Genomic DNA, 72089 nt, shown 5'->3' on the forward strand with positions numbered 1-72089 from the left:
CAACAACAACAACATCAGCATCAACAATAACCACATCAACAACAACCACAACATCATCCTCGGCCGCATCATCATTGATAATAACATCATTAACAATAACAAAATCTCTACCCTCAACAACACCAACAACAGCATCATCCTCATTAACAACAACAACAACAACAGCAACAACAACACCAACAATAGTTAATAGTAACAGGCGGCATTCATTTGGCAACTGTGGAAATAAATAACGTAAATAGTGTAAACAAACTCTGCTTACAATGCAAACAAAAATAATATGAGAGGTGTAAATTAAAATTTATATGGAATTGAGCAGAAAATTATGAAAATGTTAACTAATTTTTACGCATGTACGTATCTAAGAGTATATTATTATATGGTAAATTAATTGTGACATCATTTAGAGGGTGCTTTTGGGAAACTTTTTTTTGTAAAAGCGCTACATATAATAATAATAATAATAACAATAATATATAATGATTTGCTAATCATATTTTCTGGATTATCATCTCATCCCTAATTTTCTGTTTTACAATCAACAAACGTTGTAAGTAATTTTGAATACTATTGAGTAAAGTAGGGCTGGATATAACAAATTTAACCGATAAAAAGTATTTAATTACTAATTAATCATAATTGTCTCTAAAGAAACATAGTACTGTAATCAAGAGCTATAGTAATTGTGAACAGCAAAGTTGAGTAACAACAAACATTATGGACTGGACGAACGTGCGATGTAATCATTTTTTTAACGTTCTCACACATTTGATGATGATGATCAATGTATGTCTCAACGATAATAATGTAAGTTCGTGGTGATATCATTAAGGCGAAAAGTGCTGAGACGATGATGATTAATGATGATAATAATAACAGTAAATAAAAATAATCACAACAACAACAACAACAACAACAAAACAACAACAACTACTACTACTACTACTACCACTACTACTACTACTACTACTACTACTACTACTACTACTACTACTACTACTACTACTACTACTGCTACTACTACTGCTACTACTACTGCTACTACTACAGCTACTACTACTACTACAGCTACATTTACTAATAATACTACTACTGATAATAATAATTATAATAATAATAACAACAACAACAAAAATAATAATAATAGCAATAAAAATAATAATAGTAATAATAAAAATAATGCTGCTGCTGATGATGATAGGTGATGATGATGATAATGATTGGTGATGATGATGATGACAGCTCAGGAAATGACTAAACGATCTAGATTCAGATGTGTTAATTTAGCACGAAATGAGTAGCATGTAATGAATAGTTTTTTGAAATTCTGTTTTCGGTGAAATATTTTTCGATCTGAACTTTAAACGTAATTATTACATTTTATTTTTACATTTTTTAATTTGTTTGATCAAAAAACATTAAAATTTTTGAAAAAAAATAGCAAAATACAACAACTTTTGCAAAATTGTTTAAAAATTTTCCGCTAGTAACGGCAAGTGTGCTTGTTGATTGGATGGTGGAAAGTTAGGTCGGAGCTACGAACCCATTTCGAAAATTAAACTTTCATGGAATGAAAAAAATTTTAAACTCAAATTTGAGTACCAAATAGCCTAAATGAATTTCAGTGCATCTGCTGATCTGCCAAGCAGACGCACCTTTCAAAATTTTAAAGCACTTTAATTTTAATAAGAACAAAACTGTAAATTAAATATGCATGAAACTTTTGGAGTGATTTCTAATGGGTCGACACAAGAATTCAAATAAAGATCTTAATGTTAAAAAATGCATTGACTACAACAACAACATGAACACAACACAACAAACAACGATAAACAACAAACATAACAGCAACAAACATAACAGCAACGTCGGTTGGTCAGATTGCTTGATTGAAGGTGTCCTATCGTAATGCAATGCAAACATGTAACTCAAATAAGTCATCTTCACAGAATGCAATTGGATAATGTGTAGGAAAACCATCGGAAGATTTTCATGACTTTTTTATCCGTATTATGAAAACCGTTAGTCCCTTGTATCATGTACCTTTTCCTCAGTTGTTTTTATAGAAGTGCACCGACGTGGCTACGAAACGATCAACAGCTGCTATGTTAACATTTCATGATTATATCTTAGCCAAAAAACAATTTTCTTTTAAGATTCAATGTTTACTGGTGAAACTATTATCACCGACATCCTACTTCTACTCAAGAGTTGTTCTAAAGTTCTGTTCATCTAATTTCAAAAAATGTCTTATTAGTGTTTAATTTAATGTTGTAAATCTGTGAAAAAGAGAAAAATATTGAAGTAATTAATTGCACTGATAAGTAAAATAATCTTGAATAATAGGCAATCAACAGTATGAAACCCAATTGTCGGATTCTAACTTTGAAAAATTTTAGCAAAAATTCTTTGATTTTTTGCCAATTTTGAAATTTTCTAATTTTTTCAAGTTAAAAAAAGAGAGCGAAACCAATAATGATAATAATAATTGGTAAGAATTTAGCAGAAGTACAATGAAATTTTAAAAAATTAGGTCCGTCAAAATTTTATTAAACATCGTTTCTCTTGTTAATTGGCAATATTAAAATACACATTTTAATTGAGAATGTTTTTTCGACATTTCATGCACTGAAATAACTGCGTATTAAATTCGTTTATAGTTTATCCTTTATTTATATGCTAATTAATATGTTAAGTTAATCAAAAATGACAAACAAATAATATTAATAAATTTTTAATATTTTCCAGGTTGTATAATCAGTTTTTTAACAATTCAGTCATTATTACTTTGACTTCTGTAGAACGGTGAACACGTTCGTTCGTTCGCTCGCTCGTTCGTTCAATCAACAGCGTTGTGTTATGAAAATTTTTATGGCTCTGCTAGTTTTTATGCTTGGTTGTAAATAGTTGTTATTGCAAATATATCAATTACATGCAACAGTGAAAATATTTCGAATGTTGTGGAATATTTAATTTTTTTGTGTGAATAATTTTCAACTTGTATAAATAAGTTAAATGCTAATTAGTACCAGCACTTTGAGACATTTAAATGTACGGCGTAATTGAATTTAGGCACGATTAGACAAAATGTTGCACGATTAGACAAAATTGTTCTTCGCTCGTGCTTTTAGTAAAATTTTTTTTTCTTACAAGAAGTGTCATGCGGTGCTAAGAAAATTGTTCTTGAAATTCTCCCACCCTGATTTGTACGTGAAGAGAAATTTCTCACTGAACCGATTGGTCTTCATAAGAATTTTAAAATTTCAATTTTGCTATCGGCATACTATAATTTAAAGAATGTTTTATTTAAAACAACTAAATTATTTAACCTTTTGGCAGAGATTATTAAATAAGTTTCAAGAGTTAGTAACAAATATTATTTACTGACGAATCAAATTGGTAGGTGCTGACCGATTGGAAATTAATTCAAAAAGTATGAAATGAAATGAGTCAACTTCAAAATCTACATGTTAACAGATGTATATAACACATTTGATATGTTACATTTGTATACAAAGTCTATTGCTCATAAAATATATCTTTATTAAATGCATATTCATATAACCGTGAATAAAGATAATGAAAAGTATTGCTTTATTCACTGTTTCAGTTATTGCTGTCTTGTTATTAGAAACATACTTTTAAATAGCTCGTTCTGTTGCATGATTTGTTGCATGTTGCATTCAAAATATATCATTTATTCGTTACAGGCATACACACATGGCACGTTTGGGTAAATTGAAAAAAATTAAGCAGCAAATTCACTTTTGCTTGCTAACTCGACATTGTGTATCTTCTCCACTAGGCCACACTTCTTCATGGCTTCTACGAGTTTATCCAAAGTGGCGTTCTTTCCGTAATAAAAGTTCCAATCTTGCAAGGCCGCTCTGGCCTGCTTCCTTGGATCCTTTGGAAATTGTTTTTCTATCTTCTTTATCTACAAATAAAAATTACAAGTGAACGATAAATTAATCGATTTAATTACAAATAAACACATAAGCCATGCAAATTTAATTATTTAAAAATTTAATTTTATTAATTGATAAATGAAACTTAATTCAAGAAATAAACAATCGAATAAAAATAATTTCTTAACCTTCTCTGATGCTAAAGATTTATTATCTCGAATGGGCAGTGCTAAAGCCAACTTTTGCCAGTCTCCAGATTCGAGAACGCAGAGGAGTTCATTGAAGCATGCTTCTTTTATCACTTGGGTCTCCTCGATGAGGTTCAACTTGCTGCTCGCCACATTGAAATCCTTGCTGACTGACTGGTCTGCTTGAGGCGTTCCTGAAGGTGGCTGGTTTGTTCTGTAGGGATCGTTTTTTATTATTGAATTTCTCGGAGGCAGGGGAGGTCTTTCTTGATCAAATCTGCCCCTTACGGTCTGGCCTCCTCTCACCCACTTGTTCTCTCTGTCTCTTACGGAACATTTAACTATTTCTTCGTAAATATCATCGTATATTTGATCGTCTTTGTTCTGTTGTTGTTGCGGGTAAGAGGTTTGGTTTGGAGGGATTATCGTAGATTTGTATTTCTGAAATTCAGATTTAAGCAAATATTTCAGAGTTTTAAAACCGATGTTTTGAATACTGCCGTTGTTCATTGTGCCATACAAATTTGAATTGTCGTTGATTGGTTGTAGATAGGGATCACTGAAATTATCGTTGAAAACGTCTTTTAACTGACTTTCAACAAGAGCTTGTATTTTTTTCTTCGAGATTTCTTTTTTTGGATCATCAGAAATATTTGGCGCCAACTTATTGCTATCTATATTATCTGGCAAATCATATATACTTCCTCCGACATTTACAGTTTTGTCGTTGTTGCTCGTTTCCTTGCTTGGCACATATTTGCATTGAACTTTTGTTACCATGTTGTCGTCGGGGAAGTCATAAGCGTTGTCGATGATGAAATCGATGTCAGCTATTTTGTTAGACGATGTTCTCCTTTTATTCACACTGTTGTCGCTAGCTCCGTTGTTGGCTCCGTTCTGCTCTACAATTAACAGCTTGGGATTATTTCTTGTCAAATTTTTGAAAAATACTACCAAATCATCGTGCCCGAAATTGTATGCCCTGTAGGCGGGAGTGGTTCCATCTTGGTCTCGGTCCATCGGGTTGGCTCCCTTCCGGCAGAGTTCTTCGGCACACAACAACTGACCTCCTATGCTTGCATAGTGCAGTGGTGACCAACCGTAGCTGAAAATAAAAATATTTAGAATTAGTTTACATTTATTTTTTGCTAAAAAAAATTATTTCTATTTTCAAAATCTCAAACGAAACAATAAACTTTAAACGTTAAACGTTATTCTTCACTTTTTGCCACACCATGTTGTATCAATTCCAACTCAACTACCCAACGCAGAACTACGCAACCAAACAAACACATAACCAGACATACAACTAGATAACCAAACATACACACAACCAGACATACAAATAGATAACCAGACATACACACAACCAGACAAACCTGTCTTTTTGATGCGCATCTGCTGACCATTCATCAATTAGCATCTTGATCGTTGTCATGTTTCCGGCAAAGCATGCCATATGAAGGAGCGACGATCCCCCACTCAGCGTCGTTTGAACTGGCACTCTGGTGTACGCCAGGATGAAAGCGAGAATGGAATCTGCCCCTCTTAGTGCAGCGTAGTGCAGTGGGGACATGACTCGTACGCCACACATCACTAATCTTGGTAGCATTATGTCGGACTCCAACAAACTTTCCATTAAGGTGACTATTGCTATTTCTTCTCTAAAATTGTTGGTTTAACAGATTTTAAATTATAAATTTAAAAAATTGTTATGGTAAAACTTATTGACAATGTTGATGATAATAATTAAGATGATGATTATTATGATAAAATAAACGTTCAAGTAACCCACTTAACGAGTGAACACCATTTTTTTAAGTCCTTGTCAGCCGAGAGAATTTGTTTGATGGAAGCCAAGTCTTCGTTCTTCACCTCTTGAAATATTTTCTCAACTACTTTACTTGGTTGACTCATGCTGCTGGCGATGATGTTTGTGAAGATGATGTTGTTGACGATGATGTTATGGAGATGATGTTTTTGGCGATGATGTTGTGGAGATGATGTTGTTGACGATGGTGTTATGGAGATGATGTTGTTGATGATGATGTTGTTGATGATGATGTTATGGAGATGATGTTATAGAGATGATGTTGTTGGCGATGATGTTGTGGAGAGGATGACTCTTATATTGTTGTTGGAGTTTTACAGTCACTAATAAAATATTGCGGCTGTTTCTTTAGTCTCTCAAGCCGTCTGTTGATTACTTTATCAAGTGAAGTAGTTGAGATGCAATTTTTGAAAATATTTCGCGAGCACTTGAAAGTTTAGTCGATTGATGGAGTGAGTTTGGTTTTGATTGCTTTTTTGAAATTTTTAGTCTCAAATTCGATTACGAAAATCCAAAGCACCCACGTTAAGAGCGTCTGATTGATGAAAAGCTGATGCAACTCTTCCCAATGTTTTTGCGATGTCGGCTGTTTGTCACTTCCCTATAAACTTCGATTTGTTTAGCTCTTTTTGCTATTTAATGCACCAATTTGTTAATTTCCTGCTAAACAAACAAGCAGAATGTTAACGTTGGTAATGGAATGGTTGAAACTACAACAAAATGTTAAAGAGAATAAAAAACTGTATTTCCTTTGGAGGTTTATAGAGGAGCAGTTTAATGAAAAATCTTTCAACTCAAAAAATCAACACTAATACATTAATACAAATACACTAATACACACGTAGACATTAGCTGCACATAAGTAAACTAATATGTTTCAGCTTATTTTATAAAACATATATAAACGCGTATATAAAAAAATAAATAATAAATTTATACGTGTATATATATATATATATATATATATTATATACATGTATGTGTTGGTATGCATATTATTTACATTTATACATATGTTCGTACATACAAATCTAAACACAGACATACACACATTGTCTGCCTGCTTATTTCGCTGAAATGCTTTAAAATCCTATTGAACGGCTTATGACACTTTAATTCAACCGTGGGGAAGAAAGCATTTGAATGCAGGGCTTTGTCGTCTGCTTTTTTGTTCTAGTGTGTGTGCGCACACTTTTCATTCATTCTCATTACTTATCTGATTACTATTGACAAGAGAGAGTACATTTGTTTTACTTTGCTGCTAATTGTACAACGTTGAAAATAGTTTTGTGAAATATTTATTCAGCTTTAACGATACGATCATAAGTAACTGATTGTTACTCTACTGTTACTAGTGCTCTCTGCGTGTTTGCAGTATCAGATTTTTATTGAAAGTTCAGTTCAGGTGTGATTTTTTTTAAAACAACTAAGATTTTGTTCAGTCACAATTTACGCAAATGTTAAAATAAGTGCAAAACTTGCGTACATCATGTTTTTAAAGTCTCTTACCATATAGTACCTTCATTATAACGTACTTTCATTATAACGAACCACCGCTCATCGAGACGTAACTTCATTGTAACGACATCCATTAAAACTTTCCTTCATTAATACGCATTTTCAATGAAACACACCATTCACTCCCAAATAATAAAAACATTTCTCCGTTGAAAAGTTTCAGTATGACAAAGTTACAATTTATGAAGCTATGAATTCTGCCAATTTTGCAGATTATTCAACAAAATACGTGTTTAATAATGTTAGCGAACAAGAAACCTTTGAAATACTACCAATCATTATTTAATTAGCCTGCTTCAAGATTAGGCACAAAATTGTGAATACGTTATTCAAAAATGGTCACAAAATTTAGAACAAGTTACATGAAAATTTTCAAACTGATTTTGATTGACTGAATTTGGAGTAAACTTTTTAGCTGATATGGAACTGATTTTGAAATTCAAAAAAATTTATATGAAATTTGCCATCTTAATAAAAATTTAGATTTTCACAGGATTTTCACAATTAGAAAAAAGACGCACGAATTAATTAAAAAGAATTTGTTCGCGCAACACAAATTAGATAAAAACCGGAGCAAACAGGTTCCGCACTAAGTAATTAAATAAACTAAAATAAAAAAAACTTTAAAATAACTTTAATTGGTAGCTTTCTTTTAATGCCAAAATGAACTTAATGTGTTGATTGCATTACTGTTTTGTTATTCTGCGAGATTTGGTTTGTAGTATTTTAATTTGGTTGTTAACAATGTTGTTGTTGTTGCTACATTAATGTTGCGGCAACTGTTGCAGCTTCTATTGATATTGATGTTGTCGGTTGTTTGAACGTTGATGCAAATGTTGATGATATTGCTGTTATTATTTTTTTGACACTTGTCACACAGTTTTTTGTGCTACCTTCCGTTACTTTCGTTCTTGTGTTGAAGTTTTGCTGTTACTGTTTAATTATTGTTCTCCAAAATTTAATTGTTATTGTTGTCGAAATATTTACGAATGGCTCTTACGTGAGAAATGTTTTAAATGTTCTCACTACTGGTGTTCATTATTGTTGATAATATTAATTTAGCATTTGTATAAACAAACATTTCTGAGGTGTTTCGTTGAAGATATCAACAAAACGGTAAAAAAAAAATTTTAAAATGATGTGTTCATTAATAATAATAATAATAATTGTTTTTCAATTATGACCAAGTTTTTTTAATATTTCTGAAAGTAATTTCATGTTATCTGAAGCAACCAATTGTACCACCACGCCAATAAATTTGAAACAGCATAAAAGTTTCGCGCAACAACATCGATCTTGATGTTGTTGACTAAATAAAAAGGCAAAATAAGAAAATTTTTTAAACGTTCATACTTCGCGGAAACGTGATGTTGCATGTCACGAGATAATTCAGTTTCATTGCAAGCAATTAATTTTAATTTATTTGTCACTCGTCAAAACTTTGCACACAATGTCGTTCCGGCATGAAATATTTTGAAAAAAAAAACATTTTAAACCACCTACAAAATAAAATTACAATATTGACTAGGACGATCATTATTTGGTATTTGGTATTAAATGCTTTGCCAAATCGATATAATTTCAGTTCGTTTCTAAACATCTTCATTGAAATGATCAATCGTTATGATCAATGATTATTGGTTGATCGTTTTAAATCAGATGCATGCATCTGTCACCCAATTCCTATTTGTCCTCAGAACCGCCATTAAGTCATACACAGCAAATAATCTTATTTTACTTCAATTTCTGTCTTTCGTCAAAAAACTTTCTTCAAGTAATCCGGTTCACCTTCAGGAACAAAACTCAAATAGGAAAAATATTTTATGAAAAATATAAGTTTATAAAAACTTTAAAAATTTAAAAAATTTTTAACGAAAACTAATAAGTCATCATTGGTCAGTCCGTTGTTTTTCTACAGATAATTTTTTTAAAGGAAGAGCTTTTAACTACATAATTGCCTAGATAGATGTTGCTTATTATTTAATAACATAAAAAATTTTAAAAGTCATAGAATCATCTTAGAAGTTTTTTCAGATAAAACATTTTTGGTAAATAATGAAAGTGATGGCTAATAATTTTTTTCTAATGGAAATTGCACTTTTTGACCATTGAATATGTTGCCGCAATGTTTAAACTTTTTTTGATAGTGAAGTGTTTGTATGAAAAATTTTTTAACACTGATAAAATGCGTTGAGTCTGTCATGTAAAAACAACATAGAAAAACAGACTGGTTCGCGATGAATAATTTGTTTCTAACTCCCAACATCATTTAATAGATTAATTCAAAACCGCAAAATTTCCTTTCGCATGTTTTAAAAATATTTCTCTTTTCAAATACCATCATTATTATTTATATGAAATTTTTATTTTGCTAATTTTAGAAACAATTTTAAAAGTTGGTTTGAATATTTTATGATAACAACGACATGCAAAGTAAATCATTGGAAACCTTCAAAAAACTCGGCGCAAAATAACAAACTTTCACGTTTCAACTTTAAACAACTAATTTAACAACAGCAACAACAGCAACAAAAGTCAGCAACAAAATCTTGCACAACATCTCTACAAACTCAACAAAGAGACAAAATAATTCGTTGAATTATGAAAAAGTGAGAAGTGATGGATGTTGAACATGCAAGAGCAAAGCTTAATGGAACAGCATCAACAACAATTTTCTACTTTTCAATGGCAGAAATCTTTTTCGCTGCCCAGAACGTCGCGTCACTTGCTGCAGAAAGATGTGTATTCAAAAGAATGCCAAAAAAGTTTTTTTATGTGTAAATTATTCCCTTACAGTACAACACAGCGTCAAGAACAAACAACCAATCAGGATGAACAATACTTGGACGACCAACCAATAGGAATGCAGACAACTACACAGACGTTGACGACGTCATCACCCACTTGGTTAGATAATTTAACAAACATGGCAAAAGATCCGATGATTCAACTCTTCGGCATCGTCTTCATCTTATTCTTTCTAACGGCCATCCTAGCGACGGTGAACTTCTGCATCTGGTACTTCGAGAAGCGGCGCCGTCGTGGGCCAGTGCACTGGAGAGCTTCCCCCGGCGTCGACATCATCTCAACCACCTCTCGACCGCCGGGACAAACGCCGAAACGATCCTTCCACATCCAACATGCACTCTACAAAACTGTCCGCAGACCATCCGCCATGCCACCATAGTTCACAAATTTTATTTTGTTTATTTGAGTTTTGTATTCAGATATTGAATTAATTTTAAGTCAATCTGTGGTGTATTATTATTTTTTGCTGCTTACATTATACAATTGTGTGTTCATTTAACTGTGTATTTATATACATATATATATGTCTCTATCCTCTATATGTATTCAAGTTAATTGAAAGGAGCGCGCGAGTAAATACCAATAGCGTTTTGCACGCATGTTTGTTTGTCAAATTAAGCAGGACATTCAGAGATTTGAATGGTCATTTACATTTTTGAATGATGTAGTGACGGTGGTCTGATTGTTGTTTTTGGGAAATGAGAATATTTTAAAACGATGGATGAGTACTCTCTCTCTCTCTCTCTCTCTCTTCTCTCTCTCTCTCTCTCTCTCTCGACAACTCTTCTCGAAGATGGATGATTGATACTAACCCAGGAGCTTAAACGACAATATATCAAATGTTTATTCACGTTTATTAACGCATTCATTCACCTCTGCGCACTCTCCACTGCAAATATAGGCATACCTGTTTTCATGTGATGTCATTGCTCGGGTAGAAGCTCAAACGTTCAAAATGAAATCTCTATGTATATGTATAATATTTATAATTAGTTAATGCCATGTTCAAACTTTGTTATACGTATATAAATGATTAATATATTTATATATATTTTAATATTTGTAATATTAATTTGTGTTAAAATAAGTCGCATCCATAGTGATGGAGTGTTCAAATTGAATTCAAGAGCCTCATTAACGAAACTGATCTTCAAGCCATTCAATTATATTTTAATATATCTCTACATTCTTATTATCATTTAAACATTTTTTTCTTACTTTACAAAAACATTTTATAATTATTTATTTTTGTTCACTAAGTATGACAATTTTTTAAATTTCTATATTTTGATATTTAAATTTTGTGTTACAAACATGTTTAATGACCTATTGGGCAGGATAGAAAGTTATGAAATTACTTGAATAATAATAATTTAGAACAGATGGTAACCGTAAAAAACAAAACTTCTGCTTGCTGCTGTTTTTTAGTGGAATGATCAACTTACAAGGATATCGCATATCAAAATTACCATTAAATTGAGCTCGTGTCTATGTGCTCGAAAAAAATTTTTGTGGTTAACAAAAACCCACCTTTTTTTACATTTGAAGTCAGACGGAGTGAATCAGTGAGTTAATGTTCGAAGTCTGCTAACGAAATCTAATTTTTGTAGGTTTTAGGACATAATTTTATGGATTTAAAATTAAAAAAAATTTTTAACTAGGATCTGTTCATCATTAATTCATTTTTTTTTGTTTGAGTTGGTTTCATGATTTTATGATTGTGAGAATAAAAATTTGTCAACAAATAAGTTTATTTAAAAAATAACTCATTTCATCTATTTTATTGAAAATCCAATTGCATTTTCATCTGTTATTAAATTTATTGGAATCAGTACCTAACATAGCTTGATATTTAAAAAAACTATTTTAAGATTTGTTTTGATTTATATGTTAATTAAAAAGTTTATTCAGCATATTGGTATGTAATTTTATTCTTTAAAACCTTAGTTACGGTCTATTTCACATTATAAATGGTTTTGATTTGTATGATCAATTGGTTGATGGTTTCAGCAAGAGTTTGCATGATGTGAATACGTTGTGAGAGTATGAAATGAATGAAATAAAGGATATGCTAATGAAACTAGTCATTATTAACTTTTTCATATGAAAGATAATGCCAACAATGATTGAAAAATATATGATTGATGACAGTGAATATTTTGGGTATAAGTATGGGAACAATATTTTATGCTTTATAAATGCTTATATGTTTTGAATAAGGCTATTAGCTGAACTGACATGAAAACAATTTATCTTATGATTCGTATTGTGTATTCTACTTTCAATAATCTAATTCAATTAAATTAATTTGTAATAAAACTGAATTAAATTGCTCATGTTTCAATTTTGTAGCCATACAAACAAACATCAGTCGTAATTTAGTTCATGCCATGCTTGCTATCTGTTGAAATAATTTCTTAACAAATCGCACTGAAATATAATACAAACAACACGCTCTTTATTTTTTATAATAACGCATTCGTGTGACTATATTTAATAACGTCATCACCACACACACACACACACACACACACACACACACACACACACACACGTTATAGCTGAGATTCAAAATGTTAGGATAATGAGCGGGGTTAGGGTTAGGGTTAGAATTATAATATATATATATATATACATTCCTATGTTAGCTTCCTATTTAATTTTTTGATTTTTGGTAAATCGTAAACCATAGTCAAGTTTCTTGAGTTCAAAATAAAAATTTTTATTTATTTTAAGAATGAAAGAACAGAAAAGCTTTTTTCAGTATTCCTATACCATATTCGGATTTCGAATTGATACGTTGTGTAAGTGGCTAAATGCTCTAGTATATATACACTTTGTCTCTACAATGTTAATTCATTGTTTGTTTAACGTGAATTGTAAGTATTTGTTAATTTAACTTTACGATAATAACTTTATGCGAATACATTACGATTTCCAAATATATATAAATTATATTATTATATATATATAATTTATATATATATATATATATATATATATATATATAAAAACGTTTATATTTAACACGGTTGTATCTACACCTAACAAGCTTCAAACTTAAAAGTTTTTAATTGAAATTTGTTTTAACGCCAACTGTTAGCGGCTTACTGTACAATATTAGTCAATTTATCATTGTTGTACTGTCAATCAAACTATCATGACCCGTTGTAATTGCTCTTTCGTATCAAATCAACGTTGTACTTGCATTGTAAACAAGTGATATATATATATATATATATATACATATATATACATATACATATATACATGGTATATGTATATATATATATATCATGTATATATATATGTAATGTGCTTTTCCGCATGTATTTTGTTAGTATTAGAGAAGTATTAAATATATTTTCAAATTCACATTTGTACGAAACTGTATTATCATCGATTATTATTCATCTCATAGAATCTAAGCGTGGGACGTCTTATAAGTTCAATGTACTTCATTCGAGACTACTGCCATTATCTATATCGTCATTATTATATTCTTCACCACCATCTTATTTCACCTTTTTCATTTATCATATTGTATCATTCTCATTGTCATTGTAATATCATCATTTCCAACACTCACTATTACATCCATCAAATATTAAATGAGTCTCACAACATACTCTAAAAATACGATGAATAATTTGTGGCACATTTTTTTACTTAAAAAATATTCAATGAAATTGTAAAAAAAACTAAGTGTTATTTTAATAAGCACATCATTCCAACACATGGTAGCACCGATACGTAATCACACACACAAATAAACACAGGCCCACACACACACACACACACACACACACACGCGCGCGCGCGCGCGCACGCACGCACACACACATTATAAACGCACGCAAAAATCTAAACCCATCATCATTTTATACATCAGTATATTATATAGCTCATTTTTCACTTCCACGTGATCATCTTTCTTTTCATATTTATCATCAAAATTATCACATTCATATCCTCGAAAATAGCACATCCTCATCAACACGAGTAGACGACTCACAATCATAAACTCGGTCACATCGCACACATCACTAAATATAGATTTGCGGTTTTATTTAGTCAATGAAAAACTCTTCAAAAAGCAACAAAGAATAGCAACATCATCACCGACCAGAAGAATATTTTTGAAAGAATTTACAAGCAAATAGATTGGACAGAACAAAGATATAAAAAGTAGACAGGACCAAACTATAATAAACGAAAAGGACAAAGCAGAATAAAATCATTTTGCGCAGGACAAAGCATAATAAAAGTACTTTGCACAGAGAATTGTAAAACCTTGAAATATTCCTATATAAGCGCTGATGATGAGTAAAATCGAAATATGGCCTATATACGCTTCACTATGAACACCAACGGTTATTTTAATTAATTTTAATAAATTGAATAATAATGACAAAATCACTGTTCATCGTCACCAAGTTATTACACTCATCTCTTACATAATCGTATAATGATAGGTCATCATCCGGTCATCACCACATAAATTGTTATATCAGATCGTTTCATCATCGTCGTCGTCATCATTATCGGTCATCAACACGTAAATTGTTTCATTCAATGGCGGCATCACATCACGATTGCCTGAACCTCATCTACCTAAGCAATTTCCAATTATATTTAATCCATGAATAAATGCTTCAGTGCATTCTAATTAGAAATTATATGACAGCGCTCTATTATAGTAACTATTTTTGTATTCATCATTCTACGGTTCAGTATAATTATGTATTGTTGGTGATATAATAGAAAAATATTCTTCTCTGTTATTTGATTTGAATAAATAATTTGATCTTTAACAATAGGAATAAAAAATTAGCTATTTTGAAGAATTAAATTATTTTAATTTAAAAATAAAAAATTTCAGTCGAAAAAATTAGTTCTATTTTTTGTTATTTCTGTAGGTTACTTAAGATTATTAACTAATTAATGAAATGTTCAAACTGAAAATAAATTTGTAAAAAGACTGGTCTTGTTGTATACTACCAAAATAAGAAAGGCACCTTGCGGATATGACGACGACGAGCCTGATCAACTACAAACTATACGCAATGTTATCTCCAAATGGAAAGAAACGCATCATTCCCATCACTCTGCAAACAAAAAGACAACTGACTGCTCAGAATTTTTATTGCAAACACTGTTTTAATTAATTAAATTATAAAGTGATCGAAGAATTTTTTCGATTTTTAGACAGGTGTTGAATTAAAATTTTTTTAATGGTTCAATCATTTTTGAAAAATTATTTGATTAATGTTGTGCGTTTTTTTGATAAATAATTTTGCTGAAGGAAACCAGAAGTCGGCAAACCAACCAGATCAAAGAGCATTGTAGTGCCGGGTGTCTATCTGAGCCCAAGCTGTTTGTTTTGAAATAAAATTTTAAATTAATTTAATTAACTGATACACTTGCAGCTAGCAATACAAACATTCATAAAATTTTTTTAAATTTTTTATCTTAACGTCTAAGACCAGCAATATACATTTAACATAACGGAAGTAAACTTATATGGATACTTCGTTAGCTAATCTAATGTGAACGAGAACAAAAAGAAAAAACAAACGAGTAACTTACGATGATGTGGATATCTCTGAGGACAGTTGGGAGTACACCTAGGAAGACAAGACTTGGGAACTGGACAATACGTTTCCACTGGGCAGTTACGATTGCAAGATTTGCAACTCAAATTGTATCCAGTTGGCACCTTATTACAGCCAATATTTGCGCAACAATCTTCAGGTCGTTTTACGCACGTGTCTCGTTCAGGGATAATGCAAGGATCTGGACAAGGACAGACCAGGTAAGGACAGCAACGAGGTTCTGGCTCAACGATGGGAGGTGTTGGAGGACGAATGCACTTACAGTTCGCTCCAAACATCGAACACTCGTTGGGGTTCTGACAGCAGCAGCTATTGCAGCCGAAATTGCTGCATGGCATCTGCTGCTTTTGCTGACATTTGGAACAGCCGTTCTGCTGCTTCCTTTGGCATTCAGGCTTGGGGCACCCACAACCACAGCTCATTTTGAGTTTTATTGAAATTGCGTGTTTCGTTGATGATTTTATTTTGTTTCAATATTTTTCTGTGGAAAGGAAACAATTTATTTTGAAAACAATTATATTATTTGGCAAAAAGTATTTTATTCAATAAACTTACATTTGTTACTTGTTTATACTTGTTGTTTAACAAAGGTTATGACAGAATAAATAGCTATGACGTAGCAGTTCTCTAAATGTGAAATTTCTACCTAAATAAGTTGTAAGTTTTTATCATTATATTCAATGAAAACACATAATAATTATATTGTGTAAATGTACACACACACACAAACACACAATATTTATATTGTGTAAATGTAAAGCCAGTTTTCAAAACTATTGTTTAACATTTCTTTGCATTAACAGTTTTAACGTCAATGGTAAACTTTAAAAGTGGTTGATAATAAATTGTTCTCTCAACAGTTTGTCCTACTCTGTTCGGTTGGGTGGAAGTTAAACATGAATTTTTTTTCGTTTATACTTTATAAATTTCAGCTTTCTATTATATAACTAACTTTTTGTGTGCCTGCAAATAAATTCCAGTTAGGACTTAGACTTACTAAGAGGTATATGATTTTAAAAATTTTTAATGCCAATATTTTTTAATTTAATTAATCAAATTTAAATTAAATTTTAATTTATTACTTTTAATGATTTAAAAAATTAAATTTAATTAATAATAAATAATATACAATAATTTTATAAACAATTAAACTTTAAGCTTTGAATAGCAAGAAATTGTATCACATTACTGATTACTCTTACTGATTACTTACATTTACTCATTGATTTATTTTTTTTAAAGTTTACTGTTTCTACGTTTAGAACATTTTACATTTGGTTTCGTTTACAATTTTATATGATGATTCTTTATGACATAAAGTTCACGTTAAGTATTAAATTTGATTTAATTTCAGGACTCAATCATAATTATAATGAACATAATGAACCAAGCTCTTACAAAACGATTTTATTTCTGCGCAATTCAAAACTCATTGATCTCTCTAAACCTAAAGGCAAATTATAGAGTAAGATATCCCTGTGACTGCAAAGATACTGAAAGTCTTGACAAAATGTTAATAACAAAGGTATTATTTTAGCTTTCCTTTAACATAATTTATTTTGAATGTATGTGTTTGTATGTCTTGTTTATTATTATTGTTATTGTTGTCATAAAGAGATCTAAAATTGCTTCTAATATAAAACCAGTTGAGACAGACAAAGATTTTCATAATGCTTGTTTAAAGCATTTGCATTGTAGCCAAATTGTAAACAACTTGAGATCTTCATAAAAATATCATAAAGTAAAGGATGTTTGTAATGTTGGAAAGAGCATTCATCCATTTAGCGAGCTAACAAGCTACATAATTATTTGAGATTGAGATTACATTAGATGTCTTCATGATTATTTGGTATTATGTTAGATGTTACTTATTTTTTTTGAATATTGAGAGGTATAAATTATATTTTTGATATGTATTTTTCTTTCAGTTATTTCAAAAGCAAGAGAAATCTGATGAAAAATTGAATAAATACATTCTGTCATTGAAGAGTTTGAAGAGTATGGGTTTCAAGACTTATCAGGTTGTTGAACATCCCAAGTTACTGAAATTACTTCCAGATGAATTAAACCGACGATATGCCTTGCTCAGTTCAGCATGTGACAAGAATTTAATAACACTCAACATGATCACCAATGCAAAAACTAAATCATTAACGAGTAAATTAAAAGACGTCATTGACAAACAAATAAAAATTAAATCTAGCAAATGTTTCACTGAAGATCTAAGAATATTGCTAAACTGTGATGAAAATGAAATGGCAGAACTTTTTATCAAAAATCCTAGATTAGGAGGACGAAGGAAACAGTCTAACATTATTTCAAAAATTGAACTTTTGCTTAAAAATGGTGCCCAGTTAGAACACATAAAAAATAACACATCCCTACTGAATAATGTGCCGTTCAGTGTTCTTGAAAAACGAGTTGAAAGGTTATGTGAAATTGGCTACAACAAACCACTCCCTGTCGCTTGCCTGGGTAGAATAGAATCAGTTTTTCAAGAAATCGTTGATAAACTACTGGTTAATAAAGAATCCTTATCTGGGAAAAAGATTAATAACAACATTGAGATACTAAATAAAATATCAATGTTCTCAGGCAAAAATTTGTATAAGCATACAGACAAGGTTCAATATTTATTAAGTAAAGGTTACAAAGACAGTGATATTATTCATTGTCCAAACATATTAACTCACAGTATGAAAAAAATTAAAACCTCTGTAGAATATTTTGAAAATTTTCATTTGAACCTAGTTCCACTGGCCTTGTGCAACAATTATTCAGATCAAAAATCAATGGTTCTGTTGAAGAGGCACCGGCATAGAAGTAAATTGTCTTCCATTATTGATCCCCACGATGACTACAACCACACTGCCACCTTGCCAGATTTTTACAAAACTCAATCTATTGATGACGTAGCCTTGATCAAAAGTTTAGAATATTTACTCAGCTTAGGCTTTGAAAGGGAACACATAATCAAGTTACCAGTCATCATCTGTTACAACTGTGTGGTACTTCAACAAATCTGGAATGATGAAATCATCAGTCATAAAGATACATCGAAAAATAAAATGAGACTATTGAATTTGATGTTATACAAACTTGAAAAGTTGAAAATATTTACAAATTCTGTGTCTCTTACTTGCAGCGAGCAAAATGACGTTGCCATTGGTAGTGACAATCACAATGATGACGATCTACATTACGATGCACTCAGTGACGGTCAAGTTGGCGATTCAACTGATTATGAAGAACATTCTTTTGAGGATAAACATTTTCATGAATCATTTAAATTAAAAACTGCTAACACATTCAGATAGACATGTCTTTTATTGTTTCAGCAAATTTAATAAATTAAAACACAGTCTTTGCATACATATAATATTGTTCTTTATTTTGACGACAGTATATTTCGAAATTAGGACTAGAAATATTTAAAATTGAAAAAAAATTGAACACTACTAAAAGCGTACAAATGCTTGCCTAACTTTTTGTAACTGCTAAATAAATGCTAGATTAACTATTTTGCATCTAACATGTCTAAAATACAGGATTAGCAAATATTTTTAGGAGCATATGTGTACATTTATATAATATATAATAATAATATTATATAATATAATATTATATATTATTACCATATCGTCATCATAATAATAATATATAATATGTATAAATAAATATGTATATATTATTACATTAAAATATATATTTTTATACATAACATATGTTGTTTCATATATTTCTATTACTAAATGTAATTATGAAACATCATTAAAACAATATGCTAAAACAATAATGTTAATAGATCACTAGGCTGACTAAAAAACAACAGATAATAATTAAAATGTTCATCTGAATATGCAGAAGAAAACTGTTTGCATTTAAGGTAGGAGTCAAAACATTTGCACTAAATACATTAATACTGATTATCAATACTTCACAACAAGCAAAAAAAGCTAAAAAATAAACAATTTTTGATATTACTGACCATACTAAAACAACAATAAAAAAATGAAGTTTTCAAAAGCTGTCAGTTATACATAGTACTACGTATGTATATATACATGAACATATATATAAGTATGTATATATACATTTAAGTACATATATATATAATATACAGTGGGTTGTTCATTTAGCCCAAGCCATGGTCTTCAAAAAATCCTTGCGGTGTTTCTTCCTTGTAATAAGAAAATAGAGAAGATCATTAAAAAATAGTTGACTTGTAACAGGCAAATAAATTCTATTGATCATGATCATACAAACAGCTTACCTCCTGCAGAAGATCTTGAGCTGTTAAAGCTTTGAGAACGTTCTTCTTGCTGCTTTCCTGAATTTCGCCACCCAACAGCAATTCATCCAACATGAAATAAGCTTTCTCAAAGTTGAAAATTATGTCCAATTCACAAACCTGTCAATTAATACAAATGAAAAAGTCAAATTTTTATTTACAGTTGATATCTGACTAAAAATATTATAGACAGAAATAAAAAAAAACGAACGCTGCCAAAATATTTATCAAGTAGTTCCACAAATCTGTGAATAATTTCAAGAACAATGAGTTCGTTGTCATCTGGTTCAACACAACAGCAAAAGTACAAACTTGCATACCTAAAAAATTAATACATTATAGATTTCTGAAGACGTTAACCACAATATGTGGTCCAGCAATAAAATGGTGCAAATATATTACAAAAATTTAACCGTTTGTAAACAATTTTCATATCTCTCCATTCAATAAAACTACACATTTTAGGCTTTCTTGCTAAAATTGTAGTAATGAGCTCCCTTGTAATTTTCTTTTTAGATCGATCAGAGCTTGTAGTGAACCATTTCTGCAATCTGAGTTTCCCTTGTCTACTAAATAAAAGCAGAAACTGCATCTGGAGTTAATTGAACAAGATAGAGCATAATGATAAGATATAAGAAATAAAATATTGTGTTTGAATAATTTTAATAAATTTAATTTAATATTTAATTAACCAATCAATATTAATTCAATAATCGGGCAATAAAATGCAAACAGAAAACCATTTTGAAAGGATTCTTTGTAATCCAGCTTCTTCTATAGAAAATAATTTTTAGCTCTCCGATTTTATTAGAAAAAACTTAGAAATTTCAGCAGCTTTTAACAACATTAACGTTTGTGAATTTAGCCTCGACTCATTCAATGACGAATGTTTTTTAATATGCTGAAAGCCATCTGAATGCCTTAAGTACAATATAACTTTATTTTATATTATATTATAAATTATTTTAATAAAATAAAATTATATTTTAATATAATAATAGAAAACATATAAAATAAAAAAGTGTTTTAACCTACTAAAACAACTTAGTTTTCCAAACTTATTAGATTTACTTTTAAAAAGATGCTCTAGCAACATCTTACAACACATCTCAAACGAATTGCGGATACGTCGGATAATTTGCTTGATTAATTTAACTTAATGCTGAATTTTTTGATTTTTTGGCAAAATTTTCTCATGTTAGTTTTTATTTTTTTTTTCATTTTTTCAGTATACAAATTTTTCTCACAGATTCCAAATTTTGGGATGTTTTATGGTTGTGCTTGCTGTCCAATCCTAATTTTATTTTTTATTTATAAATTTTATTTTTAATTTTATTTAACTGATAATATCTATCTAAAAACTGAACTAAAATTACTAAATAAAATTTTTGCTAATTTTTCTGCTAACTATTATAATCAAATCTATGTCATAATCTTATAAATAAAATAAATAATAGAAGAACTAATAGTTTTAATTAAATTTTATAAAACATACATTAAAAATAAAAGAAAGCTTATCACCTATTCTCTCTAGAAGAGTAGTCAGGAATAAGGAACTTTTTTGAATTAATGAAATGAAATTGGCTTATTTTTTAAAATTAAAATGCTTTGTTAATTAACTAGGGAGGCCTTGGTTTGGCTTTGCATTGCAGTTTTGGGGTGGGTAATGTAGCGCTTTTAAAATTATAAATTGGTGCTCTTGAATCAAATTATTGTTGATAGCTAATTCAGCATATTTTATGTTAAAATGTGTGTATGTCTGTTAAAATTGTAATGAACAATTAACATTCTTATCTAACTTTTAAACATTTTTATGATGTTGCTAGACAGCTAGAGTGATGGTTAATTAAATTGTATTATACATGCTTACTTTTAAATATTTAATATTATTAATATGAAAGATCTTAATTTAATTTTTGGTATGATTAGTTAGTTAATTTTTTTATAATGGGTTTAATTTACGTAGGTATTGCTATTTATAATTGTTTATTGGAATTTTAATAGCATTAGCTATTTTTTTTTGAAGGTTTATATTTTTATAACTTCTATTTGTGTGCTTAAATTAAATTATGTCACTAATTTAAAAGGTGAAGATATATATTGGTATTTGATTTTTAGAGCTTTCAAACGTTAAAATGTATCTAGATACAAACATTGATACACATAAGTTTTTAAAACTAAAAACCTTGAAATTAGAGTAAGTTTATTTTTCTTAAAAAAAAGTTTTTTTTAAAAGTGTTATTTTACAAGTGTGTGAATTTTTTACATGGCAGTTAATAAAAAAAAAATTAATTAAGTCTGTGTATACTACTATAATTTATTTCTACCACACTGGTTAGGGATTTGTTAATAAGAAAGAAAGAAGCAATTAGCTTGAAGCTTTCCTGAAATTTACTTTAATTGTCAATTAAAGTGTCTCTAAGGGCTGCTATTCATCCATGCTATATCCATAATTTGATGATTAACTGTTAAAAAAAACTTTTTGTTATTATTTTCAATTCTGGATTTTCCTCAGCTATTTTAGGTGTGTGTGTTTTTCCACTTTCTAATTCTATTTTATGTTGTGATTTTGTTAACTTTATAGTTTATTAATGGCAGTTGGTTTTGCTTTGCTTTCCAACAATTTTTATAAGTTTGATTTTATTTTTCAAATTGATGTTTTTTTTTACATTAGTTCTTAAATGTTTATTCTTAACAAGTTAAAAATGAATGTAGATGAATAATATACATTTTTTGTGGAATGTTCTAATGAATAGCAATTGATCTATGGTGCTTATTAATTTTTTTTTATATAAATGTTTCTCAAGCATAATTAACATCTGATCTATTCATGCAAGAAGTTATCTAACTAGCTGGCATGTGTCTAACATTAATAATGATGGCATTTGAAGAATTGTTATGGAAGTGTGTGAGTGATTTTGTTTGACACATGTGTTTGGTGTATATTATCCAACTTTGTTCTGCAATAGAAGGTTTTGTTTTCATTAACATCATTCTCTTCATCATCGTCATTTTCTTCATCTCATAATTCTTAATTTTCCGTTATTGGAATTAATTAATTATTTAATTAACTACTTTATTTCCTCTATTAATTAATTGTGACAATTTATAATTGGAGATGGATATGTAGATAGTTAGACACATGGAATGTAAATCTGTGATAATTAACACTAGAAAGAATGAAACTTATAGATGTGATTCAGTAAAATGTTTGCCAGTAACTTAATAGTTGTATATATAAAATGCACTGGCTCTTAAATGATTGAGTATGTCGACACCAACAACAAACAAAGAGCATGATGTGAGTGGAATTATTCATAAGTTAGGAAGTTACCAACACTGGCTTGTTGTCTGTTGCTGTTCACATCTCATTAGGTTCATTTAATTTAAAGTTGTAATGTAATACAATGGTTTTCACATGTTAGCATTGTATAATAATTAGAAAATAAATTATAAACCATCTGCCAGTGTTTCATCAATGTTGGATATTATTATTATTATTTTTATTATTATTATTACTATTACCCTATTACTAAATAAAAATTTAGTAATTTGGTTTAATCTTATATGAGGAGAAGTGTCTAAATTCATACAAAACTTACATACATACAAATTACATACGAACTCACATACAACCTGTCACATAAACTTTTATAGAGATTTACATACAAACATATACAAACCCATACATGCAAACATACAAACATATACAAAAAAAATTCATACATATATATATATACAAACTCTTCCATGCAAACATACAAACTCCTATATTACATGCAAACACACTTACATGCAGACATACAAACTCTTATATTACATGCAAACAAACTTACATGCAAACATAGAAACGCACATAGAGTTTCTTAATTATATTTTCATTCCCCTATACAAACAAATGCCTTCATATAACTCTCCTCAATATTTATTGGACAACAACAGGAATGTAACACCATCGGTAGCATCTGTAGTAGCAGCATCAGCAGCAACAACAGCAACGACAGCGACCACAACACCATCAGCGCTAATATGAGTGTCACAGCCTGCCTTCAGAAAATTAATATCGTTGGTTTTGATGACGACGACGACGACGATGAAGGACTTGGTCAGGATGATAATGATGACAGGATATATCAGGTAATTTTTATCAGAATTTTGGGTCTGATCATTATGTTTCATTATCTCTTGAATAATTTTTTTAAATTAAGGTGACTTAAAGCTACACCCACACGTTAACACATCCACATTCACACACTCAACATACACACACCACACACTCAACATACACACACCACACACATACAAACACACACACACCAATTTATACACATATACAAGGGTGTTTGCACACTTTTATGCACACATTGGCAGCTTCTAGTGTAAATAATATTTCATAATTGGCCAGATGGGTTTATGTTGTTTTGTTTATTTTTGTGGTGTAAACTGTTTTGTTTTGGTTTTGTTGGTTGGAGTAAATAATTAATTTGTTTTTTGTTGACAGACGTTGTAATTGTTACAACACACACACACAGACACACACAGACACACACACACACACACACACACACACACACACACACACACACACACACACACACGTCACAATCACATCACTTCACAATACAATTACATCACATTACAGCACATCACAACACACATATCATTTTCATCATCCCAATCACATCACATTGCATCACAATTACGATGACGTTATTCAATAATGACTCTCCAACTCAGGAGGTTTTAGCAATAAAGCTATTGATTATTATTAGTGATAATTTTTATTGAAAAATTTATTAGTTTAAATAATAATAATCAATTTGTCCTTCAATGTAATATTGCATTCCGTCATCATCTTTTCTTTCTTTTTATTGTACAGAATGTTAATGTGAGCGAGAATGATAAAGTGATGAAGATTCTTGAAAAGCTTGGATCCAACAGGGATGATGACGACCTTGAGTTACTCATGGACTTCACTAAATATATGATTGTGAGTACGTTAAATGATGACGATGGTGATGATTATAGTAATGATGACGACGATGGTGATAATGATGATGATTATGGTGATGATTATGGTGATGATGACAGTAAGGATGGTGGTGATGATGATGATGGCGGTTTATAATGAAGATGAAAAAGATGATGATGATGATGACGTTGATAGAAGGTGCTGATGTTTGCTTGATGAGAATGGTGATGATGGTAATGATAATCACCAGAATGACGGTGGCGGTGGTGGTAATTGTGATGATGATGACGATGATGGTGACGATGATGGTGAACATAGTGATGACATCATGAAAATTTGAATGATTATAACAGAAACTGTTATGTTAATATTATAGCCTGCCACAAACATGTCAGCAGTCTATTAAGAATAACATAAAAATTATTAAAAAATCTTGTACTTGTGGAATGTAAGGTTGATTGTGATGGGTTGTTGTGATGACTAATGTTCTTATTTCATCCTTGATCTTAATTTCTTTGATCATTACTTTTTTTTTGTAATGCAGTTAGATAGGGATTTGTTGCTTGTGATGATGAAGCTGCAGATCATTTGACCTTAGAAATCTTTTTTTTATGATTCATCACTAATTTATGCAACGCCAAAAAATGGTTTCAGCTTTGGTTTCTAATTTTATCGCTACTGCCTGTAGTTTCCACCGTGAATTTTTATCATTTAAAATTTCATAAGTTTTAATTTAAAATAGTTGGAATATTTTTGAATTTTTGTTTCATTATGTTATTGCTGGTTGAAGTTGCGTTAAAAAATAACAACAGAAGCATTTATAGGTATGCATGCACAAAACAGACTGGTAACTCAATTGCAGTCACAATTGTTTAAACTGTACAAAAATGAACTTGCTGCATGTTACCTTACTTATCCAACTAATCTAATCTAATAATATACTTTCTTGATTTTTGTTAAATATTGTCATAAAGGCTTTCAACAATGTGAGCCAATTAGTGAAGAGAGATCTATGCAAGCAGATGACTGTTAAATGCTTCCAGCAATCTGATTGGCTGATCTTGAGTGATGGGGAGGAGCTAAAAAACTGGTATGTTGTCTTGAATGGCAGTGTCAAGGTTGTGAAGGCAGATGGTTCCATTGATGTTCTGAATGTTGGACAAGCGTTAGTAGATCATTTGTCATGTTATGTTTATTGTTGGCTCTTAATTATACAATAACTAACTAACCATTGCAGTTCACGATTATATAATCGTAACAACCACCCATTCTATTAAGTTATAAGAACACAAATTTTAATTAATTTTTTTGCCATATTAATTATTATTCAGAAGTTTATTATTGCCTAATAGATTTGCACTTTCAATAATAAAAAGTTTTAAAATGATCATCACTTTTTTGTTTGCGTTGACTTTTGTCATTTTTACACGTGGCTCAATTAATTCTAGCACTGCTTACGTAATAGAAGTATTTCCAGTTAATAAAGAATTTATTTCGAATAATTGGCAAACAGGTTTGGCATAACGAACAACGATGACGATGAGAGTTTAGTGTACAAGCAAGATGGGTGTGTCTTCACCAATCAGGCAAACTGTCAACTCTTGATTGTTGAGAAAGTTGAGTACATCAGGATATTTCACGAGGTTAGGTGCCATCCAAGTTTGACTGTCTCTGTATCGATTGCAAGTGTGGTGTGAGGACATTGATGTAGTAGTGGCCTGCTGTTGCTGGTGAACTATTGTTTTAATTTGTAAAGTTATAAAACTAGATTTTCAATTTGATGAGTTTTTCTTGTGGAGAAATAATTTATAAAAAAATACACAAATTTGTTTCATTTTGTATAATGCTTTGAAACTATTTATTTTTATTTTTTTTAGTTTTGAAATCCTTCATACTGAAACGTTTATTTCTCATGTAAGCCTGATAAACAAGGACCATTTAGAAATAAATGTAACATTCGCTATCAAAATTCTTGAAGACTGAACTGATTAATTGTTAATTGTGAGATATCGTTACACCCAAGCAAGCAAATCATCTCAGGCTGTTATCATTACGCCACCTTATGTCACATTACATCACGACCACACGTCACATCACATCACATCACATCACAATCATGATAACATCATCGCTGCTTATAACTACTCTGCATCTGTTAAGGTAGTAGCAGCAATAATGGTTAATTATAATTATTTTGATGAGTGTTTCTGTTACAAAGTTTATATTTGATGATTATGACTCATCATTCTATCACATGGTCACAGTATGAAGACAGCAAGATGACCATAGAAGATAATGGAAGTATCGTCATGATTCTGGAAAAGTTTCGCTGTTCTGATAATGACGAAGACAGAAAAAATGGCTACATAGTCGTGCAGGTGGTTTCATTAGTTTTATATTTCGAACATTTTGCTTGTAAACAACTGCTGCAGCTCTAAAAATATATATATATATAGTTTCTACGGAATAAAAAAACATTAAGTTGTTAGAGGCCATATTTTTTTTGGTTCTGTAAATCAAACTCTTCTAAACGCTGAGAAAGTAACAACATGCAAGGTGTGAAACGAGGAAAATAGAATTATATTGGTAGGTCATAGGCCATATGAATAGTGGAGATAGTGAGGTTTGAGACTGTTAGCTCTCTTCAAATTATTGATATTTAATTTCCTTTCACGTTTGTGCCCTCACAACGTTGTACACATCTCTTACTGTTATGAAGTTGTCTTCATTAATGACTCACTGCTTAAAATTATACTTGTCCGTAATTATAGGAGAATACCTAAAATATTTTTTTTAAAACAAAACAATTGAAGAATTTTTTCAAAATCTTTTGTTTGCTTTACAATTTAGTTTTAACTGAACTCGTTTACCAGGGCACAAAGAAAAAGTTGATAACCCAATTATTTGAAACTAATTCATGTGACCCAACTTACATAGAAGATTTCTTGCTGACCTATCGTGTCTTCATAGATGACCCAGTCATGATCATCAGCTACTTGTACGAAGTTTTCAAGGAGAAGAGTAACAAAAACGCCATCGCTCTTATCCTCATTCTCTGGATGAATAACCACTTTGAAGACTTTGAAGACAACAAGCAGATGCTCAGTTACGTGGAAATGTTCAAGTCACTCTTTGTTGTGCACGTTAGTTTCACTTGAACATTACTTTATTTTAGCATAATCAGTCACACAACGCAAGGCTTTATGCATAAATTCGCAACTAATTTTCACTTCGACATTCAAAAGAAAAAAATATGTAGAGCACTTTATGATGACGAAATGTTTCAGGCAATGGTCGGTCACTTCAAGATGCTGGAGATGGCGCTGGCCACACACTCCCAGCCTCGCATCATCACCCTCAGTCGATCCGACAAACAGGAAAGTCTCAAGTTCGTACTCATCAGTGCTGTAGATTTGGGAGTCCAAGGTGTGTTTGTTCTGAAGGTTGACAAGTCGTCCAAACTCTACAGAGATGGAATGAGAGTCGGAGATCAGGTGGTTCAATTGCTGACAGTTTTTTCATTAGTCGATACATTCATTAATCAATTAATTTTTAATTTGTTTCACTCCTCACTCTTCAATTATTGTTTTCCCTCCACTAAACATCATCAGTTTTTCAACCTGCAATGTTGATAATTAAAGATATTAGAAGTGAACAGTCAGAATTTTGATTTGATGATGACGGAAGCGGCAACTTCATTCATCAAAGAGAGGACGCACCTCATCATCAAGCTCAAGTACAACCACCAAGGTTGGTTAGTTGGTCGGTCAGTTGGTTGGTTGGCCGGTCAGTTGGTTGGCCGGTCAGTTGGTTGGTTGGTTGGTTTGTTGGCTGGTTTGTTTGTTGGTTGGTTGGTTGGTTGGTTTGTTTGTTGGTTGGTTGGTTGGTTGGTTTGTTGGTTGGTTGCTCGGTCGGTCGGCATTCAACTACTGAATCATCCGATGTAATTGTTCAAAATTGTTATTGCTTGATTATTTTATATATATTATATATAATCCGTCCAAGTCTACAACGATTCATTCATCAATTTGTTTCTTTTTTTATCTTTTTATGTAATTTTGCTACTATTAAAAATAATTTATTTTATACAATATAAATATTTAAAAATAAATTTGAAAAAATTTTATGCACTGAAACATTCGCTTTGTGGTTTTTATTTTAATGCTAAAGTCATGTATTTTCAATTTAGTTGTGAGCGTGGTTGCAATGAGCCGTTCGTGACAGTTTCATCATTTACGTGCCATATCAGTTACTCATAGTATTTCTGCTAATTGGAACACGAATATGCTAATAGGAACACTCACTTTCATGTGACTGAGGCCTTTGCTTAACCACCATTTAACAAAGCAATTAAAAAAACGATTGTAATCGTGTTTGACACCTGCTTCTTTTACTACTTTTGATACTGCTACCGCCAGCAATATCACTACTACAATTGCAGCTTATATTGTTATTACTGCTGCTAACGCATTTACTGCTACCACAGTTGCCGCTACATTAATTGTTACTGCTGTTTTAACTACTACTGCTAGTGCTACTACCGCTTTGGCTGCTGCTGCAATTATTCGTTGTTATAATATTGGCAGCAGCCTATTTTCAAGCGTATCCTCCGGTGGCAGACGCCAGCCACTGATTACTCGACTACTCCTATTTTTACGATAATCATGACAAGAAATTATGTTATGCTAGAAGATATAAATATGAGAAGTGTGCAAGCGAAATATTTCTGTTACAGCTCTTTGATGAATGTGAAGTTGGAAGATAATTAATAACTGCTCATAAATTAGGGGAGAATTAATTGATTGGTAATAATCCTATACTAACCATTACATCTTTCGTCGTGGTTTACATTTTCATTACCTCATTATCTCATATTAAAGCAGTTTACACACTCCCGTTATCTCATCATCTCATAATTAAATTGCTATCATTTGTTATTTTCGAAATAGCCTTCCAAAAGGCATGTGCGTTGAAGAGCGTAGAACCGCACAACAAATCCTGCTTTTATTGGAGAGGCAACAGAAAGTTTGGAAGTTTGCAGCATTCAACTTGTTCGAGCAGGAACGTGACTGACAGACAGAACAATTCCTTCAATGTGTCTCCACTCATGCACAAGATGTCAATATTGACGAGCAATGACGACGTTGACGACGATGGAGCTGTCCTAGATGACGACAATGTCGACAATGGAACTTTTTTCAGACTCACCAGATTGTTTTCTATTGGGTTAGCGTTTATTAGTCGGACTCTAATGTCATAAAATCATTTAAGTTAAATATTGTTCACGTGTTTGGGTTTTGTTTTTTGTTTATTTTGTTGAAAATTCTAATTGCATTAATATAAAATGATTCTGCAGTGTTTTTTCAAGGTTATTGTCTAATATTCCAGTTTTTGTTTCTCTTCATGTTATTTGTTTCTCAAAATTAAATGCTAAAACAAATATTCACTGATATAAAAAGCATCCCCATTTTGTTATTGAATGACCTTTTTTCATTTCCATATGAAGCATTATTTTTGTTTTTTCTGAAATTTTTTATATTTCTCGTTGTAATCTTTCATAACATCTCAAATCTTCGTGGCTTCTTTGGTTGGGTGAATAAATATTAATAATCCCCGCTGTGTGAAAACCTGAAAGTGTGTTGTTTATATAGAACAAGTGAACGCTAATTACTAATTATTGATGTGCTGTTCTGTGCTGCACTGTCTTTGGCGTTTTTGTTTCTGTTTCGTTCATTTTTCTATACTGATTGATAATGCTTATCAGTTTTTAAACTTTTCCCTTTTTTTCATCGCGGCAATGATGATCTTTAATTTTTTTCATGTAACATTTTATGAAATTGTTTGAGTTAAATTGAAATAAATTTATTTATTACATCTTCAGCAGGAAGAAATCTTACCCAGAATTATCTTCCTCATCATTGTCGTCACTTTCTTCTTCATCAACCAACACATCGTCATACTCATCCTCTTCGTCATCGTCTTCATCAACGTCATCAAAATTCAAAACTCTCTTCGTGCGAAAGAAGTGCAAACTATCACAGATAGAATCCAACAGATGTTACCAGACCATAAGCAACAGCAATCCCGATCTCCTGGACAACCACCACCTCTCCCTGCCTTCTCCCAACGTCCACCGCCATTCAAACCACAACCTTTCCCACAAACGCGGCCCCTTCATGGCCCCCAACAGGTCAACTGTTGACGGTCCGAACAATGACGTCATCATCAGGGTCTTTATGGTTGATCATTCATACAGGAATGTTTTCATTAGCAAGGTCTGTTTGCTCATCATTGAGTTGGCTTAATTTAAGATGAATAAATATTGCTATTTAGAAAAACTTTTCTGGATTGAATAAAGTATTTTTAACAACGAAAGCATAACACTAATTCATAAAGATGATGTTACACAATAATAATTCAGATAAATTTTATTAACTCATTCATGATGAATAATATTATTATAAGTCACGGTACGGCTATTATCAATCCCTACCTATTCTCTACCTCAGATTGTCTCATACTAAATTTTAGTCTTGGCTTTATGCACGTTTTCATTCCTTCTTTTATCATTCACGCTGTAACAACTTGATTCAGTTTTATATCTTACATCTTTCATCAACTTTTTTCTTGTTTCCTTTTGGGGCAAATAAAATCGACTGCAATTAATGTTGCTGATTGCAAATGTATGAATGAAATTTTGTTTGATCTGACCACACAGTACACCACAAGTCGAGACGTTGTTGTGATGGCCCTCAATGAATTTGGATGCGTTGACAATCCTGGGTTAGTTAGTCATCTCGCTAATGCATTGAGACATTACAGTTACATCAACAAACTTTACACTTGCCATATCACCAACATCACAGTTTTATCAATAGAACTACAATCACGGCAATTACATGAATATATTATAGCATTGACGATTAATTTACATTACTTTTTTGTAACGTAATTGAAGAAGCGTTTCTTTTTTATGTAACTGGGTAATGTAGATAGATCTCAAAGCTTAATTTTTGTTAAATATTGGCAATATGGATATTTTCAGATGCCTTGTTTAGACAATCATATTAGTTTAACATTTTTTTCGCGTAGATTTTACTCGTTATGTGAGGTGTTGTTTGAGAAGGAGGGCTACACGAAGACTCGCATGCTGGCCGACCACACTAACAACCTCTTTGACAGATTAGCCATCAATGCTAGGTAGGTACAATTTGTTGGCTCTATACAACAACAACAACAACACACGTTTAAAAGACATTTTCCCCGAGATCGGGGGTTGCCCTTATGGCTACCTATGATGAAACCGAAATACCCCTCGACGCCATCCACATCTGTCACTCACCTCAGTATCACGCAACCCCGCTTTCACCCTGTCCTTCTCCACCTGCTCTCCCCATCCCAATCGCGGACGACCCCTTCCTGCCACTCCTTCAACCTCGAACTCCAACGCTCGCCTAATCCCGACCCTTTCATCCCTTCTCAACACATGTCCATACCCCCGCAATCTCGATCTCCTTATCAATGTCACAATGTCCTCATTCAGTCCCATCATCGACATCAGCTCTGTACTACTCTTCCTATCCTTTACTTTAACCCCACACATCATCCTCACCATAGCTCTTTCAGCCCTCTGCAGTACACTTTCCTCCTCTCTCCTCAACACCCAAGTTTCACCACCATATACCATCGCTGCTCTCACACATGCTTTATATACCCTCCCTTTCATCTTCACTGACCATTTCTTTCCACACAATACCCCACCCAGTTCCCTAAATTTCATCCATCCCACACGAACTCTAGCCGTAACTGCGCTCAAACATCCTCCATCCACGTTCAGCTTACCCCTAAGTAAACAAAGCTTTCCACTCTTTCAATGCCACCACTCAACCCCGTCCTTGCGTTTGTTGGCTCTATGTTCTCGAGATATTGAGCTTATTAGATTGTATTTATATTTTTAAACTTTGTTGCCTTGATTCGTTAAATTTGTTTCAATTCTAGTTTTATTGATACAACTAGAAAATGAAAACATCAGTTGGCAGCATTATTAAGACGTCCATGAACAACCGCACCGCAGGTATTACCTGAAACACAGCAGCATGTCAACGATAGCAGTTCCTGATGAAAGCATTCCAATTGTAATGCAGGACTGTCGTTTCACTCTCCTTGACCTGCCCGCCATGGAGGTTGCCGTCAGGTTAACCCTGAAGTCCAATGACCTGGTCAGGTCGATCAAACCATCAGAACATGTCGTTGACCTCATGTGCTCCAAACTTAACAAAAAGTCATGCAAGGCTAATCTTGAGAAGTTTTCAAATGTTTGTGTGTTGGTTTGCATTGATGTGCTGTTGATTGGTTGGTTTATTGATTGATTAATTGATGATTGCATTGTTGTGATTTTTTATCGAGTGACTGATTGCATTGTTGTCCTACTGATTAACGATTGATGATTGGTTGAATGTTTAGATAAGGACTAATACGTCGTTGCTGATTGACATATTTAAAATGAAATGTACAGCTATCCAACGAGGAAATGTTCTGGGTGATAACTGAAATTTGTTCAGAACAGGACATCATTAAGAGGATGAAACTCGTGAAACACTTCATTAAGATTGCAAGTAAGTTATCGTTTTGCTGTGGAACTGTTCAACATGGTTAAATTGGCTTACTAGTTATTGCTACCTTATTATTTCAAATAATCAATATTGTAATGAAATCTGTAACCTAAACTGTTCGGCAATTAGGCCGTTTAGTTTTTAATGTTATTTAATTGTAGTTGTGGCTTTCAATTATTCAATAGTTGATACAACTCTTTTACAATTTTTACTCACACTTGTTCATCACGAATGTTTAAATCAGACATATTTGCGTATTCATATCTGTTGTCGAATGATTGAATGTATGTATACGTAGATGGTTCCCCTGTATGATGTATGTATACGTAGATGGTTCCCCTGTATGATGTATGTATACGTAGATGGTTCCCCTGTATGATGTATGTATACGTAGATGGTTCCCCTCTCTTGCAGAACTTTGCAGACGAGCGCAGAACTTCAATTCGTCATTCGCCATAACAAGCGGCCTTATGCACGGATCAGTCAGCCGAATGAAGCAAACGTGGGACAAACTTCCTCCCAAGTATCTCAACTTTTTCGAGGTTCGTCTTCTTTATCGTCGCAACTTAAGACTGCACTAATTTTTTAAAGCCTCAAGATGTGTTGTTGACACCACAACGGAAAATTAAAAGTATCAGTTGCTTTTCATTGTTCAGTCCCAACTTAAATTCAAAAATTGTTGATGTCTGCATGTTGTCTCCATTTTTTTTAGTTGTTTAACAAGTTTATTATAATTATAACGATGCTACAAAAACGATTTTTAAAGTAATGCACTGCCTTCAACGTACACATGTTAGCAGTTGAATAATGAACTACGCATTAATGAAAAACAAAATGAAATTAATGAAATTTGTCCTGGTTATGACATTAAACTGACCCTCACTGCCTTGTGAGTGATGTTGGATCATCAAAGACTAGGCCCACCGCTTATAACTGTGGTTGCGTAAGGAAGGGCGTCCTGCGTAAAAACTAGCCAAAAAATAATACTTATGATGACGGAAATAACAATGGCCCTCAGTATCCGGCAGAAGAGGGTGCGAAGAATCTCCGGAGACCCAGTCTATGGGGTTGTGGTGCAAGGCCCTGTGGATGGTCTGGCTACTGGCACCCCACTCTATAGTGTGGCGGTGCAAGGCACTATAGATGGAAGGACTACTTGTAGACCAAGGGGTTGGAGGTTTGGTACCTGGAATGTAGGCACGTTGACAGGAAGAAGTTTGGAAGTGGTGGAGGAGCTGCAGAGGAGAATGGTTGACGTGGCTGCATTTCAGGAGATCAGATGGAAGGGTGAGGGTACAAGGTTTGTGGGGGCTAAAGGTGGAAGATATAAGTTGTGGTGGAAGGGGGATGATGGTACGGGAGGAGTTGGTGTGATGGTAAGAGAAGAGTTGGTGGAGAAGGTGTTGGAAGTGAGGCGGATAAGCAATGGTGTAATTGTGGTGGTGATGGTGTTTGGAAAAGTAATAGTGAGGGTGATATCAGGATATGCTCCGCAACAAAGTAGGAAGGAAGAGGAGAAGGATAGGTTTTATGATGATGTTTCTGACGAGATTGGGCAAGCGGGATTGGATGAGTTTGTGGTGTTTTTGGGTGATTTGAATGGTCATGTGGGGGCGGATGCAGACGGATATGAAGGTATACGGAATGAGGAAGGGCGTAGAGTGTTGGAATTGGCGGATGCACATAGCATGGTGGTGGGGAATACCTGGTTTACAAGGGAACCAGAGCGATTGATTACATATAGGTCAGGGGAGCATAGGTCGATGATAGACCATATATTGGTAAGGGCCAAACATAGGAAGTATGTGAAGAATGTGAAGGCGATACCTGGTATGCTGCAGCATAGTATGGTTGTGATGGATGTGACATCAAAAGAAATGGGGAGGAGGAAGAAGGATAAGTTTGTGGCAAAGAGAAAGACATGGAAGTTGCAGGATGCAGAGGTGAGGAAGGCATTTGAAGTGAAGGTGGCTGAAAATTGGGAGAGTGGTATGGTAAGGATGGAGATGTTTGGGAGAGATACAGGGACTGTGTGTTGGCTACGGCAGATAAAGTATGTGGATGGACGAAAGGAAAGTGTAGGCATGGTGAGACGTGGTGGTGGGATGAAGATATAAGAAGGGTTTTGGAGGTCAAGAAGGAGAGGTTTAGGGTATGGAGAAGGGACATGACGGAGGAAGCGGAGTTTGAGTATAAGAAGGCTAAGAAGGTTGCAAAACAGGCAGTGGCAACTGCAATGACGAAAGCATCAGATAGGTTAACGAAGGAAATGGAATTTGATGTGAGTTCGAGGAAAATATTCAAAGTAGCAAAGCAGTCAATGAGGGATAGAAAAGATGTTATAGGGAATGGATGTGTTTGGGATGGATCTGGCAAGTTGTGCATAGATGAGGAGGAAAAAGCTCAGGTGTGGAAAGCTCATGTGGAAAGGTTGATGAATGAAGAGAATGAGTGGGATGGAGATGTGGAATCCGCGGTCACACACGGACCTATAGAGAAGGTGACGATGGAGGAAGTTGAGAAAGCAGTTAGAGAAATGAAACTAGGTAAGGCGACAGGGGTTTCGGAAGTGGCGGCAGAACATATAAAAGCGAGTGGGGTGATAGGAATTGAAGTTATGATGAGAATTGCTAACAGTATGTTTGATGATAAAGGTATACCTGAGGATTGGCGACACAGTGTGTTGGTGCCGTTGTATAAGAGCAAAGGAGATGTGAGAGATTGTGGGTCATATAGGGGTGTGAAATTGCTAGAGCACGGAATGAAGGTAGTGGAGAGGGTGCTTGAGAGGAGGTTGAGAAATATGGTGACAGTTAATGAAATGCAGTGTAGGTTTATGCCTGGTAGGGGAACGGTGGATGCGTTGTTCATGGTGAGAATGTTGCAGGAGAATTATAGAAAGAAGAAACGAAGATTGTACATGTGCTTTGTGGATCTAGAAAAGGCTTTTGATCGAGTACCGAGAAAGGTCATTGAATGGGCGTTGAGGAAGAAAGGAGTGAATGAGAGACTTGTTAAAGCTGTGATGCAGCTGTATGAAGGGGCAAAGACAAAGGTGAGGGTTGGAAGGGGGATGTCGGACGCTTTTAGTGTTAAGGTAGGAGTGCATCAAGGATTTGTGATGGATGTTGTGTGTGGAAACATAATGGAGGGGTTGTTATTTGAGATTTTGTATGCAGATGATTTAGTCTTGATGGCTAATAGCATGGAAAAATTGCAGTTAAAATTTGACAGATGGAAAAGTGTTATGAAAAGAAAGGGTTAAAAGTTAATATTGGTAAGACGAAGGTAATGGTGAGTGGGGAAGGTGGGAAGCGAGTGATAAGTAAAATAGACCCCTGTGGGGTATTTGACAGGAGAGTGAAGGCTAACTCGGTATTGTGTATAGGATGTCAGAAATGGGTGCATAAGAGATGTAGTGGTGTGAGGGGGGCACTGAAAAAGGTGGAAGGCACGTTCAAATGTAAGAAATAGGATAGGAGGAGTAGTACAGAGCTGATGTCAATGATGGGACTGAATGAGGACATTGTGACATTGATAAGGAGATCGAGATTGCGGTGGTATGGACATGTGTTGAGAAGGGATGAAAGGGTCGGGATTAGGCGAGCGTTGGAGTTCGAGATTGAAGGTGTGGTAGGAAGGGGTCGTCCGCGATTGGGATGGAGAGAGCAGGTGGAGAAGGACAGGGTGAAAGCGGGGTTGCGTGATACTGAGGTGAGTGACAGATGTGGATGGCGTCGAGGGGTATTTCGGTTTCATCATAGGTAGCCAAACGGCAACCCCCGATCTCGGGGAAAATGTCGTCTAAACGTGTGTTGTTTGTTGTTGTACATTAATGAAAAACAAACCGAAACATGGAAACAGGAGCTGCAGGAGGACATGAACCCATCACGTAACATGGCCAAGTACAGAAACCTCGTGAATTCCAAGTCACCTAACCATCCAGCTGTACGTTCCTGATGTTCTTGCTATTGTTGCGCTTTTTGTTAGCTGATGTAAATGCTGTTTAACATGTTATTTTTATTCCAACTACGAACTGTTTGCTTCATCTGTTTTAGTACCATATGTTATTTACAGTACCTAGTACCAAAATCTAAAAATAGATTTTACAAATAGAAAAATAAAAAATACAAAATAAAAATAGATTTTACAAATATAAATATTTTAATACAAATTAATAATATTTTAATATAAATACAAATATTTTACAAAGTTTAACATATGTAAACTTTGAAGTTTCATAATAGATGTTATTTGGTGTATAATGAGCATTTCTTCACGTATTTTTCATTTGTTTCTAAATTGCGAAGCTTGAGTCATGTGATGGACGTAGATGTGCGGTTGGAAATGTTCATCATTTCCACAATTAAAATGTCTCTAATGTTGTCGCTCGATGAATGCTAGGTGGGATGAAACTAATGAATGATTTATGGAAGAGCAGATTCTTCACTACGATGAATGACAACTACCCTCTGTTTAAGATCTGAAATATATTTTGCATTTGTGCATGAAGCATCGATCAGTCAGCAAAACTTTTGAAAAATGAACCTCATAGATTCCATTCTACCCGATGTTTAAGAAGGATCTGACCTTCATCCACCTGTGCAACGACACCATGGCCTCCAGTCATCTGGTCAACTTTGAAAAGATGAGGATGCTGGCGCGGGAGGTCAGGAACTTTAACAACATCACTGCTGGATCATACAAGGTTTGTCACAACAGTTTTTTCGTTTTTTTTTATTTCATTAACTTGTTAAAAATTAATTTTTAATTTTATATAATTTTGTCACCTACTTCATCACGACCTCACCCACTTTGCAGGATGAGCACGACACATTCAAGCCGTTCAAGAGCTCAACAGCTTATGGTGACACCAAGCGTAAGAAGAGCATTCCGGTGCTTCACAAACGTTTCTATGAAGAGGTTCGTCGGGGGGCAGGCAGGCGTTATAATTATGAACGAACAGGGCTGAGGTTTCGTTTTGTGAATGAAGTTGTGAGTGACTGCCGATTGAAATTAATTAGATGGTTGATGAATTAGATGATTGAAATGAAATCGCCTATTGAAAGGTGGTCGGGGATTGAAATTATTCAATTAATTAATTTGTTAATTAACAAATTTATTTATTTATTAAACATTTTTTTTGCTTACGTTTCATTGTTTTAATATATTTTTACAGTTGATGATGAGTAAGAAAACACTGCATTATTTGAACAACGTGAAAGTGATCTTCAACGAGAACGAGCTGTCATCCATGTCCATTGCCTGCGAACCACCATGTAACTTATCTTCTCTAATGCTCCTACACTATTATCTTTTGTTCTAATTTCCTTTAGGCAATTTATAATGAATAATTTTTCTCTGTTTCGTGTCCTGCAAGTATACATTCATCTTTTATTGGTAATTAAAATAAGAAAACTTTAAAATTTGTTTGCTGTTTTTTAATACCAAATGAAAAAAATTTGTATTTAATTGTCCGGTGGTTAACGTTGACTGATGTCTTTCAACATAGTGAGAGAAGGCATGCGTGACTAAACTTTTTATTCACGTTGCACGTTTCAGTGAGCCAGCCAGCGCAAGTCAGAAGAACTTCCTACATGTCTCTGTCCTCTTCGAAGGAAAATTTATTAAACTTCTCTTCAAGTTTGTGACAGATTCCATTTAAATTCATTGATTTTGAAAATATTTATAAGGTTTCTATTATGCAATTACTTGCATGAACATGTACATATAAAAGTTAAATAAAAAAATGTTTAAAATGACACCATACAATTTTCCAACGACCCTCAGATGAGAATAGAAACGCGACGAAAGAGGACACCTCCTCTTCTGGCAAGTACACCAACAAGACCCACTTGACCGTGGACAGCAGCACGGAGCTTAAGAATGAAGATGACCCGTTCACTCCATCAAGTGGCGTCTGCCTCACTGCCCTACCCTGCATACCAGTTCAATCCTTTTCAACAACGTCATCGTCGTCGTCGCTGGCGTTGTTGCCAGAAAATAAACAAACAACAACAGCAACAATAAAAATAGCAACAGCAACAACGCAACCAACAAAAATAGTAGTCATAAAACCAGCCACACCACCATCCGCACCACCACCACCACCAAAAGCTCTGAAACCAGCCATCCTACCATCAACACCTCCACCGAAGACCACGTTAACCTTATTAATCCCAGATCGGACGTTCTTAAACCATGGTGATGGTAATACCAGGGCTGATGATAATGATGAGCGTATAAATTTTAAATTTTAATGACGTTGTTTGTTACATTCAATATGTTTAATTTCCCATTAATAATTTTTGTTTTTTAATTTTTTATTGAAATATGTTTTATTAATTCATAATTTAATCATTTTATTCTTACTCGCGGCTATTCTTTTTTCCTGAAATTTGTTTTAGCTTATTCGCGAAGTGTAAATAAAGAAATTTTAATGAATTTTAATTAATTCATTCGTTAATTCATTTGTTCATTCATTCGTTCATTCATTCATTCATTCATTCATTCATTCATTCATTCATTCATTCATTCATTCATTCATTCATTCATTCATTTAATTATTATCTCTTGGCATATTTTGTCACGCTGCTTATTATTGTGACCACAGTTTAATGAACTGAAGATGATGATGCTAATTAATTAGATGATGATGATGTTAATTAATTAGATGATGATGATGATGATGATGTTAATAAGATGATGATGATACAGATATTTTAGGAAGACAAGACAATTACATTTATTGTGCTAATAAGAACAACTAAATAAAAAGATGATAAATGATGATTTATAAAAATAATGTTTTTTTTTACTAATTTGCTACTTTAATAAAAATATGATAAAAAGATGATAAATGATGATTTATAAAAATGAAATTTTTTTTACTAATTTGCTACTTTTTATTTAAGAATGTATGTTATATATGGTTGTATATCACCATCATCGTAATTATTATTTAAACGTTACGGGCTAATGTGGACGAACTAGATTATGATTGACTGGATGCTAGTGAATGAGTGAATTATGAGTGACTGGATGCTAGTGAATGAGTGAATTATGAGTGACTGGATGCTAGTGAATGAGTGAATTATGAGTGACTGGATGCTAGTGAATGAGTGAATTATGATGTATGGTTATTCATTTTGTATCAGTGTTTGTATTTTTTTTCAAAAACGAAATGCAAATGAAATGTGTGAAACGTTTTTTCGGCTTTATTTTTCTACTTTTTGTCTGTTTGTTAAACTGTGTAATTTTTCTGCTTGCATGTTTGTATAATATGTACGGAAAATAATATGTATCGTGCAGTTTGCCAATGCAAAATTAGGTGTCTTATTTACTGCTTGGTGTTTTATTTTATATTTGCATCTATTTTTTATTAGTGTTGTTCACCTGACAAGTCTTCATGTTGATATATTATATTATTTTTTACAGATGTTTGTCGTCTATTTTATTCATCATGCTATTCACATTCATCTAGCTTTTATGTATTAACTTTTATGTATTAAACATTGTATGGGCTGCTTAATGCTTCCTGTTTAAATTCATTAACTTGTAGTCAGATTTTCAGTATTTAAAAATTTGTTTATTTAAAATGAGTGAGTGGTGTGATGTTGTGCCTAGCCTGACTGAAATAATGGAATAATGAATCATCTGAATCACAACGCAATACTTGAATGATCTCGAATACTTGATAATGCCGAATGAAACAGCTCCACGTACAAACTTTTCAGTTTTTACAAATTTTTCAGACTAAGTGTTGAAACCTTACGGAATGGTAAATCTTGAAATGCATAAATATTCAATAATATATTTTAATACATGACCCTTTGTGTTCTTTTTTTCTAGCGTTTTGCTTTGTCTCTCATGTTTCACGTTTCTATATCTGTGATGGTTGTGGACATTTTCACTGCTTATTCAGATTTTTTGCTCAGATTTATTTTTTTAAAGAAACATTTTTAATATTGTTTTTACATATTTGACGTATTTTACATTTGTTACTTCCCTGAATGTTTTTGCTATGGAAACTATTTCTAGACTCATCACGATCAGTGTTTAGTGTTTTTTCTATAAACGTTTCATGGCTTTAATCTTTACTGCTAATTTAATTTATATTCTCACATAAAATGTATGTGAGAACATACGTACATACATTTGCTTCAAAACATTTCGTGATGCGTGCGAGTATTCAGATTTGAACGTTTGTTAGTCAGCATGTCATATACATATATTAATTGATAATTAACAGCTGCTTCTATTTCTCTATTGATTTTTAACTGTCTTGACGTGACATTTTTGGCGACCGTAGTGTTGTTGTTCTTCATTTAATTTGTTATTCTATGACGATGTTACAAATGCTGAAGAGGTGCGGTTGAATGTTTTTGTTTCAAAATAATTTAAAACTTTTTATTTGTCCAATTCATATTAATGTCTTTTCGGTGCACTACAAACAGTCATATATATTGTAATATGTATATGATATAATTATACTCAGACATTATTATATTTATTCATATATGTATTTATGATGTATCTAAAACAACGCTGTTTAACATGACTTAATTAACAATTAAAATATAGAGTAAATTGCCCATTTAAAACTCATTTGGATTAAAATATGTAATTAAGTCTGCAAAACATTATCCCATTGTTACCCTCATCCACATCCAAACCACCATGTCAGTTAGACCAGTCTGCTTTTTTATAGAAAAAAAATAACTTTTTTGATCTTGTCTATTCTTTCAGAGCATTTGAATCTACACGGGCTACTTACTATGCATGCCATGTTTATCTTCCAATTATCTCTTATTTCTGTTTCCTAAACATACTACCAACGCATGTCACCACCGCTGCTGACATGGTTGCAGCGATTCCGTTACACATATGAATGAAAATACTACAAATATCAAATATATAAAAACAAAAGATAATATATTATGATCAAATCTGGGAATTTTTATAGTCTCCACATCTCGGATGAAAGTTTTTCACATTCTTCCATGTCGATCCGTCACGTCATCTCCCATTGTTTACTTTTCTTTATACTCGATTTATTCATTTCTTCAAATTTTTAAATTTATTATTATTATTTTAAATCTGTCTAATAATTCGTTCATTTATTTGTATTTTTTAAATTTTGAGGAACCATTAATCATTGTTGTTTCACATTGGAATGAAGACACATGTTTAGTTCATAAAAATTAGCGCAAAACAGTGGAGATAATGTTTCAAAGCGGCGCCCATCACTTGTTTTAAGATTTCAACAATAGTTTGAAACATTTGCTCTATCTCTTCTCTTGTATTCTTGATATTCTCTCCTAATTAGATTTCATTTGCTGAATGGAAATTTTCAAAAAGGAACGGAGGCCTCAACTTCATAGATTTATTGGAGACTTGGAAGCATGCAACAACTGAACAACTGAATTTTCAAATTCTATACAAATTTACAAACTTGTTGAAATTTTAGCTTGCCCAACGTTTTATAATAGTTTGAAGTGAATTGATGTAAAGTGCGTTGAATCACAGCTGTAGGACAAATCTAATTTTGCAAAATGGCATGAGAGTTGTGAGATCTTAAAAAATTTTGTCATACGAAAATTTTTATCTTTGTGAATGTCATGGTATTCGCTATTTGCAAATATAATTAATGAGAAAAAATAATAAAAATACAGCAATGGCTTTAGCATTTTATTAAATTTTCTATTTCCTATTTTTTTTCTCCATTGTCGATCACAGGTTTTTTATAACCTCGTAAGTCAAATTCATCCAATCTTAGAAAAAAAAACTAAAGCGTTAAACTTACCTTTGGAACGTTTTCGAATTAATTCCAATGACTTTCTTTACGCAACGAAACTGCGTTAACTTTGCTTGAAGATAAACAACCGGCTGACGGAACAAACGTCAATCGAAGCATCATTAAAGAGTCTTTCTAACGCATTCCTTCGCGTTGCTGTTTAAAACAACGCGAATGAACGCACGAAGTAAAACAAAAAATGAACTGTTCACCCATTGTAAATAAATGTAGAATTAGAGTTGACCTGTGGCGGATCTAGACAACTTTGACGGGGGAGAGCAAAATTTTTAAAATGTTAAAATTTTGACGGGATGGAGGCAAAATTTTGACGATCTTTTTTGCTTATCACTTCCATTTTTTCATCGAATTTCGGCATAAAACGGTGGCTTTTATATTAAAACAATGAGTTTTACTGTCTTTTTTATATTAAACGAGGAAACACTGGCCACCCCGGCCCACTAGATCCGCCACTAAAGTTGAGACTTACAATGAAAAATTTGATTCAATATTTATAAAAGACTGGGATGAAATGACACGCAGTCTCTGAACTTTTATTGAAGAGAGAAAAATACTTCCCACAAAGTTTAGTTATATATTTTATTTCAAAACATCGACCGGACAAATAGTTACAAAAATAAAACAGCCTAAAGATAGTCAAATAAATACACAAAAACAGAAAAAACTTTAAATTCATACATAAAGTCATTGTCAATAAATCATAAACTACACGAAATACGCAACCTACGCAAAGTTGATGCAATTTATTCTTTGTAATGCACTGCCGCAAAGTTGAAAAAATAAAAATGGGTTGATTTTGGTGAATCAATCTGCAACGAAGGAAATTTGCTTTAAATAATATTTTTTTCGTTCCATAATGATTTTGCCGCATCAGCTCAAATCTATCCATGATTTTAAAAAATCGCTTATGAAAGGAAATGTCAGCTTGATTTATAAAGAGTTCCTTTTTTTACAATAAGTAAAATTTTTAATTTAAATCTCGCTATTGCTGTTATTATTTTTATGTTAACTCTGTTTTCAATATTTTCATACATTTTTAATAACTTATTACATTTCACTTATTACGGGTCTCTCACTGCGGCTTTTATAATTATGATGAACTTTCAAAAAGTTTATACATTTTTCATGTTATATATATATATATATATATATATATATATATATATATATATATATATATAGATTTTTCATACAAGTCAATGCACAGAGCATAACTGGACGTGTATATATATATATATATACATATATATATATATATATATATAACATAGTAATATGCATATTGAGTTGGCCTGCATTTCCCTAGCGAGATGCGTAAGACATTTTACCTTCTGTATCCACAATACGCTCCAGTGCTTGCTTCCGTCTTACAAATGTTCGCCCTGTGCATTGCGTTTTTTTGTTTTCTCTTTTGCATGTTCGCTTTGTGATGTACATTCTTACGTTCTAGGCTAGATCTCAATTTTAGCTAAACCAGTGTCTGTGTTTTTGTTTAACAGTGAAGGTAACGTATGTATATTAAGTTTACTTTATATACTTCGATGGATTGTTAAATCCTTTAAGATCGATAACCGTTTAAAAGTCTTTTTTGGAATTTTTTTCATAATTTAAACATATTCTTACAAATTGATAAAAATGCATAAAGAAGAAATGAATTGTTCATGATTGGTTTAGGATCATTTGATTGAAGTTTTTTTCAAAACATGTAATGAAACAAAATGTTAGCAGTTGTTTTGCTGTTTTTAGAATTCTGAGAGACACGTCAACTTAAATGAGGATTAGAGTTTTTTAAAACGACCAAATATGTGCAAACTTTAATTATTTTGAATAATTTAATATTTTGTCTATGGAATAAACGTCCGCATACATTGAATTGCACGTACCATATGCAACCTACCTATGCAAACAATTTAACATAACGTCGTTTAAATATTTCGATTGAGCGATGAACCAAATAATTGACAGAAACTTCGAACCTCGCCGAACGTGGAATGAAAACTTTTCATCAGACATGCACAGCAAGCATATATCCTTATACATTTGATTAATTTACATTAAATAAAATTTGTTTTATGTGGTCATTAGCTTTTGGGGTCAAACGCGGACATGCCATCAAAACCACATATGTGCGGTGGAAGTGGCAACTGAGTTCCTACAAAATTATCTTTGTTCCCAGCATCGTGCAAATGAAAGTCGGTCGCTATATAGATACTTATATCAGTTTCACATGCAGTGCACTGCATAAACATTTGTACTGTTATCATCACATGCTAGCACAGTGCAAACACACGTAGAACTGTTAGTTACCCTACATGCAATGTTATTACATGTACACACACACAACTATCGAACAACTTTCAACAGCACGGTATTCTTTGAAGCTATTAATCTAAAGATAGAAATTTCAAACGAATTCATAAGACGAAAAAACGGAAAATTTCTTAATTTTAATCAAAAGTGATGTTTCTCAATCAGCTGAGAGGCTTCGACGTTTTGTAACTGCCAGTCCTCATCTGTCGCTGAAACCTTTATCAATATTTTTTTACACTTGGTTTTCTATTTCCAATTTTTACTGCATGTTTATCACTGTCATTTTATACATTTTAGAACAATTTCTGTGAAACTTTTGTTTAGAAAAGTTTTAAAGCATAAAATGTTATATAGTTTTTGTCGTTGAAACAATCACGTTTCTTTAAATTTTATTTGTGGTCCATGCAATTCAGATGGAACATTTTTATGACGTTTGTGCGGTCGAAGCAAAAGTTTTCTTTCATGATTTTCTCATTTTTTGTTGTTGTTGTTTTATGAATGGTCGTGTTGCGATAAACTTTTTGCAATTTCACTCTTCTTTGCAGCATGTCCAGTCAGCATTGTTTATTTTCGAGACGACGTTTAAACTTTTCCCCAAATAACTTCTCTCCAAGGTCGCGGTTTTTAATTTTTTGGGAATTATTTATTACTTCTTTGCCATTTTTCATGAATTATTTTTTCAAATTTTCAAGTTGTTTACGCAAAATGAAATTGCAACTAGCTATTAAAGTGCTATCAACTAGCTGTTAGCATAAAAATGTGAATTGATTGTGTGAATTATTCAAGTGAATTATTATCTGTTTATATTGCTTCTTTATTAATTTATGACACATTGACATGTTGTTAAATGAACTGAACATTAATGTTATTCTGTATCGCTAATTTTCTCCATACAATTTTATCACAAGAACGTTCGTCAGTCACATTTCTTTACCATGAATTATTTTCAACAAGTTTTCAACAAGAATTTATTTTAATTATTATTTTCAATTCAACATACATTTATTATTTTATAATATTATATTATTTATTTAACATTATAATACCGTCTGATAACTTAAATATAATTTATTTTAAATTGAATTCGAATTTAAGAAAGATATGAATTTCTCCGCAATTCACTTATTTGTTTTGAGTAGAAAACATTTGCCAAAAAAGCAATAAAGTAAGAGCAATTTAGAATTCACTCAAGATGTTATTTCATACTTTCAAGGAAAACATCTAACACGGCAAACTTTGTAAGCTCATTTTTCAAGTTAATTTTTGCAACACCGTCCTTTGTGGAGGCGCTGATGTCGTAATGAATTTTATTGCCTGCTTCTGCTCTCCACGGAAGGAGTGACTTCTTTCAGGAACACTTTTAATATAGAGATCATTTATTTGTTGGACCTGCTAATGTTGCTGACATTGTTGACAACCCAACAAATAACATTACGAATATAATATAACACTGATGACGATTTTGTTGGGATGGTTGAAATCAGCAACATTACGACATTACTTTTTTTTATTTAATGTAATATTTATGATGATCTTGCGATCGCCATCAGAAATCCTAAGAAATAAACGATGGACAAAAAAGTCACTACCAAAACATTAAAAACGATGCTGATGATAATAAAGATGCCATTCGAGCTGAGAATTACAACAACAACAAAAACAACAACAGCAACCAGTATTTTTTACGATACTTTTGAAAAGTCACAGCCATATCAACCGCTATATCGTTCTTGGTAAATGTTGCCGATATGAATAAAAAACAAATTTTTCATAATAACGGTATTAGAGATGCATGTGGTTTTTAATGCGATATTTTAGAAATGTATTTTCAAACAATAATTTTTATTAAAACTTGAAAGTAATTTAATTTCAATTTTCAAAATGAAGTTCACAACTGAAGGACTCTGAACGTCTGTCACTCATTTTTATTGAAAGATAAATTTGAGGATTTCAAATGAATATCTCCTACTCTCAGCTTCTTCTTTGATTGCTACACAGTTTATTTTGTGTCTCTGAGTTGAAAATGTTACCTTTACAGATGACAGTGTTGAAATATTCTTGAAATCCTTTTCAGCTGATTAAACTACATCAGTAGATTTTTCTAAATTCAGGTTTCTGCCACAAAAAATTAAACTAATAATTTTACTATCAACCTCATATCTATCAAGTTCCTTGGTAATGCTCATGCGATAGTTACATTATGGAGGTTGACCGAAAAAATTACCGACACAAAAAGGGTATCGGCATTAATTCCGATGCAGTATCGATACTCCGACTTTAAAAACCATCACTTACATCACAAAAGTTAATAAAACTAGCATAGCAAAATCAATGCATAAAATAATTAGAATGACGCATTGCAAATTAATCCATTAAAGGGTTCACTCAGCAGCATCAAAAGTATCAGTGGGTTTAAATTTGAAACTTTCTTGAGAAAGAAATATTGAGCAGGACAGGAAAGTTTGGATGAGATGATGGCAAGGAAATCATTTTAGTTAAAGTTTTTTTAGTGATATAACTCAGGTTAATTTTTTTCTTTCAATTCAAAAAATTTAAATCCATTCTCGTCGGCAACTTTTTCTACTTACCACACGTTCGTATAAGGATAGGTAGGGAAGTGATGACAATTTCGCCAAAAAAGCAACAACCACATATTATTATTATTTGTTTATTATATATAATAATAAATAATTATAGTTGAAAAATTTCTTGTCAATATTCAGATTATAACATTTTTAAAATTTTAAAAGTTTTAAAACGAAAAAACTGTTAAATGGTGTATGATGTTGCACAAAGTTGTTTGACATGAAACGCTCTAAATATCCATAATTACGAATCAAGGGAATATTGAAGAAAACTCAAGGTCACATGCAGAACTGAAAGAAATTTTTTTAACCGGTATAAGTGCAAAACTTAAAAATTTGTTCAAGATATTTTAGCCTTAGAAACCTGAAATGTTGGAAGGCTGCAATGATGTGTTAATGAATTAAAAGTCGGGTGTAATTGAACCTCATATTGAAAAAAATCAAATCATTAAACTTTGACTCGAAAACTGCATACTTACTTACTCATACACTTTTTCACACACTCACATACATACTCACAATTTACTCCCAGTCATACATGCTGTTATAACCGATGGAATGATCGCATTGCGCTCTATTATTTGATTATTGTTATCTTTGCTATATTTGTAATCGTTGGATAGAAGATCGTAAAAATCTAGGATATACTCGTCTTGCGTAGTCAGGTTTTTAGCAGAGAAAGCAAATGTGATTTATGTAGTTACTTGAATAAGTTTCTATTACTATTCAAATAAACGTGCAACAAAGATTGCGTTTGAAGCGGTTGTGTTCATCTCTCGGAAATCTGGAACCTACGGAATAAAGAACATTTGACGATCGTTGGAAGCTACAACACTGGTGTTGGAAATTATGTTTTAAGTTATAACATTGGTGTTGGTAGCTACGTGAGTCAAGGATTACAATAATACATAACACACATACATATTCACATATATACTGACATAAATATTCACATATATACCCACATACTAACTCGCATACATACTCACATACATACATACTCACATACATATTCACATACATACATACTCACATACATACATAACATAGATTAAAACTGAACCCGGATATGATTATTACTTCCCTATAGTTCTAATCAATTATGGGTTCATACATACTCACATACATACATCCTCACTCACGTACGTAATTCATCATGTATGTGAATTCGCGAACGTACCTTGCACATTAAAACATATGCGCGGTCATATCTTATGCATTCCCTCGCTGATCAATGTTTTCTAGTCAACATGTCAGTGAAACTTAAGAATGTAGCTTAGAGGGGCTGATGAATTGAAGTGCTATGGATTGAAGATGCAGAGAGCAGTTGAATTTCGTGCTGCGTGTATGAAAAGAAGGTTGATGGATTGTGGAAAAGTTAAATGGATGGATGGATGGATGAAGGAATTGTTGGATGGATTGATGAATGAATAAATATATGGATAAGTGAATGGATGGATGTCATAAGAGTTGTATTTATTAAACTTGAATGGAATAATGTTGGTTAATAACAACAATAACAATTGACGAATTTAAATTTCACATGATGATAATCAATGAATTAATGATTTAAGAGATAAAAATGAGAACAATGAAATAAATAAATTAAAATTATATGAATTAACATTTGGTAGGTTATTTGGTAGATATTTGGGCTACACAAATAAATAAACAAACAATTTTTATTTGATTAACCATTTGGTATTTAGTTACAAGTAATATGGTAAAATATTATTTAAAATTAAAAACTAATTCATTTGCCAGAAAAGAAGCAGAAAAGAGTTGTATTTGCTTACACTTAATGGATTTATTATAATGGATATGGCATAAAAATTATTACCTGTCTAATAATTTGTCCTAGTTCTATGGAATAAACATATATATACCTACATAACGTGTCTGCCATATCCTTATTACATATAACCAAGAGTTTAATATGCAGAGGAGTTTGGTGCTGGCTGGTACATCTCTCATCGACTTACATTTTGAAATGTCTCCGTTGGCTGTTTGCATCGCTCAGAAAGACCATTTTACGCTCAACGGTTGCCACGTAATTATGTTTTACGCTGAAATTATCTTCCGTGTAATAAATTTTTATTACACTCTTTTGAATATTATTTAGTAACGTTTAGTAACTTTCTTGGTTTTCAAGCAGCCTACTCATTCGCTGAACTCCTTAGCAAACTGAAGAATACCCAACGTATTATATTTTACATGATTTTCAAGTTTAGGTATAGTTATGTCAATAAAAATATATGCCACCGCGTTTTGTTAAGATGAATTTGCAACATGTTACATTAAAATTTTAGAAAATGTTATTAATAAAAATTAAAAATTTTAAAATTCATTACATATAGAGTTCTCATTTTGTTCAATCGTTTCTTAGTTGTGACGACCTTAATTTAACTTTCGCCATTAAAATTTGATAGTTCATTTTCATTACTCACCAGGAGTTGAAGTAGACAAAAGTAAGACTTAAGTTTTAGCAAGTGATACATTGGAATTATTTTTTTGAAAATAATTTATAAAATAGCTAGGAGATCTAATTAAATGGCGCTTACAAATACCCTAATAAATATATCTACTGTTCATATTTCAGTTTAGTTAGTCAAATATCGTCTATTAAAAATTATCAAAACATTTAGAGCACTTGAAAGAAATGAATCTTCTTAATTATAGACCACCACACTTCTCCAAATTTCAACAATGGCTGCTATTCATCAATAAATAAAATGGGAGAATCATTATCTCTATGTATGTGTATATTGTAACGGCACAATTTTCGCTACAGTATGCACAAACACAAAGATAAATATAAACATGAAAGACATAAACATGAGCATAAACATGATACTTTTACACGGACCACTTGTGGAAACAAAACATTCCATCTTAAGCACCCACGATCAATCAACAATATGCAGTTACTCACAGGTCCACAGTGCATGCAAACAAATAAATGCAAACTCTCAAGCAATATTGCTCTTTCTTCACTTCTACAATAAATTTTTAATTGAAAATAATTATTGCTTGAGTTAATTTTTTCAAACTTTACAGCAGTCGTACGGTCGTTCTGTAATAAATTAAATAAAAACATTGTTATCTTCATTACACCAGCACGTCTATATAATGCCATTATTTAATTTCTATAATTATAAATTCAAAAAAAATATTTTTCTACCCGCTAACACATGCGCGCTTTGCAAAGAATCATTTGAAAATTATTCAAGAACATTCTTCACGGAGAAGGATGGTGTGTTGAAAGATTTTATATTTTTGAAGGTGTTTTCCGAAGAGAGCATGTGTCATGTTTGTTATCGGCTTGTTATTCATGTGTGACATGACACGAACAGGCAGTTGAAACAAACTTGAATAATGTACTCAATTGTACTATTATTAATATTTATTATTGAGTTTATGATAAAAAACAAAAGTGAAAATAAAATATTAATTTTTTGTTGCAACAAATATGATCGAATTTAGCATTAATTAAGGGTAATAGAAAATAGTAGCATGAAGATATTTTAAGATTTTCTTTATTAAAGTGAAGGAGTTGAAATAAACTCCACGCTTGCATACATGCACAGAGCAGACACAAAAACAACATATCTATGAACTATTGCGCACTTTTGTTTAGAATTTTTCATCAACAGAAGAAATATTTTTAGATACATTAGGGATTGAGTCTGGATACGTATGCGGTGCTTGAAACATTAAACCTCGCAAGTAAATTTTTATTTCAAATTGTTTGATGTATGCTCAAGATTTCATGTGCGTATTTGAGAATGCGTGAGTAAATTTGTCTGAACTAAAATTTCTTCATGCGTATGTTTGCAGTTGGTCATCTTTTTTTGTTATCTCCATGTGAATATCTCTCTAACGCATTCATTATTATGCATTGTCTTAAAAAATTTAAAAAGAGTTTCTTTACATTTCCATGGCTAAAACTTTGCAGGCAAAACATCAACAGGAATGCACAGTGTGTGATCGGTGCCTTGTTTGCACTCATACACTGAAGAAATATTTGATGTTCATCCTTACGTGTGTGTGTATGTGTGTGTGTGTGTGAGTGGGTGCACGTATTCTATAAATTCTACCGAATGTTTAGTTAGTTGATTCGACAAGTCTTGAACTACCTTCTTTTTAACTTCTAATTCTCGAGAGAGATGGAGCAGTCGCTGCTTGCGATCTTGTTCGATTGTTAGATTACGTCGGTTGGTCGCAGAACTTCGAGTAAATGTTGGTAATAGACCATAATTTTTACAATATTCTATAAATTTTACCGAATTCTAGTCTATTACCAACGTATATAAGTGGGTGTATAAGTAGGTATTTATTTATGATTTATGGTGCATATCAAGTTTTTAATTAAGTTTTCTAAAGTTAGTTCAAATCTCAAACCAGTTAACAGTGGAAAAAATCGAAAGGCTTCAGTTGAGTCAGCTATGACTGCGTAGAACATTCGCAGCAGCCTAGTTGCATTATTACAGATAGGCAGCTGACGATTTTGCCCGCTTCTTCTATCATATATATATATATATATATATATATATATGCCGTTTTTTCGGCTGCTTCAATGCCTGCCCGTTTTGAGAGCCGTCACGTTAGACAACGAACGACATCAAAGCTAATTTGATTCCTTGCAAAGATGGCACACATTTCGTATGAAATTAAATGATTTATTGCTCATTATCTTTAAACAAAAATAAATTTAAAAAGTAAATTGTTGTGGAAAATTATATTGCTCTAAACAAGTATTTAGTGAATTTTATTACAAAATGTAAAATGTCTTCATATCAACCGATTTTTTCGTATTTTTACGAGAATTCCTAGCCCGATCGATGTACGGCATAACGGTGAACAAATTTGTTCAGCTGAAGAATTGTATCACTCACTAAATTCAGGTAATCAAAAATGACCAACTTGTGCAGAATACTCAAACTAATGTGCAACAGATAAGAACAGTTTATAACAACGAACCACAAATTTTGTTGTTGTGCGGATGTTTGAGCCAGCTTGTTAAAAACTGGCAAGTGAATGCCGATAGCCGATACGCACACAAAAAAATCATGTATGTACGTACGTATGTATGCACATATTTCCACACACAAACACGTACATTTGTACGCTTAAATATGTACCAGCCTCTATGCGTACTTCCGTGTAAATGCAAATGTGTATGTGTAGAGTACATCAGAGTATTTCACGTGCACACTGTTGCGTGTGCACATCTGTGCGTTGTCTATGTTTGTCGAATCATTTATTTAGGAGAAAATGTTTGTCTCTCTTTCTCTTTCTCTCTCTCTCTCTTTCTCTGATGTTTTCTCCTTTTTCTCTCTCTTGAACAAGCACAGCGTTATTTGATAATTCATTTTGAGCATGGACCGATATTTATTGAAAAACTTTTTTTTTATATACGAAGGCATTTGTTTTAATGTATAGTTTATTTACATTGAAAAACTTCTCGTTGAAGAAATTATTTTCTTGTTCAAATGTAAAAAAGATTTGTCACAGTGAGGATGTTTTGAACTGACAAGAAAAAAAAGGATCGTCATTTCGATTGAGTTGCATGTTCCATACATAACATGCATGGCTCTAACGATGATTTTTTTATTCTTAACATTTTTTCAACTTCGCAAACTTCATTTCGCTCATTTGCACGTCGCAGCATGATCATTGTGAAAATAGCTGTGAAATATTATTTGAAGTTTGAAAACGTGCAAGCACGTTTTAATGAGCATTTCAAATCAAATTTCAAATGTTTCAAATCCAAACACCGATGCCAACAAATTTTTGATCTACATTGAAATGCAATTCAGTCGATGCACTGATTACGATTATCTTGTATCATTTCACTGTTCAATTGATGTGAAAACATAAGAAAGTAATATTTACATATTAAAGAAAATGTTTTGAAATGAACAAAATTAACAAACGAATGAAACAGAACCGCTTTTGATTGAGTTTCTCCGTCAGACACTGAATTTGAAATTGGGAGGTTGGGGAAAGAAAATTTAAAATCTAGGCAGGTTCATTGTTTTGAAGAAATTGTTCCACAATGCTCACATCAAGTTGCATTTGTTAGTTTAAAGACTAAACAACGTGTCTGAACTAACATAAACTGACAAACAATTATTGGCATATTTACAAGAAAATAAGAATGCCTATAAAGAAACTGTCCTAAGTATATTATAAACAATATTGTTAAATGTATGTGCTGTTGTATGTTTGACTTGTCTGTGTGATGCCCTTTGCTGCTCGTTAATTATTTTACGTTGTTTATTGCCAAAAATTATTTTATTTCCAAGAATAAATTATTTCACAACAATTTCAATAAAAATTTAATTTTTCCTTAAACTTTTACATTCAGAAGATCACCGCCGATAAAAGTCCATGATAAGACAAGCCTTTCAAAATGTTTTTCCATAGAAAACATTTTAAACAATAGATAGAGAAATGTTAAGAAATTATATTTTTAGCATTTTTTCTTTTTTTTGTTTAACGTTATTCAAAATATTTTTTTAAAACTCAGGTTAAATTCTGTTAAAAGAGACAATGCTTAAAAGCATACAATACAGAATGTTTTAAAAAAAGGTAATACAAATTTGTGTGCCAAATTTAAGGCAATCAACCAACTGCCGACGACTTACACATTTTCAATAAGAAACCGCAAAAAATTAGTTTATAAATGCAATAAACAACAATACATGAACAACCCAAACAACAACTGCAAACTTTATCAATAGCTCATAGATCATCCAGCAAACAAGAAACCACAACAACAGCAAACAACAAAATCAAACGACAGTCACAGAACCAAAAGCCGCCACTCAACAACTTCTTCAAGCCACAAACCACGACAACTTCAAAGTGTAGCGAGATGGAAGCAACGGTGATAGATAGAGGTAGGAGATGATCGGAAGTTATAATTCTGGCATGCGATACATGAAACGAGACTACGATATTATAGCGTTCCTTTGCATGACCAGGCAGGCGGCTGTCCACCATCTTATTATTACTGCTACTCCACTCCACTGCACTCTGCTTTCAATTTATATTGCCTCCTTCTTCTTCTGTTTCTGCTGCTGCTTCTTGTTCTTCTACATCCACAAATTTTTCCTCTCTGATTCAATTTATTGGTCACCGGTTTTATGCTTTTGTGTGTAATTTTAGATTCTTACTACATTGCAGTTATTTCACAAAACCTTGATCGTCATTTGAATAAGAATGTTTCGTTGATATTGATAAGAAATGGCAAAATTGATTTTGAAATTATTCGTTTATCATTGAAGTAAAATTAACAAATTTTTTTATAATTTTCATTCTGCTATAATTTACATCTATTGGATTTTGGCAATAATTTTACATAGAAATTAATTTATTTTAGGATTTTGGCAAAAAATTGTTCTTTTTCAAAATAGATTAATTGAAAAAATTAAATTAGCAGCAACTACAGAGGCTCTGTTTTTCAAAAAAACTTTAAACGAAATTGAATAAAACTGTTTGTAACACATTGCACGCTTATGCATAACCATGATAGCATTTACCAATGTTTTGTTGTATGTACTTCTGTATGCTAGTTTATGCGTGTGTGTGATGGTTTGTATAAATCTATGTACTTGTTGGTTGTATGTGTGTATTCATGTACGTGTTGATGGTATGTTTGTATTTATGTATGTGTTAGTCTCGCGCCAGTCAGCTAGTTAATGTTGAACCGAGCAATGAAAGGCAAAAATGTACTTCGTTTTCATTGCACCCAAGAAACAACAGCACATCAAAAACTCATAAAATTCTCAGGCCGATCAATAAACCCACCAGAGAGGAATTGGTATGCGAATGTGTGAATGAATGCCTACTAAAGAAGGATGTATGTGTGCTTTATGTTTCGCGAAGTATCTAGTGTCGTAGTACACCGTCCTATATGCTTCTGTCACTAAACATCATGTCGTCAGTCAGTATAGTCTCACACAAATCCTGACGCACTCAGCCCAACACAATTATTTTGATTCCCATATAACCACGTTTTTAACATGAATATTATTATTACCGAACAAACCTTTATAGTAATACTCATATATATATATATATATATATATATATATATATATATATATATTGATATACATATTTTTGATGAAAATCACAGCATGTTCGGCGTTAGTTTATATGAATGATATTATATATATATACAAACGTACACAAATATATATATATATATATAAAGATAGAGAGAGAGAAAGAGAGAGAAAGAGAGAGAGAAAGAGAGAGAGAGAGATGGAGAGAGACAATAAAAACTAGAGAAAAAGAAAGAAGAGACACAGCTAGTATTTGCTGTGATTTTGTGCTTTGGTAAAATATAAAAATCATTTACATAATTTGCAGGTTACTGAACTTGGGAAGTTTGCAAGCATAGGAACGAACGAACGAACGAACGAACAAATAAAAAAGATGCATGTATTTTTGTACATTTGTGGACCTTGAATCATCATGTATGTACTGTTCATCACTACACCAGCATCATCATCTTCATTGTCAATGAAACTTTTGATCGTTTCGGTATTCTGTCGCGACAATCTTTCATAAAATCTATAAGCGGAATTTTTTGAACGCTACTGCTATTTCATATGAAATGTTTATATGAATGATATTATATATATATATATATATATATATATATATATACATATATGTGTGTGTGTGTGTGCGAGCGTGCCTGTGTGCTTCTGTGTGTATTATACATAGGTACATAGTATGTAAAATTACGCATACGTTTTTGTATGTTTGTGATAGCCTTCCTTATATATAATTCAATCATATCTCTAAAGAATTATATAACATTTTTATTTTAATAAAAAAATTGTGAGATCGTGGGCTAAGATTGTTTTGGGCTCTATAGCTCTCTGGCATAATTTAGTCGGCACCAATCTCTAAGAGTCACATGCCAATCACTCTCTCAACCAAATCAAATCAACATTTCAAAGTACCATCACGCATCAAACATCTTTTCTAGCGATGCAACTATAAAAACTGCAGAGACCACTCAACTGAAAGATGTTCTCACTCTCTTTTATCTCAACACGTGATTTGCATTTCAAATCTTAAAAATGTTTATAAGCCTGCTTCTTAAACACACATCCCACTGAAATAAAAAATTTTCCACAACTGAATGTAAAATTTAAAAAAAAGTTTGATGAGTTTGATAGAATGCCAGTCACTCGATTTTCAACCAGATATCATTTGCAAACTTAAAAATTAATATTAGAGCATGTTATTCAGTTTCGCTGTCAAACAATGAAAAATTTCATATTCAATGGTCCATTAGTTACTTTGAACAAATTCACTCGAGCAGAAATGCAATTAATTAAACTTTACTGCAAAGAAATTTACAGCAAAAGAATAACAAAGAAAATTAATTTTAAATATTTAGATTAACTGCAAATTACATTTGAAAGAAATGCTGTTTCCCGTTTTAATTAATCCGTCATATCTTCTGCAGCTGATGATGTTTTTGCGTTGTGGAAAAGCAATTGATGAATGTTCGCCATCCATCATCATGCTACATGTGCATTATGCCAACGTTATGTTGATAACAAACATCATCGTTATTCAGTGTCCCATTTATTGCTTCTATGGAAGTGATTTTTTTTTACATTGCATAATTTTTTTTCACTAAGATAATTAAGTTCTTATGCACGCTGAGTTTTTAAACTTGATAGAATCACAGAGTCATCGACACGAAAAGACAGAAAAAATAAGAACATGCAAATAAACAAGAGAAAAAACAACAACAGAATAACAAGAACTTGGTTCGGACGGAGTATGAAAAGCAAGAAACAAAACAGAAACTTAGCGGTGGCATCAATCACACAAAATTACTTCATACAACGTAACAATGAATGATGAATAAACTCACATCAAACATCCTCACATGCACCATCCAATGCGCCTTCCAATGCACCATCCAATGCACCTTCCAATGCACCATCCAATATGCCATCCAATGCACAATCGTATGCTTCACACGTACAACATCACATGTACAAACCACAACAGCAATAACAAAATACTGTAATACTACCAAGCACACAACAAAACAAATCGTTAAAATGCATGCAAAATAGCACATGGAAAACACCGTGGCGATCCAGAAAAGGTGTCCACATCGAAGCATGGAAAAAATTGAAAATTCTGTGTAAAATATAATAACAAAGTGAACGGAAATCACCACAAAAGTGTCATCAACTAAGAATTTTAAAAATCATCTTCCACCAAACCAAGAATAAACTGGAATTACGAAAGTTACCAAAAAATTTGTTACCGACTAAACGACTTTGACATCATCTTTACATCGAAAAATTCTGGGTCCACCAATGCCTCGAGCACGAAACACACCATTCATGAAACCAACTTTACAATTTTTCTTCTTACACTATAACACAATTTTTTAGCAACTAAACAATTTTATTTAAGCGTAACAGACTTGATTTATTTTCAATTGAAACTCAGCCGCAGAAAAAAAGCTTTTTTTAAATAAAGCTTTTTACATTTTTACATCATAATTTCTATGTCCAAATAAAATTTTGTATTTTCCTCAGTCTCAAATGAGAATGAAAAAAAATTAGCAGTCTGTGAAGTAAATGCAGCTAACTCTAAGCTGCTAAAAAATTTTATACATTAGAAGACGAATAATGACCAGTTACTCAATAAATTAGAGTTACTAAATTTTACAAAGAAATTAAACCCTATTTGTTATGCAAGTTTATTTAATTTTGCTTCTCTCGACTGAAAGTTAACAAAAGATCACCTAATCGGACCGCAAACACGGCGGCCAAGAAAATATAAAACCTGGTTACATGGATGCGTGCCTCTTCTTCCTTCTTAAAACTGAAGTAAGTCGCAGTTTAGTTTGAAAATAGACCAATTTTTTCATGATTGATTGCATTGTCTGTATGTAAACCATGTTTCAATTCTATAGTGGCTACGCTTGGAAGACTGTGCAGCGCAAAGTTATTTCATTTTAAAATATCGAATCAGTCGAAAAATTGAAATGAAAAAATAAAACAAGAAAAACAGTTGTCGTTAGTTAGTGACTGTTCAGCGCGGTAACAGAAATACTTACCTTGAACTTAGTTGACTTAACTTACGTGCCAACGGAGGGCATTGTCCACCACGGATACCGCGTTAGAACCGTTATCTTATTACTTTTTTCCGGAAAAAATTTCTCATGAACATATTATTATTGACAAAGCATTTATTAAGTTGCATGTTTGCCCTGTTTTTTCTAATAATAAATTCAGTTTTTTTAATTTTTGTCGGCATCCACATATTGTCTATCAATGTCAAATAAATTAATTTTTGAAACATTTTTTGACTTTTAATGTTAATCAAATACATCAAACAAACAATAAAACAAACATTTTTTCTTTATTTTAACAAATATTATCACATAAATACATTCTCCGCTGAACGTTAGAATATTTTTCATTTAGATAAGATGGGTGAGTTTGATGGTAGAGGAAACCTTTGGTATTGACACTCGCTTGTTGCTAATTCTTCTAACTGAACTAAAAATGCAAAACGCGTTGTTTTCGCGGGGAAGAAATCGCAGTCTAAATTCAGACATTCATGTTCAGTTTGTAGAACTAAAAAGTTATATGAGGATTATGCAAATGGGATGCAAGCATTTTTTCCATATTTTAAAAACAGTCAGTCAACAAACAAAATAACTGAGTGATAATTGGAAAAAAATATTGAATCGTGCTATTGAATATTGAATCGCAACATCTATAACCACAATCTTCATCCTAAACTGAATTAATTATTTCTTACGTTCGAACTCCACTGTAAGCGGTATAGGTACGTCAAAGCAACAAATAAAGATATTTGTTTAAATGGACTAAGCGAATGCACGGAACAATTGAAAATAAGTACATTAAAATCCTTTGTGAACCGTGAATTCACGCATTCCTCTCCAACTTAACTGAAAAGATTTACTAATCTACTAGCAAGCAATGGCTACAAAACATCATCCATTGAAAGCACCATTGAACAGAGACTACAGAAAAATAATGACAACGACATAATCCTTTATTAGAGAAATCATATGTCAACGGCCTATAAAATAGACGGAGTCGTCCTCAAACAAATCATAAAAAGAAACGCTACACCAATCAATGATACTAATAAAATAAAAACTCAGGATACACTAAAATAATTGTATGACATTATAGTTAGTCTTAAAGAACGACTGCACTACTAAAGACGGTTATGCTTAGAAGCGTAATTATGTAATATATAAATTCAAATGTTTTATTGACGACTGCGCGCGTCAACAACATACGTATTTTGGTGTTACGAGCACTTCACTATGAACACGTTTCACAATGCACACACAAAGAGGAGCCATCAAATCTCACTTACAATCGTCACATGCAACTCCTATAACTTGCAAAATTCCTGACAACAACACAAATATAATTTATCAAAACACCAACACAATACATCTAAAAATTGCAGAAGCTGTCTTAATAGATATCAATAAACCCCAAATAAACATCTAACAAAAATGATTACATCTCGATGCCTTAATACTAACTTCAATAACAATGAATGGCAACAACGAAGATGAAGAATACGACAACAACTAAGTAACTAATTTTGCTTTATCTAAAGAAACCATATAAACCAAAGCGGAATCACTGAAGATGATTTATTTCTTACTGGTCGAACTCAGCAGATTTCTTACTCTGGTGGTCTCTCGGAACCAATGAAACATACGTCAGGGGTGCCTCAAGGATCTGTGCTTGGACCGATTCTCTTTCATTTGTTCGTTGCAGAGATATTGGATTTACTGAATAAAGATGTTTATTTTTGCCATGGGTACGCAGATCCATGTTTTCCAGATGAGATGCTTACCGTATTAGAAAAACTGAAACTATATTTGATGTCGTAGCTGGGTCAAAGTAGGCTAAAGTTGAATCAGGCTAAGACTCAGTTCATGTTGGCTGGTACATGGCAACAAACGTTTGAACCTTCATCGATTAACATCAGTATGACTGATATAAGTTTCAGTAAAACGTACCTCAATTTGAGTCCACTCCCGTATGACAATGGGTCCACAAGTCAGTCTTTTGGTTAAAAAATGTATGTTCCAACTACGTCAGTTACGTCAAGTCACAAAATCGGTAGATAGAGATACAATGACATTATTAGTACATGCTTTCGTCAACTCTAGATTGGATTATTGTTACAGTCTTCTATATGATATAGTTGATAAACTGTTGTCTAAACTTCAGGTGGTTCAGAATCAGGCTGCTAGAATGATACATCGCAAATTAAAATTTGATCGTGCATCACCAATTCTAAAGGAGTTGCATTGCAATTCTAAAGGAGTTGCATTGGCTGCGCGTTAAACAAAGAATTATGTTCAATTTGGGTGTAATGGTATTTAAAAGTTTGAATGGTCTAGCTCCAAAGTATTTAAAAGATAAATGTATTAAAGTTTCATCTATGTCACCACATGGGCGTCTAAGGGTTGCTGATTCAAACACGCTGTATGTTAAAGATCGAAATCTGAAAAGAGCAGATAAAGATTTTGCAGTTGCTGAGGCCTGTTTTTTGGAACAGCCTACCTATCGAATTACAGATATCTGGGTTATCATTAGCTGAGTTTAGAAAACTTATAAAGACATACCTATTTGCTAACTCCTAGTGATCTCCACCGATGATGGCCTCGCTTTCAAAATGCTGTATACGAGAGCGCTGATAAGAAGCAATTATAATTGGCGCTATATAAATACAAAATTTGATTATATATATATATATATATATATATATATATATATATATATATATATATATGCAGTGCTTTATGTTTTGCAGACGTACGTGCATACGTGTGAGCGAACATTTCACATACGTGCGTACGAACGTGTGTACATGAAGGTTGTTGTGTGTTGACTGGAAATGTATGCACGCCTATATAGCTGCATAGTTGGTGGATGCGTGTGTATTGTAATGGGAAAGCTCCATAAAAGATTGAAAGGTATCATAAATAAGTTTGACGGAGAAATAAAAAGATCGCCAACGTTTTTCTTCTCCGCTTGATTTCAATTTTAAATGTATCAGATTTCATATTTTTATCATTTGTATCTGGTTAATCTTATCTTTATTAAAAAATGGAAATTAAATATTTATATATATTCGTGTTTTTTTTTGTTGTTATAATTATTGAAATCACATCTGTTTATAATAAACCGCTTGATGCGTGAAACATTTACGATAATATTGTAATAATAATTTACAATAATTATAATAATAATTGTAATAATAATAATTTAAAATAAAATTTGTCTGTTTGTAAAATCGTGTTTACGTCATAAATTGTCGAGTGAAATTTTTTTTGCTATTATCGTCAGCTGGATGCCTCGGCGGAATGAGTTAGTTATCCATTTTCCATTCTACGGGATTTATTCATTGTTTAGTTTTCATACTCTTCATTCTCTTACGCTGTTTAAATTAACGTTTAATGTTTTTCATAAATAATTTTTAACATTTGCAACAGTTTCATTTATGAAAAAATAAATAAATAAAATAACAGATAAATAAAAATCATATGAAATTGTAAGCCATGCAAATATGAGCTATTGCAAACATTTTGTTCACATTTCTGGCCACATAAGCAACTTCATGTGCAAGTGCAAATCATTTACGAGGGACAGAAACATTTCTTACCCATTTCATCACGCTCAGTATTGTTTGCATATATAAATTTTTCTAGTTAAAAATGAATAATGCTGAAAAGTTTTGCGGCCATATAAAAATATAATAAATCATAAAAATACGTCCCATACTGGCCACGAGACGTAATTCATTTAAAAAGACGTTACACAATGCAAAGACAAGACGACACAAAAGACTGTTTGACAAGCAGGCATGTAGAAAGGAAGGCATACAAATGCAACAATATAAATGGGCATGACGTGATCAAGTTGTGTGTACAATTCTCTTGTGTATACTTTGCAACGTACAAACAAATTGTAGTAGGTGGGCGGATACATTTTCTTTTCCTTCCTTCTTCTTAATTTGTACACCAATTCAATTATGCTCCCAATTAAGTCACTTCTAATTTCAAATTGTATTAATTAAAACATAATTAGTTTATTTATCTGTTCGTTTGTTCATTTGTTCATTCATTTTATTGCCTACACATTCATCAAGCTGTTCGTCAACAATGACCTAACTTTTTTTATCCATGTTGCTACAATTGTAATCGAGAATAATTTTACTGGTCAACGGCATTAACATGGCAAAAATGTTTTTTTGAATGGGCTTTCTTGAAAATCTAACACCAGCCACACCTGATTATATAGAAATATAAGCAGGCGTGTCTTCTGCTGGTGTTTGTACGACGGTGCCAACATTTTGGTTCATTGTTTTATCTGCTTGAATTTTTTCCGCTGTTGTAATTTTTTGTTTTTACTTCAAATAACTTCTGGTCTGAAGATTAAATTTGAAAAATATAATGTTTGCTCACCCATCCATCTAATCTACCAACTCTAATTATTTTGCATTCATCAATCTCTCCATCCAACTAGCAGCCATCTATCTATCCAGCAAGCCAGCCATCTCTCCATCATTAAACAGTTAAAAAGCACAAACCAAACACATGACCTGTCTGTTCTTTATTCAAAACTACATACGTTCATGATCGAACTCTTTCAAACAGAAATGACTTTCAATAAACATCGTGTACCAGCAAATATTTGCACGGACCGTCATCAATTTGAGCAACACAGATTGTGGACGGTTTGGATGGTGCATGCGATGACGTACGTGAAGCATACATGTGTGTGTACGCATACTGGCGTACATATAAGCAATAAGTACATCAACTGAATTTTACTGTCTATTATATAGTAAACAAAAAATATATTATACATCATGTCTAGGTACGCACTTAGGCAAAGTGAAAAACACACACACACACCAGAGATATATAATAAGTATGTGAGTATGATACACAAAACAAACAAGCATAGTGACATAGAAAACGGTGAGAATGACTTGGCAAGAACACACAGAACATCTACCCATCGCAGCAGGCTTGCCACGCACTTCTCATCTAAAATTGAATTCATGATACAGTAATGAATTACTCTAATCACATTACATTGCTTGCATGAGATATGCATGCAATTTGTGTGCGTGTGATCCGCGTCGCAATCTCATTTTTGTGCATTTATGTGTGGACGTACGTATATGTAGGCATGCGTGTACGCACGTTGATGTACAATGCTGGTATACACAAGCGGAAGATGCAAGTTGTACAGGCGGCCTTTAAATGTCATGTGATGTGTGCACACTGTGCATGCTTGTGGCTACTTGCGTACAAATGGTGGCATTGTTTTCTTAAAATAAACTGTATTCAGTATAAAAATATTTCAAGCTAATGGGATATCGAATGCCCATACATGGTCGAACAAAATGTTGATCTCTTGATAAATGATGCTAATAAATCTATTAACATCAACATTTTGAACATTTTTAATAATATAAAATTTATAAAAATTTCATTTAGTTTCAATAAACTTTTGTCTAGCAGCATTGAAAGATTTAGAATATAAAGAAGCATTTAGTTCTTCCATATTGTCATTTAATAAATTTGGTGTCAATGTTTGCGCCTGTAATGTGTAGTCATGAGTTGAGATTTTTGGTAACAATTTAAGAAAAGACTTTGATAAAGTTTATTTCTGTTGCATTTAGAGATATTTGATCCAAAGCAGCCGCTACAAAATTTTAGTAGTATATCAATTGAAGATTCTTAACAATACTGCAATAACGGAATAAAGCATAAGAAATTGAAATATACAATTTTTTTTATAAAGATGCACACAAACATGCATGTTTGAATTAAATTAAAAATTAATTCACTTATTAACAAGTTAATTTCCGCTATTTTTTGTTTTCATTTTGCAACGTTGTTGGTGGTGTTGTAACAGATTTTGCGTCTTCCAATTTTCACAGAATTAATTAGAAAATGATTGGATTAAATTATGAATTCAAATGTGTTATAACGTTAATGAAGAAGAAACAAGCGTGTGATGCTGCTTAATAAGTGAGATAAAATTCATTTGTGTAGAATCAAACAATGTCTATTAATAGGAAATTTTTTATTATTCATTTGTTTGTCCAATGAAGATAAGTATGCAGAGAGGATTTGAGAATGGGAAGCAGGATTTATGACGACTTGCGAGCACCGGACTTTGTATACAGGATGATGCTTCCATATATCCACAGATTTCATACAAAATAGTTCTTGAATAAACACTTGAATAAAGAAGAGAGATAATCATTTAGATAAAATTTTACTGCAGTCATTTTTTTTATTTCGATCACACGCATGCACATCACACACACACCACCACACACAGACACACAGATAGACACACACACGCACGTACGCACACACACACGCACACACACACACGTATATTTACACGCTCATGTTATTACCGAATTGCCAGATGGTAGAGTATTCTGCTCTAGTTGCCCCAGTGATGAATGATGAATGATTTAATGAATGAAAGAGAAAAAATATTGACCGTATGTTATGCTGCATCACATTTGTGACTGTTGCATATTGTTCTGTCCAGTTCATGCATACACACATACATAAGTCAACACGTACGTCACGTACATACTAATATATCTTGGCGTAGCGAATATAACCGCGTGCAAACACTTACTTGTAAACTTGTGTGTGGGCGAACAAGCAGCGAAGACGGCATTACGTTGATGCAATATTGATATGAAAGCGAAAATATTCCGTGTAGACGGATGTTTCTGTGTGTAGCTTCATGTGTGTATGTGTTTTGGGGTGGCTTATTTTTAAAAAAAGACAAAAAATTTTTAAAACATTGTTTAATGGTTTTCAAAACTTACCAAAAAAAGATGAAAAAATTAAATTATGCCGCTCAGATTAATATAACACTGTTTTTAACACTTCTGCCAATACGTCGTGAATCCGATCAACCACTGTTTGTCATGCTCTCGACTGTTTCAGCCAACGAGAGATCAACGAACAAACGTAATCTCGCTTCTCATGTTGGTAGTTATCAGCTACTCAAATAAGTGGACCATTTATGAACAAGTTGCCTTTATCATGTAGAAACGTGAATGTTTTGTTAGTTTGACTATTAATTGGATAAAATCTCAAATGATTCTTTCAAGAAAGTATACCTAAAATATACTTTCTTAAAGTACTTTCTTTCAAGAAAGAAAATATTCCTTCACCGCAAAAATGGTCAATGATCAAAAATAGTATAGCATTGACCAACAGTAATCATCATACGCTGAAAAAGTATATATTTAAAAACTGTTGATGTAAAAGCTTTAAATATGGTCATAACTGAATGAAATTTTGCATAATTGTTAATTTTTAGCTAAATAAATTGAAGGGGCGCAAATTTGAATAAAAGAAACTGTTTTTTGACTATTTTAATATTTATGGTTTTGTATGTGTTGGCGTGCCTGTATGCGTGTGTTTGTATAGTCTAATGTATCTGTGTCTGTTTGTTTCTGTACAGGTTTGTGTTTTTGCGTGAGTGGGTCTTTGGCTGTATGTGTGTTTTTGTTTGTGAACGATGGGTATGTCTGTATGTGTATTTGTGCGTCTCCGTATGTGTCTATGCGTGTACCTATATGCTTTCAGTACGTTGTTTGCTGCAGGACCTGTCTGCTTGGTAAACAGTTGATTCAAGTTACTCCATGCAAACAACTTAACGTTTCAATGTTCTGATGACATAACATCATCCTCTTCCCTCTCTACACTTACGTTCTTCGTCAATTTCTCTACTCCTTTCCACACACAATGTATACTTTTTTTTTACCTCATAAGTCTCTGCATTTTGTTGTGTGTGTGTTGTGTATGTGTATGTGTAGGTGCACGTGTATTCATAATTTTCAATCTTTTGAGGTCCGTGTAGCATGTACGTGAATGTTGCATGCGTACACTGTGCTGTTCAGTATGGACACAAGCTAATTTTCAACTAAGCGCTACGGAATATAGCTGGAATAATATTGGCGGTGGTGATGATGATGTGAGCGGTGATGATAGTGATGTTAATGTTAATGATGTTAGTGTTAATGGTTTTCATGAGACCATGTTGAAATGTTAATTAACCATGTTATGTTAATTGATTTGTAAAAGGTATTGGCTAAAATATTCGAAATGTAGTTTATTTCTTGTATTAAATTTTAACACGAACAGTTTTGTAAAAATTTGTATGTTGCAGTTTTGGACAATTAATTTTTGTGAACATAAACAAATGAACAAATAAACAAACAGACATTACGTGAAACAGCCATTCGCATAACAAATGAAACATAATACGTCAGACGAAATCAAATGTGCTTCACCCGTATATGACGTCATCTCGTCATCGTGGAGGTCACATTTCCGTTTTGATGAACGATGTCATTTGGACTTTATTAGCAATTCACTGGAAACACCTACACTTACTAACTTACATGTTTTGACACCACACACACACACACACACCACGTATACATACACACACACCACACACACACACACATAGATGAACTGCACCGTCATCGGTGGGTCTTCACGTGTGCAGAGTCCAAATCTTGACAGGCATTCCCGTGAACAAAACTGACCGACCCACGCTCCCATGCCAATGCTGCTTTGGACGTCGATTTTACGACGTTTTTTTTATCATCAAGAGCAGCGGTTCGAATTCTTTCAAATCCATCGACCGCGGACTTGCATTTTCTTTTCCACTCCGAACGCCGAAGAGCATCATGACAAAAGGAGCCTGGGTTGAGTCTACATTTCTTCAGGTTGTCTTTTAGGTTGTCCTTGTATCACCACACTGGATCGCTTGCGAGACGACTTCCAGTGGCCAGCTGTCCAAAAAACACTTGTTTGGCATGTGAACGACATGACCAGTCCAACAAAACTGGGCCCGAGTAATTAGGCTTCAATGATCGAAACATCACATATTTTCAGAACCTCTGTGTTAGGCACCTGTCCTCTCATCTGATGTGTGCAATTTTACGGAGGCATCTCATGTGAAACAAATCAAGCCTAAGTATGTGGCGGCGATATGTGGTCCAAGTTTCGCAACCACACAACAGGGTAGATTACACGACTGCTCTGTAAACAGCAACTTTGGTGCACTGAGATATACCATGTTCGTACCACGGCCGTGTGTTCAATTTTCCAAATGCATCCCCTGCCCTCGCTAGCCTTGCAGTGACCTCGTCGTCTTTAATAAAAGATTATTCGACAGATAACACAACCAAGGTAGCAAAATCTGCCAACAAAATTAATGAGAACGTCATACACACACACACACACATACACACACACACACCACATACACACACACACCACACACACACACACCACACACACACACACATACATACATATACACACACACAAAACACACACATGCACGCATGCATGCACACACACACAGTTACATACATGCACAATGCATGTACTGTGTATAATAAATTATATAATGAACACAATTTTAATGCGTTTGTGTTAATCTTAACTGCCGTTATTACGTGCTCTGCATGTTAAACCGAGAAAAAGAAGTATTTTTTAAATAGCTTTGTGGTGTTTTTTCTATTTCTGCACAAACACATCTCCCAAAAATTCATGTAAATCACATATAATTGGTATATGATTTCTTAACACATATAAATACTTATGTGGGTAACTACTTACAATTATACTTAAACATAAAAAATATACCGCATTTTGTATGCTCAGAGATGTGTCACATACATGCATATACAATTATACATGCTTTTCATATTAACACATAATTACATAAAATTTTTTGTATAAATACATAAGCACATACATAAACACACACACACATATATATATATAAATACAAATTTATTTATAAAAACATACAAACTCGCATGCATACGTAAATACATAACTTTTGCATGGGTTGTGAGTGAGCAGTATGTGCTGAAGACATAAGACCGATGTCTCCGCCACGCCTGTCAAACTTTCATTTATTTTTTTCATCCTTAATTTAAACAAATTTAAAGTTTTTTTTATATTTTTTCAAACTTTTATTTTTTATCTGTTGAGTTATTTTTTTTTATTTAATTTAAATAAATTTAAAGTTTCTTTCATTTCAATTTTTTCTTTCAACTTTTACATTTTTTCATGCTCTAAGAGGTGTAAATAATAAAAAGACTTATATGGGATGGAAATTTTTCCAAACAGTTCATGCTACGTGTAGTGTGGCAATATTAATATGAGCGTCTGAATGTCTTTGAAGTTGCTCAGCTCAACGTTCATGCGAACTTATATGTACCTGGTATCGTACCTTCTCGTCTGAAAACAAGTATATTCGTTTATATAATATTTATTCATAAGTGCAAAAGTTTTTATGACGAAAAGAACTTTCAAGTCAAATAAAATGAACTCAGATAATGTTTTGAAGAGGTTCCATCAAGATATAAAATTGAAGTACCTTACTTAGAATTTCAATTTCATTTTATTTTTGTATTTTGATTTTAATAAATTTGCAGAAATGACTAAGTGCTGAAAAATTTCAGAAGGATGGTCAATTAATTACAATTATCTTATCTTGTTCTTATTTTGGTTTAAAGTACAGAAATGTTCACAACTGCAACAGCACTCAGTTTTTTCTTAACATAGAGTACAATACGATTGTTCACCGCAGCAACAACACCAAGTTACCTCATGATATACAAACACGAGCAAACAGAAACTTATGGATGAAAAACCGAATGAACAGCAGACCAACAGTTCGTTTAAAAAATTAACGACGACAAAAACAATTTCCTCACCGACATCGTTATCGCCGAGCACTGCCACTTTGAAGTTGAAACCGTCGCTGCTCACCCCACCGACGATCGACGATTACCTCCCTACGGACCACCCCCTCCTCCCATCCCCCACTCCATCTGCCAAAGTACTCGCCCAAGCCGCCTCGCATTCACTTGACAGCACTGCAGAAAACACCTTCTCTCCATCTTCAACATCATCTTCATCTTTCCATCCCAGAGCCACCGGATACAGACACAGCTTCCACCGAAGACACAACAGCGCCAAACAGCGGGGACATATTGGTTCTAACTACCCCACTTACTACAATTACCGTTACGACGACAGCTGCTCAACAGACACAATTGACAAAGTTGAAACAGAAATTGATCAAACGTTACAATTGCACGCCTACGATACGCCGACTTCCGTTTTGGCAGCAAGAAGGTTGTCGAAAACTCCCAGCCCGAAACCGAGCAACATGTATTACGATAAACAGCAGAGGAACAGTATCTTCATCAGCGGCAACAATGGTTACAACAACGCCACGAGCAACAGCTCACGAACAAGTTTTACTGGATGCAACATAGACGAACAACAGATACAACAAACAGCACAACAGTTAGAACAGCAGCAGCAGCAGCAGCAACAGCAGCAACAAATTGTTCTGCAACAACATCAGCAACTTCAAAGGAACAGAAGCAGGTCTCGATCGAACACGATATCACGTGAGAACAGCCGCAAAAGTTGTTGCTCGAAACGTCCTACTTGCAACACTAACGACATCAACCGACGTTTCTCTTCAACATCTTCAACAACTTCTCAACAACTTTGCTGCTGCGATTTTGATGATGAATACGATAGCGATGATGTGAGATGCAGGAGTGCTGGCTTCTGTGGATCGGTCTGCACCAAAACATTCCTCATCACGATCAACTTGACTTTCTTCGTTAGTATATTGTTGTTTATATAATATCATTATAAATGAAGTTGTTGTTTCCATCGATGTTGTTCAAAAGGGAAGTGCCAAAATACCACATGTTCTTCTTGGGAATTCAAATATTTAAACTCAGTTTTATTAAATTATTATGTTTAAACTTTTGTTAGAGTTGTTGCTGAAGCTGTTGTTACTGTTGTTGATGTATTTGTTGCAAGAAATTTTGGGTTTTGAAACATCTGTAAGTTTGAAATTTCGTAACTCTCAATCTAGCTGTCCTAACGTTGTTTGCAAATGTTATTTGCTGTAAAGTTTATTGATGGCTTGCCAACGTAAACAAAGTAGTCCTAGTCGGAATATCAAAAAGATGGTACTCATAACATGATAATAGTAACACGAGTGTGAATAAATATTATAACAAAATTATAAAATCTAGCAAATCTTTAAAATCTGTCTTCTTCTAATGAATTTTTCACTTTTTTTTATTTTTATTTGCCTGTTCAATATTTCCGGTAAAATTTTTTTTTTTTTGAAAAATATTTTTGGTTTTTTGTGTTTTCTTCCAGCCACACATATTTTGCTAGGATGGAAATATTTGCACAGGCATATTTTTGCGGAAAGAAGAGTGAGGAGTTTTTTTTGCATGGACGATTTTGGGTAATTGTGTTTTATTACATCCAAACAAACAACACTCTGGTGAATTTATAATGTTATGAATTTATATCACCTTCCCGTTGCGTTGTTGTTGTTGCGTTGTTACTGTTGTCTCGTTGCTATTGTTGTTACGTTGTTGTTATAGCGTTTCGTTGTAGCGTTGTTGTTGCGTTATTGTTGCATTGTTGTTTTAGCG

At 32.7% G+C, this 72089-nt stretch overlaps 7 protein-coding genes across 7 annotated transcripts; 4 read left to right on the forward strand and 3 right to left on the reverse strand.

The window, feature by feature from the left end:
- Positions 1-3748: 3748 nt before the first annotated feature.
- Positions 3749-6013, reverse strand: HELRODRAFT_160496 (hypothetical protein; the record flags this gene model as incomplete). Its single annotated transcript, XM_009017452.1, has 4 exons — positions 3749-3937; positions 4097-5201; positions 5476-5760; positions 5892-6013. 4 exons carry the CDS (start codon positions 6011-6013, stop codon positions 3749-3751), a joined length of 1701 nt encoding a protein of 566 aa, XP_009015700.1.
- Positions 6014-9871: 3858 nt separating this feature from the next.
- Positions 9872-10632, forward strand: HELRODRAFT_160497 (hypothetical protein; the record flags this gene model as incomplete). The annotated part of the gene is made up of 3 exons (XM_009017453.1): positions 9872-9878; positions 9963-10054; positions 10276-10632. The coding sequence occupies 3 exons, from the start codon at positions 9872-9874 to the stop codon at positions 10630-10632; spliced, it is 456 nt and encodes a 151-aa protein (XP_009015701.1).
- Positions 10633-15586: 4954 nt separating this feature from the next.
- On the reverse strand, positions 15587-16290 carry HELRODRAFT_160498 (hypothetical protein; the record flags this gene model as incomplete). The annotated part of the gene is made up of 2 exons (XM_009017454.1): positions 15587-15627; positions 15843-16290. The coding sequence occupies 2 exons, from the start codon at positions 16288-16290 to the stop codon at positions 15587-15589; spliced, it is 489 nt and encodes a 162-aa protein (XP_009015702.1).
- Positions 16291-17249: 959 nt separating this feature from the next.
- HELRODRAFT_160499 (hypothetical protein) lies at positions 17250-19185 on the forward strand (the record flags this gene model as incomplete). Its single annotated transcript, XM_009017455.1, has 2 exons — positions 17250-17393; positions 17797-19185. The coding sequence occupies 2 exons, from the start codon at positions 17250-17252 to the stop codon at positions 19183-19185; spliced, it is 1533 nt and encodes a 510-aa protein (XP_009015703.1).
- Positions 19186-20003: 818 nt separating this feature from the next.
- HELRODRAFT_155694 (hypothetical protein) lies at positions 20004-20751 on the reverse strand (the record flags this gene model as incomplete). The annotated part of the gene is made up of 4 exons (XM_009017456.1): positions 20004-20048; positions 20142-20279; positions 20371-20479; positions 20573-20751. The coding sequence occupies 4 exons, from the start codon at positions 20749-20751 to the stop codon at positions 20004-20006; spliced, it is 471 nt and encodes a 156-aa protein (XP_009015704.1).
- A 2676-nt stretch (positions 20752-23427) lies between these two features.
- Positions 23428-38380, forward strand: HELRODRAFT_188331 (hypothetical protein; the record flags this gene model as incomplete). Its single annotated transcript, XM_009017457.1, has 17 exons — positions 23428-23460; positions 24102-24296; positions 25039-25149; positions 26106-26296; positions 26645-26774; positions 27396-27509; positions 28005-28274; positions 28419-28625; positions 30092-30357; positions 31013-31406; positions 31850-31914; positions 32224-32331; positions 33206-33446; positions 33647-33746; positions 34158-34285; positions 37608-37691; positions 38299-38380. Coding segments are annotated over 17 exons (2718 nt in total), but the record flags the coding sequence as incomplete, so codon positions are not given.
- Positions 38381-69778: 31398 nt separating this feature from the next.
- On the forward strand, positions 69779-71275 carry HELRODRAFT_160503 (hypothetical protein; the record flags this gene model as incomplete). The annotated part of the gene is made up of 2 exons (XM_009017458.1): positions 69779-69829; positions 70244-71275. 2 exons carry the CDS (start codon positions 69779-69781, stop codon positions 71273-71275), a joined length of 1083 nt encoding a protein of 360 aa, XP_009015706.1.
- Positions 71276-72089: the final 814 nt, after the last annotated feature.

The sequence above is a fragment of the Helobdella robusta genome (genome assembly GCF_000326865.2).
Source record: "Helobdella robusta unplaced genomic scaffold HELROscaffold_2, whole genome shotgun sequence".
Classification (NCBI taxonomy): domain Eukaryota; kingdom Metazoa; phylum Annelida; class Clitellata; order Rhynchobdellida; family Glossiphoniidae; genus Helobdella; species Helobdella robusta.